Genomic DNA, 72,089 nt, shown 5'->3' with positions numbered 1-72,089 from the left:
TATTTTTATTTTTACAAGAAAGAAGCAAACCCCAAAGATTCATTTAGTCTCTGTGGTGCCATGGTTCTCGGAACAGAGATCCACGTGCATTCCCTCTGAGCCAACGCTTTCATTATATTGAAAAAAGTAAGATCGGCAGCACAACAGGTGAGACAACATAGGGGAGGGGAGGGGGCACAGAGGACGACGGTACCGTTTCGCACCTCTAGGGGTGCTTTCACGGGTCCACACTGAAACGTGAATAATGGCCTCTTAAATAGGGTATGTCAGAATTCACGTGTTACAATTTAAAAATCAATTTAAAAACATTTACAGAGTAATAACAAGTAGGACTGGTATGAAATTACAGTTTATCACAATGAAATTACTATCCATTAGTTCTCTATTATAATCAAGTCATTTTTAAGTGATTTTTCATGTTGCCACATAGACCATTGAACTTTATTCTCACTATATTTAAAAGAAGAAAAAAAAAATATTTTTTTTTCCCTTTCTTCTATAGAGTTTATGGCATTATTAACCCTCTGCGGGAATATATTAAATTATAGTGCCAGCTTTTCACATTAATTTTTTTGTATAGAATTCATGGCATTATTAACCCTCTGCAGGAATATATTGAATTTTAGTGCCAGCTTTTTACATTATTTTTTTCTATAGAATTTATGGCATTATTAACCCTCTGCGGGAATATATTGAATGTTAGTGCCAGCTTTTTTACATTAATTTTTTCTATAGAATTTATGGCATTATTAACCCTCTGCGGGAATATATTGAATTTTAGTGCCAGCTTTTTACATTAATTTTTTCTATAGAATTTATAGCATTATTAACCCTCTGCTGGAATATATTGAATGTTAGTGCCAGCTTTTTACATTAATTTTTTTTATAGAATTTATAGCATTATTAACCCTCTGCGGGAATATATTGAATTTTTGTGCCAGCTTTTTACATTATTTTTTTCTATAGAATTTATGGCATTATTAACCCTCTGCGGGAATATATTGAATGTTAGTGCCAGCTTGTTACATTAATTTAGTCACTTGTGGCAAATCATAAAAAAATGACCAGATCGTTTTTGTCTTTAAAACCAATTGGACCTAGGGCTTTTGTATCCATGATCTAACGCGCCTCTCTTCTAAGTAGATGTTTGTGTGTGTCGCCTCCTGCTGGAGAGGGGCTGATTTTTTCTATACCCGCAAACTGTAATAACCTCTGATTTCCATTGTGGACCTTCTGCATATGGGTGATAAGGCGCGCTGCGCTTATCCCTGAATCTATGGAATGAAGGTGTTCCCTAAATCTAGTGAAAAGCGGTCGAATGGTTTTTCATATATGAAAAACCCACATGGGCAGAATAATACATATACTACCCATTTAGTACGGCAAGTGATTAAATCTTTAATTGTATACCAACGTTCTCCAATTTTTAGAAGTTTTCCTGTAACGTGTTGGTTACAATATGCACAATTACCGCACCTATGATTCCCTGTTGTGGCCGCTTTTTCCAACCAGGTTTTTTCTGGAACAAATCTTCTTTTCACTAGCATGTCATCCAAATTTTTTTGCCCTTTTGTATGTAATTTGAGGTTTGTTTACTGCGATTTCTTGTAAATCTTTGTCACTTTCTATGACATGCCAGTGTCTATTAATAACCGATCTTATTATTTTGTCCATGGGCCCATATTTAAAATAAATCTATCTTTATTGTGTATTTTTTGTTTATTTTTATTCACTACCTGTTTTGGTGTATTTTTTGATCTTTCTAATGCTTTGGTTATTACACCCTGTGGGTATCCCCTCTCCAGCAATCTTTTATTCAGGCTACTGGCTTGTGTTAGGAAACCCTCTCTTCTACTGTTCAATCTTTTTATTCTCAGAAATTGAGAGTATGTCATTTTTTAATATTTTCTGGGTGTGCGCTTTCATATCTGAGCAGGGTATTAACCGCTGTGGGTTTTCTATGCATTTCTGTCTTTATAGTGTTCTCATGTATAGATATTTTAATGTCTAGAAATTCAAGAGAATTTCCTCCAAATACGTTAGTGAATAGCATGTTGTAATTATTCACTGAGTTTATGAAAGTGACAAACATGTCAAACGGAGCCTGTGAGCCGTCCCATATTATTAGGATGTCATCCACATACTTATAATAATATTTGATGTGACATAGAAAGATGTTGGTATTACTGTAAATTACTTCCTCCTCAAATCTAGCTAGAAACAAATTTGCTAGGGTGCATGCTATGGGGGTGCCCATGGCCACACCCCCATGTTGCAATAATTATGAATCTCCAAATTTAAACACGTTTTTTAATACCAACATCAATGTCTCACATACAAAACTTATAAACGGCGTGGATTCTCCCATTTTTTGCAAGAAAAAACGTACTGCCTCTACACTCAGATCTTGTGGAATCCGGGTGTAGAGGCTCTCAACATCAATTGAGACTAGATTGTAACTCGGTTTCCATTCGACCTCTCTCAATGCCCTCAGGCAATCTTCTGAATCTCGAATGTAGGACAGGATTTCTTTCAGGAGTGGGTTCAGTAACCAATGTAAGTAGCTAGAGAGTGGCTCTGTTACTGAACCCACCCCTGATACTATAGGTCGTCCCGGTGGATTTACCTGTGATTTGTGGATCTTCAGAGCAAAATACCAATGTGCTCTACTTGGGTAAGGTGGTAATAAACTCTCTGCTTTTTATTAGATATAGTCCCTATTGTGACTTGTTTATTAAGAAAGCTTTGCAGTTTTTCTTTTTTCTTAGTGATGGGATCTTCTTTTAATTTAGTATACTTTCCTGTCTGCCAATTGTTTTTGTGCCTGTTGTAAATAGTACTCTTTTGTTAACAGCAGTAAAGGTCCAGTCACACTAAGCAACTTACCAGCGATCCCAACAACGATAGGGATCGCTGGTAAGTTGCTAGGAGGTTGCTGGTGAGATGTCACACTTTGACGCTCCAGCGATCCCACCAGCAACCTGACCTGGCAGGGATCGCTGGAGCGTCGCTACACAAGTTGCTGGTGAGCTCTCCAGCAACCAGTGACCAGCCATACGTGCAGAGAGCAGGGAGCAGCGCACACTGAGCGCTGGCTCCCTGCTCTCCTAGTACAGCACACATCGGGTTAATTACCCGATGTGTGCTGCAGCTACATGTGCACAGAGCAGGGAGCAGCGCACAATGCTTAGCGCTGGCTCCCTGCTCTCCTGGCTGCAGCACACATCGGGTTAATTAACCCGATGTGTCCTGCAGCTACACGTGCACAGAGCAGGAGCCGGCACTGACAGTGAGAGCGGCGGAGGCTGGTATCAAAGGTAAATATCGGGCAACCAAGGACAGGGCTTCTTGGTTACCCGATGTTTACATTGGTTACCAGCCTCCGCAGAAGCCGGCTCCTGCTGCCTGCACATTTAGTTGTTGCTGTCTCGCTGTCACACACAGCGATCTGTGCTTCACAGCAGGACAGCAACAACTAAAAAATGGCCCAGGACATTCAGCAACAACCAACGACCTCACAGCAGGGGCCAGGTTGTTGCTGGATGTCACACTAAGCAACATCGCTAGCAACGTCACAAAAGTTGTTCGTTACCAGCGATGTTGCTAGCGATGTTGTTTAGTGTGACGGGGCCTTAAGAAAGCCATGGAACCCATAGGGTGTAGGGGCGACATGACAGCCCGGAGGGTAGGGAGTTGATGGGGTTAAACAGTGTTGGTTCGTTTAACAATGAGGAAAAGAAGGTGATTGGTTAGGGGGTGGAGTGTGGTGGAAGGAAAGGAGGGAGCTTTATGGTGTATATAGGAGGTGGGAGTCCATTACCTCCTCTTGCATTTCCTGGATGACAGCTTGGACGGGCTGGGGAACCTCCATCATGACATCCAGCATGATGGATCCGGACATCGCAGATCTGCAGCTTGGACGGGCTGGGGAACCTCCATCATGATGTCCTGAGGAATCCTTGGATCTGGTCAGCATGGCGGTGCAGGGCGCCCAGGTAGTGCAGTCCTACACCCAGGCTGCCTGGGTGTCTCCTCGGCACCTTCCCCTTCCCCCCCCCCTCTTTGCTGTAGTGCTGGCAGTTTCAGGACTCGCCGGGGTCTTTTGGGGAAGGTGGGGGTGAGGAGGACAACGTGAGAGCCCCCACTCCCGTGGGGACCCTCCGCAGCTGGGTGGGCAGCGGTAGCTTGCAGCGCCCGCTCTGGCTGTCGGGAGGAATCTCCTGCAGGGCCACGACGGCCGAAAAGGGGGCGTGTCCAGCCCGGGGGCCTACTTCCGGTGTGAGGCCTCAGGCTGGATTTTTTGAGCAATGCGGCCGCTCCCGGCAGGGAGCGCGCCCAGCGGCGGTGGATGGACAACACCCCCCCCTCCCTCCGCGGGGGGGCGGAGGACGGCTGCCTACAGGGTCACCTCACCTGTGTGGCTTGGATTATTGGGACCGGAGGACTGGGCGCAGAAGGCGGCGGCGAGGAGGAGACAGGAGGCGCCTGCAGGGTCACCTCACCTGTGTGGCTGGATTATCGGGACCGGAGGACTGGGCGCAGTAGGCGGCGGCGAGGAGGAGACAGGAGGCGCCTGCAGGGTCACCTCACCTGTGTGGCTGGATCATCGGGACCGGAGGACTGGGCGCAGCAGGTGGCGACGAGGAGGAGACAGGAGGCCTGCTGTCTATCCTGGAGCAGGCATTGGGACAAGGGTGCAGCTCTCATCAGTAGCGGCTTCCCCCAGGAGGGGAGCGCCCAGCATTGTGGAGGCGACAATCGGCCCAAACAGGGCATGTGGACACGGTGCTCCTGGCGTCAGGGGGCGAACCCGGCGGGCATTCGGTGCCTGCAGCTTGAGGGACTGTCCCGGGATCAGCGACGGACGACTGGCGAAAAGGACGGTGACGGCTGATCTGAGGGCGTCCTCTGGAGGCAGCCTGGCGCGGTAATCAATTTAAGTTTCAGACTTTTTGTAGTGGTGGGGGGACAGTCTCTGTAGTGGAGTAGTGTCTGGAGATATGGGTAGCAGCTGGGGGGGTTTGGAGCATGTGGTTAGTTCATAGGTCGGTTGGTTGTTCTGGAGGCCAGGGGCAGAGTTACGGACGGGGTGGTCTCATGGCAGCGGGGCCGTGAGGGTGCAGGTGGCGTCAGGTCCGGTGGTTACAGTTGCAGGTTGGGGATGGCGAGGTTCGGCGTTTACCGCAGTTTAGGTCTTGTGAGACTTGGTTAAGGGGGCTGATGATTGCGGCACATGTGATCGGGTGAGACTGCGCAGTTATTGAAGGTTTGCTGGGGTGTTTCATTATTAATCTTCTGATGCATGGTGGTTCTTATTGGATGAATTATGGTGGGTAAGGTAAAGGGGCGAGGGCTCCCGCGGTACGGTGTGTTCGAGGAGTTTTCAGGGGGTTTTTGTGAGTGATGTGTAGGTGCGGGGCCCCGGTATGGCGCGAGGGTTGCTGTGGATAAGTGAATAAAGGAGAGCTGAAATGTAGGAGAAGGTGAAGTGTTGGTTGCTGTAATGGGTTTGTAGGTTTGCAACCGCATCAATGGTAACATGGGGTTAATTTGTGGCTAGTCAGCATGTTATCCCATTGTGGAGGTTGGTGCTGGCAGGAATGTTGAGTCCAGCGTGACTGAATTGGTGTTAATGTAGGTGCTGGGCAGCTTTGGGCTGCTGTGGGTGAACTCGGTTAATCAGCAATGGTGGGCTGCGGACGGAATAATGGAGTTCTTCGGACAGCCGTGATTACGGGTGGGGACTATGCGAGTTATGGTTTGGACTAGAGGATTGGGTACTTGTGGTGCATAGAGTGTAAGTCAGATAGCTTAGGGCCATCTGGTATTATTGGGTGTTTTGCATGGGTGGACTCCTGGCATCTGTGGGCTGGTGGAGTCTATTTAATATTCATATACAATATAAAAAAAAAAAAAAAAAAAAGGAATGCTTGGCCCGGTGGTAGGTATGGGCATCTGGGTAAGGGTTTGCTTAGGGAGTCGTGGTGCTCCGGTCTCACGGCACGAAGGTATTTGGTTTGAAGGTGCAGTTGTGCGTTACGGGAAAATGGTGGTACGCCCCACGGTGGTCGGCTTTGAGCGGATACTATGGTGTGGCCAAGGTTTTAATTTATCTTGGGGTGTAATATGAGAGCTCAAAGGGGGTTGTGTGTCACAAGGTTTTCCTTGAGATCGAAAGGCCCGGACATGGTGTTTGGTAAATTTGTGTCTCCTGATGCCCATAGTTGCATATGGAGTCAATCGGGCCAGTGGTGTGGCTGCAATTTTCCGGTGGGCATTGTAGTACAGGGAGCTTGTCGTGGTCCAGTTTGCAGAGGCAAGCGGACTATGCATTATGGTTGGAGGTGTTATTGGGGACCTTGGGATCGAAGGTAATGCTTCAATATCTTCGACTCAGTAAGGGGTACAGGGCGATGGTTGCGGTTGTTTTGTTTTTTGAGGCCGTGTTAATTTTGGGGTGGAGCATGGTTCCGTTAGGCCGTGTGGGCCTCGTTGAAATTAAGTGGGCCTGATTTCGGATGAAGAAGTTCCATTAGTGTGGTAGTTGAGTATGTGGGAAGATTTTGGGATTTTCTGGGGAAGACAGCTCGAGCCTCTGTTGTTGTCAGAGGGTGTGATGGCGGAATAAATCGGTCAGGGGAGACCAGTAGTGATATTTGGCTCTGGGGAAGCTGCAAGGTCAGCTGTAGGGGAAATTTCAAAGCTATGGATTGCAGTCGTTTTAAAGCGGGGTTTCACTTTAGCGGTTTCCTGGGAGAACTAGGTTTGGGGTGTGAAGTGACCCAGTAGCATAAGCAGTGTGAGTGTCATCCTGTTGTTGTATCTCAACCCCAGTGGTGGTTTAATTCAGCTGGAGACAGGAGGAGGACTGACTGTACAGGGTGACTGTACAGTGGTTCTTTGGTCGGTACTGGGGAGGACGATGGTACAGTCGGTACTGCATTTAATTGGTTATAATAAGGCCAGCGGGGCATGGTGTGGATTCCGGTATAGTTTGGGAGCTTGTGGCATGGTGGGCCTGAGTGGCCGTCAGAGGGACCCGGTGGCTCCTGCCACCAAGGATCAGGGGAGTGTGGTGCAGTAAGGTGGACTGGGTACGCTGGATGGTGCATATATGGGATGCTCAGAGTTTAAGTGATAGATGGAAAGGTTTTAATGGTTGGTTTGGCTTGCAAGTTGGGGGAGCAAGTGTTGGGTGTGTGGGGGTCCAGGCCACGCAAGGTGTCACGTGGCCTGTTCTGTGGCGGGGGTAGGTCTGGTCCAGAGGCGGTTTAACGGATAATGTTATTTGATTGGAGAGTCACTTGTAGGATATAGTGGCTCCGGTTACAAGGATCTTGCAGGCATGGGTCCTGCAAGGTGGGGGGTATTGATCCGTAGGTGATTCATACCTCATCTCCGGCCCGGTGTGTGTTGCGGCCAGGGATCATGTTTTGGTGGTGGAAGGTGGTTTCTGGACCGGGCCTACCCAGGGTTACGTATTGTATTACGTACTGTATTATTATTATTATGGTATTACCTATTGTTAAATGTTGGGGACGCCCGTTGGACGGCGCCCCCTTGTGTTAGTGTGTAAACAATAGGCAATAAAGGGCTGCTGTGGCCATTTTTTACCAAGTCACAAGCAGTGTCCGTGTATTATTGATACCGGGTAAGGGTAATTGGGAATAATATAGGAATCAACGACCGGAAAATCCCTCCTGGAAATGTCAAGAAAGCCATGGAACCCATAGGGTGTAGGGGCGACATGACAGCCCGGAAGGTAGGGAGTTGATGGGGTTAAACAGTGTTGGTTCGTTTAACAATGAGGAAAAGAAGGTGATTGGTTAGGGGGTGGAGTGTGGTGGAAGGAAAGGAGGGAGCTTTATGGTGTATATAGGAGGTGGGAGTCCATTACCTCCTCTTGCATTTCCTGGATGACAGCTTCCCACCCACCCTCCCTTCTATTGTGTATTGTTATTATTGGTGTGTTTATATGCATGTATAGTTATTCAATTTTTAGAGCCATTACAACAAAAAAAAAAAATGAAACAAAAGAGATTTCTATGTAGATTGTGATGTATATTGTCATTTGGGATTCTTGTAAGTGGGTGAATAAGATGGGGGTAATGTGGGAATATATGTATATGATGTGTATGATGTATATGTGTATGGTCAGCATAAATAATGGGGATTATGTCCTTTGTCACAGCAGCGGGGGTAGGTCTGGTCCAGAGGAGCTCTAATTGTTACTGGTGTTTGGATGGAGAGCCACTGGGGAAGGTACAGTGGCTCCGGTTACTGGTGACCTGCAGGTACAAGGTTGTCTGCAGGGAGGAGGTATTGCTCCGTTGGTGATCAATGCCTTATGTATGGGTCAGGGTTGTTGCCAAGGATTATATATTAAGGAGTTGATGGTTGCCAGGGAGTCACAGGTGGCTATAGTGCCCCAGGTGATATTTAATTGAAAGTACGGGTGTTTTTGGTTTGGGTAAGGGTATTACTCCTTTGGTGACTTTTACCTCATTTAAATATGAGACCATTGTTATGGTCAGTGATCCATTTTGGTGAAATGGTAATCGCAGGAGGAGTCACTGGTTGGGGTCATGGTTCTGGATCCAAGTGCAGTGCAAGCACGTGGTTCTGCAAGGCATAGGGGTTTTGATCCGTAGGTGATTAATACCTCTTATCTCTGGGCTAGTTGCAGCCAGGGATGTTGTTGGATTAAAGTCGCTAACGGGCTTTAAGGTTTTTGAGGTCACAGTTACTGTTATGCACATGGGGGATTGATCCGTAGGTGATTGATGCCTCATATCTCTGGGCTGGAGGTTGCAGCCGGGGATAATATTGAGTTGGAGGTAAAGAGGAATGTAAGGTTTTGAGACACGGTTGATACTTGATGCTACTTGGGGGGGGTTTAATCCGTAGGTGATTAATGCCCCCATCTCTGGGTCGGTGTGTTGCGGCCAGGGATCGTGTTTCTGACGGTTGTGTGATTTGAAGGGTCACTTGTAGGATATAGTGGCTTTGGTTACAGGGATCTTGCAGGCATGGGGTCCTGCAAGGTTGGGGTATTGATCCGTAGGTGATTAATGCCTCGTATCTCTGGGTCGGTGTGTTGCGGCCAGGGATCTTGTTTTTCTGACGGTTTGTGTGATTGAAGAGTCACTTGCGGAATACAGTGGCTTTGGTTACAGGGATCTTGCAGGCATGGGGTCCTGCAAGGTTGGGGTATTGATCCGTAGGTGATTAATGCCTCGTATCTCTGGGTCGGTGTGTTGCGGCCAGGGATTGTGTTCTGGTGGTGGAGTATGGCTTCTGGACCGGACTTATGGCGGGGGTAGGTCTGGTCCAGAGGCGGTTTAACGGATAATGTTATTTGATTGGAGAGTCACTTGTAGGATATAGTGGCTCCGGTTACAAGGATCTTTCAGGCATGGGTCCTGCAAGGTGGGGGGTATTGATCCGTAGGTGATTCATACCTCATCTCCGGCCCGGTGTGGGTTGCGGCCAGGGATCATGTTTTGGTGGTGGAAGGTGGCTTCTGGACCGGGCCTACCCAGGGTTACGTATTGTATTACGTACTGTATTATTATTATTATTATGGTATTACCTATTGTTAAATGTTGGGGACGCCCGTTGGACGGCGCCCCCTTGTGTTAGTGTGTAAACAATAGGCAATAAAGGGCTGCTGTGGCCATTTTTTACCAAGTCGCAAGCAGTGTCCGTGTATTATTGATACCGGGTAAGGATAATTGGGAATAATATAGGAATCAACGACCGGAAAATCCCTCCTGGAAATGTCATGGCTCCCCCTTGTCAGCTCTGCGTATTACTACGTCTTTCCAGGATTCTAATGTTTTTATTGCTGATAGTTCTGCTTTTGTCAAGTTGGGAGGCATAGTGGGGTATTTTAGACACTCTATGTCTCGCAAGACCAGCTTCTGAAAAAGGTCCATGCAGTTGCCCCGGGGTTACTGGTGGGAAAAAAATCTGATTTTATTCCACCCTGAAACACAGGAATATGCGTATCAACAGGTGATTGCTCTGCAGTCTCTATGTCTTCTGTTAATCCCAGCAACAGCAGGGCATCTTCTCACACTTCATCAAAAGCTGATCCTTTGAAACTAAATCCTAGAGGTCCTATATTACAAGGTCTGTCCGCTATTGCTAGGTCTTTCTTTGGTGTTTTTTTGTCTGCAAAGAATTTTTTAGGTGAATTTTTCTACAGGGTTTATACAGATCTATTTGGAAATCCGTAAAGCTAACATTTTCTGGTATGCAAAAGTTAAGTCCCTTTTGTAATGCTGAAATCATATCTTTATTTAATGTTCGATTGGTCAAATTGTAGATTTTATTTGTTTCATCTTCTATTACTGTCTCCATGCCACTTGTTTCATTTTTCTGACTTCTGTAGTTTCTCTGTCTCCTTCCACCTCTGCGTGTGCGCTTCCCAAAGGGACCGCGCCCGATGGTCCCTGGTCATCATCTGCGCTGGATCTTTTTTTATGCAGTGGAGATTCATCTGTCCCGCTAGAATCTGATTCATTTGTCCAAGCGCCTCTTTTTGTTTTTCCAAACCTTTTGGGAAACTTTTTCCGAAAATTAGTTTTTCTGGTTGGTGATCCCATGGGGGTATCATATTATTTTCGTAGTTAAGTTTATCCCTGATGAATTTTTCTTTTTTTCTCTCCTTGATAACCGTTTGTATTGGAATATGTTTTTGTCTAAATTCTTGAGAAAAAATGTTCATTTTTCCTTTGAAAAGCGGGATTCCAGTTCAGCTCTCAATCTGACAAGTTCTTGTGTCACTATTGTATGTTCTTCTATATTTTTATCTAATACCACATTTATAAAACACATAGAACTCTCTTTTTGCACTTGTTCCCATTTTTCTTTGAATATTGGGTCATGCTGGTAAAAGGAGATGTTTTTCATTACCCTCAGGCCTCTAGGTACTCGATGTGAAGCTTTATAAGATGTAAGAGATTGTATTGTCCAAAAAAGAGTGATTTCCTTTTCTGCTAGTGTAGCGATTTTATATTCCAGTCCTTTGGTACTGATGACATCTGTGTCTTGTTTCGTGTTAAACTCTAAAAAAAAAGTGCTCGCCCCCTCTCTCCCCACTAATAGGCTTCACCTGTGCCTTCCTGGCTTTTTATGTTAGTCATTTCCATTATAATCACCGTGAAACAATGTGTAAAAAAGCTCAAAAATAGTCTATATGATGAGGTAAGCGTGCTTCTCAGAAGCAAAATGACATTCCAGATATAATTACAAATAGAAGGAAAAAATGTGGGCACTGCTTACCGTTTAATGGTGCTCACTGGCGGCGTTTTCTTGATCCAAGACGTCCTTGGTACAGAAGTCGCTTGGGCTAATATTATCCTGTAACAGGATTTTTCTGGGCCTACACCTGTAGAATCACGGCTAAGGAGAGACTAGAAGCCACCGTGGTGCTATTGCCAAGCAGAAGAAGTGTCCATCCAAAAAAGTGAGATCGGCAGCACTCTGCAGTGTGAGAAGTTTTAATGTTGCTTCATGCAAACAGGTGAGACAACATAGCGGAGGTGAGGGGAGGGGGCACAGAGGACGACGGTACCGTTTCGCACCTCTAGGGGTGCTTTCACGGGTCCACACTGAAACGTGAATAATGGCCTCATAAATAGGGTATTTCAGAATTCACGTGTTACAAATTAAAAATCAATTTAACTCCATAAAAGGAAGAGTGACCATCCTATTATTCGTGACTTTATCTCAGACACAGGTATTAAACCCCTAGATAATTACTCTTCAGATATCAACAAATCTCAAGATATGTGGTTCTTCTTCGAACAGCTGAAAAGTTTTATAGTGTCTATGGCTAGGAGGGTAGACATCCATAGGGCACTCACACCCTTTGAGGCCCTTTGCCTAGAGAAGGATCCTCCAGGTCATACCATTTCGACCTTGTATGACTTGTTTCTCAGATGCAGAGGTGCAAGGGACGGCTTGCCTGGGTACTTTGGGAAATGGGAGAGAGAGGGGGGGAGGTCATTCTCGGCTGAGGAGCGGACCAAAATTCTTCTCTTTATTGGTAAAACTTCGCTGAATGTGATATCACAGGAGAGGTGCTACAAGATCCTATCTAGGTGGTATAGGTGTCCTGTGAGTATCCATGCTGCCTTTCCATCAGCCTCTGATGTGTGCTGGAGATGCCAAAAGGAGAGGGGAACCCTCACTCATATCTGGTGGTCATGTCCCCCGGTGAGATCATTCTGGGAGAGCATTTTCCAGTTACTCAATAAACTTTCCTTGAGGCAGATCCGGCCCACAAAAGAGTTAGCTCTCCTGTCCCTCTGGAATGTTTCTGCTTCAGGGTTTAGGAAAGGTTTATTAAGACATTTTTTAACAGCTGCCAGAAACCTAATTCCAAGATATTGGAAGCAAACTAGAATCCCATCACGGGATGAATTCATAGCAGAGTGCAACGAGATCTTCAGGATGGAGACCTTGATAGGTCAGACACTCGGCAACAAGGACAAAGTTGATGCTACGTGGGCCCCGTGGATCATGTTCAGGGACTCACCGGATATGGGTCTATGGATTCACGGGGGGCAGGTATGTAGGTAATTTTCCATTCTCTTATTTCTGTACCTAGAAGGTTAGCCTTGAAAATGTGGTTTTGATGTAGGAGGGCGCGTCCACTCGGGTGGGAACTCTTTGTACCCTTCCCCTTTCATCTTACTTTCCCACGTTTCTGTTGTCTTTACTGTCTCTAAATTCTTCTTCCACCTCCTCTTCTTTATCTCTTTTTTTCAACTTGTTCTTCCTATTTCAAACACATACGAATTGTACTTGTTATTTTTGGTCGCCAGTGGCGCAGGTGTAGTCAAAGAACTGTTGTGTTTTTAGCAGCTATCTTGGATATATACCCTCTGCCTGCGCGCTGTGCAATTGTTTGATTATCTTCTTCTATTCTAATAAACTTTGATTTGAACAAAAATCAATTTAAAAACATTTACAGAGTAATAACAAGTAGGACTGGTATGAAATTACAGTTTATCACAATTAAATTACTAACCATTAGTTCTCTATTATAATCAAGTCATTTTTAAGGGATTTTTCATGTTGCCACATAGACCATTGAACTTTATTCTCACTATATTTGGGGAAAAAAAAAAGATTTTTTTTTCCCCTTTCTTCTATAGAGTTTATGGCATTATTAACCCTCTGCGGGAATATATTAAATTATAGTGCCAGCTTTTCACATTTATTTTTTTGTATAGAATTTATGGCATTATTAACCCTCTGCAGGAATATATTGAATTTTAGTGCCAGCTTTTCCCATTAATTTTTTCTATAGAATTTATAGCATTATTAACCCTCTGCTGGAATATATTGAATGTTAGTGCTAGCTTTTTACATTAATTTTTTCTATAGAATTTATAGCATTATTAACCCTCTGCTGGAATATATTGAATGTTAGTGCCAGCTTTTTACATTAATTTTTTCTATAGAATTTATGGCATTATTAACCCTCTGCGGGAATATATTAAATTATAGTGCCAGCTTTTCACAATTTTTTCTATAGAATTTATGGCATTATTAACCCTCTGCGGGAATATATTAAATTATAGTGCCAGCTTTTCACATTAATTTAGTCACTTGTGGCAAATCATAAAAAAATGACCAGATCGTTTTTGTCTTTAAAACCAATTGGACCTAGGGCTTTTGTATCCATGATCCAACGCGCCTCTCTTCTAAGTAGATGTTTGTGTGTGTCGCCTCCTGCTGGAGAGGGGCTGATTTTTTCTATACCCGCAAACTGTAATAACCTCTGATTTCCATTGTGGACCTCCTGCATATGGGTGATAAGGCGCGCTGCGCCTATCCCTGAATCTATGGAATGAAGGTGTTCCCTAAATCTAGTGAAAAGCGGTCGAATGGTTTTTCCTATATGAAAAAACCCACATGGGCAGAATAATACATATACTACCCATTTAGTACGGCAAGTGATTAAATCTTTAATTGCATACCAACGTTCTCCAATTTTTAGAACTTTTCCTGTAACGTGTTGGTTACAATATGCACAATTACCGCACCTATGATTCCCTGTGGGGGCCGCTTTTTCCAACCGGGTTTTTTCTGGAACAAATCTTCTTTTCATTAGCATGTCATCCAAATTTTTTTTTACCTCCTGTACGTAATTTGAGGTTTGATTTTTGCGATTTCTTGTAAATCTTTGTCACTTTCTATGACATGCCAGTGTCTATTAATAATCGATCTTATTATTTTGTCCATAGGCCCATATTTAAAATAAATCTTTTTTGTTTATTTTTATTCACTACCTGTTTTGGTGTATTTTTTGATCTTTCTAATGCTTTGGTTATTACACCCTGTGGGTATCCCCTCTCCAGCAATCTTTTATTCAGGCTACTGGCTTGTTTTAGGAAACTTACATTATATTGCCACCGCTGATACCCAAAGGTATTCAGTCAATGCCCCTAACCACAAAACATTTAGGGTTAGCGTCATGTCTCATTCTAAAATGGCGCGGAATTGTTTTCAGTTGGCATATGTCCTCTGATGTTTTTGCAGCTATTATATCGCGGACATGTTCTCGCACTCGAATTTTTCATTGACACGACATGAAACCAATATATATCCTTGGGCAGCTGCAGGTGGCATAATATATTACTTGGGTAGTATTGCACGTAATATGATGTTTAATTTCATATTCCTGTTGTCCATCAGAGGAGGAAAAACCTTTGTTCTATAAATGTTTTTACACGATATGCAATCTACAAATGGGAAACAACGATGTGGTGGACCTTGCGTATTAACCCCTTCACCCCCGGCCACTAAAACACCCTAATGATCGGGCCATTTTTTGCAATTCTGACCAGTGTCACTTTGACAGGTTATAACTCTGGAACGCTTCAACGGATCCCGGCGATTCTGAGATTGTTTTTTCGTGACATATTGTACTTCATGATAAAGGGAAATTTAGGCCGATATTTTTTGCGTTTATTTGTGAACATTTTGGAAATTTGGCGAAAATTTAGACAATTTTTCAATTTTTAAACTTTGAAATTTTATGCCTATAAATCTGTGAGATATGTCACACAAAATAGTTACTAAATAACATTTGCCACTTGTCTACGTTACATCAGCGCAATTTTCAAATCAAAATTTTTTTTCTTTAGGAAGTTAGAAGGGGTCAAAGTCCATCAGCTTTTTCTCATTTCTCCAACAGAATTTACAAAACCATTTTTTTAGGGACCATATCACATTTGAGGTGACTTTGAGAGGCCTAGGTGACAGAAAATACCCAAAAGTGACCCCATTGTAAAAACTGCACCCCTCACACTGCTCAAAACTACATCTATCAAGTTTATTAACCCTTTAGGTACTTCACAGGAACCAAAGCCATGTGGAAGGAAAAAATTAAAATTTTACTTTTTTACACAAAAATGTTACTTTAGCCATACAACTTTACATTTTCACAAGGGAGAAAAGAGAAAGTGCACCCTACAATTTATTGTGCATTTTCTCCTGAGTACACTGATACCCCATGTGTGGTAAAAATCAATTATTTGGGCGCACAGCAGAGCTTGAAAGGTAAGGAGCGCCATTCGAATTTTTGAGAACAAAATTAGCTGGACTCATTAATGGACGCCATGTCCAGTTTGGAGACCCCTTGAGGTGCCTAAACAATGGAGCTCCCCCACAAGTGACCCCATTTTGGAAACTAGACCCCTCATGGAATTTATCTAGATGTTTAGTGAGCACTTTGAACCCCTGGTGGCTTCACAAACGTTTATTATGTTGTGCCGTGAAAAAAAAAAAAATTACCACAAAATTGTTACTTCAACCAGGTAACTTTTTTTTCACAAGGGTTTCAGGAAAAAAACCCACCATAAAACGTATTGTGCAATTTGTCCTGAGTGCGCAGATATCTCATATATGGTGGAAATCAATTGTTTGGGCGCACAGCAGGGCTCAGAAGGCAAGGAGGGCCATTTGACTTTTCGAACGTAAAATTGTCTGGAATCGTTAGCGGATGCCATGTTGTGTTTGGAGACCCCCTGAGGTGCCTAAACAATGGAGCTCCCCCACAAGTGACCCCATTTTGGAAACTAGACCCCTCATGGAATTTATCTAGATGTTTAGTGAGCACTTTGAACCCCTGGTGGCTTCACAAACGTTTATTATGTTGTGCCGTGAAAAAAAAAAAAATTACCACAAAATTGTTACTTCAACCAGGTAACTTTTTTTTCACAAGGGTTTCAGGAAAAAAACCCACCATAAAACGTATTGTGCAATTTGTCCTGAGTGCGCAGATATCTCATATATGGTGGAAATCAATTGTTTGGGCGCACAGCAGGGCTCAGAAGGCAAGGAGGGCCATTTGACTTTTCGAACGTAAAATTGTCTGGAATCGTTAGCGGATGCCATGTTGTGTTTGGAGACCCCCTGAGGTGCCTAAACAATGGAGCACCCCCACAAGTGACCCCATTTTGGAAACTAGACCCCTCATGGAATTTATCTAGATGTTTAGTGAGCACTTTGAACCCCTGGGGGCTTTACAGAAGTTTATTACGTTGTGCCGTGAAAATTAAAAAAAAAAATTTTTACCACAAAATTGTTACTTCAACCAGGTAGCTTTTTTTTCACAAGGGTATCAGGAAAACAAACACCACAAAACGTATTGTGCTATTTGTCCTGAGTACGCCGATATCTCATATGTGGTGTAAATCAATTGTTTGGGCGCAGAAGGCAAGGAGGGCCATTTGACTTTTCAAACGCAAAATTGTCTGGAATCGCTAGCGGATGCCATGTTGCATTTGAAGAGCCCCTGCTGTGCCTAAACAGTGGAAAGCCCCCCACATGTGACCCAAATTTGGAAACTAGACCCCTCATGGAATCTATCTAGATGTTTAGTGAGCACCTTTATCCCCCAGGTGCTTCACATTAGATTTGAACATTGAGCCGAGAAAATAAAAAAATCATATTTTCTCCACAAAAATGTTCTTTGAGCTAAAAGTTTTTAATTTTCCCAAGTGTATCAGGAAAAATTGCCCCATAAAATGTGTTGTGCAATTTCTCCTGAGTACACAGATGCCCCATATGTGGTGGAAAACCACTGTTTAGACGCACGGCAGGGCTCAGACTGGAAGAAGTGACATTTTGGAGTGCAGATTTTGATGGACTGATCTGCGGGTGTAAAGTCGAATTTGGAGAGCCCCTGATGTGCCTAAACAGTGGAAACCCCCCACATGTGACCCCAATTTGGAAACTAGAACCCCCAAGGAACCTATGTAGATGTGTGCTGAGCACTTTGAACCCCCATGCCTCCCATATTGATCCAGAGGAAGGCAAAAACCCCATGTGGCAAAAACTCCACATTAGGGGAAAAATTCCTTCCTAACTCCTCATATGGCAATCAGACTAGTTCCCTGGATCAATGCCCCATCCCAAAATCAGTGTTGCGTCTTGAAGATGATAGTATGTGTTTTTGTTATGGGAGTGAACGTCAGGTTGGCATGTGATGGAGGTAATGTCAAGGTGGCATGGGAGTGCTTTTTTTTTAATTTTTTTTTGTTGGCTGTGTGTGTGTTATGTCAGTTGAGGGGAACAAGTCAGAATGGTATGTGTGAGTGCTGTTTTTTTGGGGTTTTTTTTGTGTATGTTGTGTGAGTTGTGGGGAGTATGTCAGGTTGGCATGTATGTGTGGTAGATTCTGAAACAGTCGGTGATGCAGAGTCCAGGTTTGTCGGGGCAGGTGTCGCATTGCCATGTTGTGTCCTTTCTAATCCCATTCCTGTGGCACACTCTACACTTTCTCTGTGTCCTACCTTTTCTGGCTGCTTGCTGGACCTTGCCTGGGAAATGTTGCCCTCTTACAAAACGAAAATCTTCAGTTCCAGAGTTACTGGGGGCAGCTCCCTCCTGATCTCCAAACATCAGGGCCTTGACCACTACACTGCACAGCCAGTTTCTTGTACCACACCTTAGCCTTTCGTGCTGCACTGTAGGGCTGGAGGACTTGATCAGAAAGATCAACTCTCCCCATGTACCGGTTGTACCCCAGGGCACAGTTAGGTTTCTGGACCTGTGAAAGAGAACCCCAAACTGTGGTGGTGGTGGTGCCAGGATCATGGATTGTGGTTAAGAAAAAGATGTCCCTCTTGTCTCTGAACTTGACCACAAGCATGTTGTCGCTACACTGGGCTCTGCTCTCGCCTTTTCGGAGCAGCTGCCAAGTTAGCGACGCAGAGAGACCCCTCTTTTTGTCTGCGCACAGTACCGCACGCTGCAGTAGCTCTGGCAGAGAGTGATCTGAATAGTGGGATGCTGGTATAAAAGTTATCAACATACACGTGATAACCCTTATCCAGCAGTGGGTGCACCAAATCCCACACTATATTCCCACTCACTCCCAGAGAAGGTGGGCATTCCGGGGGTTCGATCTGTGTGTCTTTTCCCTAATAAACTCTAAACCTGTGAGTGTACCCTGAGATACTCTCATAGAGTTTATAAAGTTTGATTCCATACTTAGCTCTCTTGTTGGGCAGGTACTGATGGAATCCCAGCCTTCCCTTGAAGTGGATGAGGGTTTTATCCACGCAGATTTCCCTTTCGGGAATGTACACTTCAGCAAACTTGTTGCTGAAGTGATCGATGACTGGACCAATTTTGAATAGTCTTTCAAAATTCGGGTCATCTCTCTTTCGGGTCCCTGAAATGAAGAAATTTATGGATTGACTCGAAACGGTGACGGGTCATTACCATGCGAAATACTGGAGTGTTATATAAAATATCTACACTCCAGTATTGGCGGATTTCAGGCTTCTTCACCAACCCCATATGAAGAACCAGACCCCAGAACTTCATCATTTCAACTGTGTCAATGGGAGACCAGTCAGAAAATGAGGAAGCAGCGTTTTGAGCCAAAAAACGTTCGGCGTACAAATTGGTTTGCACCACCATGAGACTTATGAACTGCTCGGTGAAAAAGACTTTGAAAACATCTAGTTCACTGAGGTTGGCAGTCTCAAACTGGATTCCTGATTGGGGGATGAAATCCGGAATCCGTGGTGCAAAGTTTGCAGGGGCCGGGGACCAGAGTGGATCACTAGTGCTAGGCTGGAGGGCACTAGTGCTGGGTTGGGGGGTAGAGCACTAGTGCTGGATTGAGGGGCAGTAGCACTAGTGCTGGATTGGGGGGCACTCACCCTTGGCTGATGTCCACTTCTTCTTCTGCGGCTTCTTCGTACTTCTTCACTGAAGGAGGAGGAAAAGGAGGAGGAGTGCGAGGAGTATAAGAATGTGGGGTCTTCTCCCTCACTCTCGGTTTCGGAGGCAACATGGGCATATGCCTCTTGGGCCGAAAAAAGTTGTGGTCAGGATGAGCGGCGCAAGTGGGACATTGTGTAGGGTGTGTGGGGCGTGAAAAAAAACAACAAATTAAACTTTATTAGTGTGTGTGTGTGTTTCTGTATTTTCTTTGAGTAGAAAAATTAAAAACCTAGAAAGAAAAAGAAAATGGAATCATAAAAATAGAAACATACTAAACAGGCGTCTGTAAAAGAAGAAAAAAAATCCTGCTCAAAACTGAGCTCAGACGCAGATCCATGATATGCATCATGGATCTGCGCTCGGTGGATGAGGTGCAAAAAGCAACCGCTGATACGAAAAAAAAACAAAAAAAAAGTCCTGCGCAAAACTGAGCTCGGACGCAGATCCGTGATATGCATCATGGATCTGCGCTCGGCGGCTGCAGGACGCATAGACAGATGAAGTACAAAAAAAGCAACAAGGGATAGGGAAAAAAAAAAATAAAAATTATACTCACAGGATCAGCAGGAATATCAGTCACCAGACTGCAGAAGGTATAGAAGGCAGCTAGGACCCAGGAAGGATGCAGATGAGTCTGGACGATGAAGATGTCAGACACGCAGGCAGGAGGACCCGGACAGCGGCGGCAGCAGGCAAGGGAACGTCAGGGGGGGGGGACAGGAGAAGCCGAGGGGGGGACAGGAGAAGCCGAGGGGGGGACAGGAGAAGCCGAGGGGGGGTGGCACAGAGCAATCAGAGGGGGGAGGGGGCAGATGGAGAGACCAAAGGGTGCAGATCAGGCAGCGGCGGCAGCAGGCAAAGGGACAACGGGGGGGGGGGCAGGAGAGGCCGAGGGTGGGACAGGAGAGGCTGAGGGGGGGACAGGAGAAGACGAGGGAGGGCGGCACAGAGCGATCAGAAGGGGGGAAGAGGCAGATTAGGCAGCGGCGGCTGCAAAGATCAGACAGCGGAAGGTGGCAACGGCAGCAAAGATCATGGGGGGGCAGCAGAGATCAGGGGTGGGGGCTGCAGAGATCAAGGGTGGGGGCATCAGAGATCAGGGGGGCAGCAGAGATCAGGTGGCGGCTGGGCTTAGGTCGTGCACCGGCAAAGGTGGCGACACAGAGATAGAGGGGTGGGCAGCAGAGATCGGAGGGGCAGCAGAGATTGGGAGGGGCAGCAGAGATCAGGTGGCGGCAACGGCAGCAGAGATCAAGCGGCGGCGGCAGCAGTGGTCGGGCAGAGATGCGGCAGGCAGCGTGGCACTACAACTCCCAGCGGATGCACAGCACAGAATGGCTGGGGGAGGGCTCTCCAGGCTAAAACAAGCCTTGGGAGAGCGGTCACCGCCAGGTCAGACAGCCCCCTTTGCACGCTGATTGGAGCGATTGCATGTCACAGCACGATCGCTCCAATCAGTGCTGCGGGGGGGGGGGGGGGTCACCGTGTCTGCAGGCTTCCAGCCCATCATCGGAGCTGCTGCAGCCCCTGTCCTAGCTGGAAATTACCAGATCACACTATCTTGGGCATTTTTTTTGCCGAAAACAGTGTGATCAATGTGATTGGCGGTTCCGATTTGAACTGCCATCACATCGATCGTCCATAGGTGGTGGCGATGCCACCCCCCCTGGGGTCAAGTAAAGGTCCCCTGCTGTAAGAAACAGCAGGGGATATCATTTGAAAGCCGTTGCTATGGGCCACGGCAATCAAATAAACTTTAGGCAGTAAAGTTACGTCCCTGGTCGTTAAGTCACGTTAAAATAGGACATAACTTTACTGCCCGCGGTCGTGAAGGGGTTAAATAAATTTCTTTTTAAGGGTTGGTAATGGCTACAAACCAATGTCTTTCAAATTCCTACTTTATCTTGATCTAATGAGAGGGCCGTCAGACAGAAAATTAGAGAGGGTAGGCTCTGTCTTCAGAATATTCCAATGATCATCTAAAATAGTTCTCATTGTTTCCCATTCTGAATTTTATATTGAAATAAACCTAATGGCTTCCCCTTATTCTTCCCCCTCTTTCCTGAAGTCTGTAAAATTTCTTCACATGGAGTGCTGCTGGCCCGGCTGTATCCCTTCCTTATACACTTGTTACTATATCCCCCCATCCTGAAATTGTTTTCTGAGATCGGTTGATTGAGTGATAAAGGTGTTCTCAGATGAGCAGATTCGCCTCATTCTGAGGAATTGCCGAACTGAGATAGCCTTAATTGTAGAACTTGGATGACCCGTCGTGGCATGCAATAATGTATTTGCAGAGGTGGGCTTGCCATACACATCCATCTGTAACATCAAATTGGCATCTACCTGGATTTTAATGTCCAAAAAATCAATTGATGTTGCATTGGATGATTATGTAAGTTTAATATTATAATTATTTATATTGAGGTGTACCATGAAATCATGCAGCTCTCCCTCCGTGCCCTGCCAAATGATGAACAGATCATCTATGTACCGCAGTGAGTACTGCGCCTGGTGTGTGCCCGTACGCCCCTGCCACTAAAAATCTCCCTTTCCCAAAAACCGAGAGAGATTGTCAAACAAAGGCAAACAGGCCACTCCCATCGCAGTACCGCACCTCTGCAAATAAAACAGGTCCTTAAAAATAACAAAATTATGGGTCAAAATAAATTCAAGTAGTTCCAAAACTAAACCACATAAATGGCTAACCCAGTTGCTAGTTTCCAGAAAAAGCAGACCGCGTTTAACCCATCGTGATGACGCATACAGGTATATAAGGATTCAACATCAGCCATAGCCAGCAGCATATCCTTTTTTAACACTATTCCATTGATCCTAGCCAGGACATCCGTTGAATTTCGGACATGTGAGGGGAGTGTCTCCACTATCAGTTTACGATAGTGGTCAAAAACTTACAAATGGGCTCGCTGAGCCCCTCAATGCCGAACACAAACGGATGCCCTTGTGGTTGTAAAGGATTCTTGTGGATTTTTGGGATGATATAAATAGTTGGCATCCTTAAAAATTTGTTTACAAGGCCCTCATAGATTTGTTTTGGGATAATACCATCCTCAAACGCCTTGTAAAGAATCGACTCCAGGTCAGAGGAGAAGGAAATCATTGGGCTACCTTCCAACTTTCGATATACATTTTTGTCCCTCAATTGTCTGTAAGCTTCACTCACATACATCTCTTTTGGCCAGACCACCACATTTCCCCCCTTATCTACTGGTTGGAAGACTACATCGGCCATAGTTTTCAATTCCGCCAAAGCTTTTTGTTGGGCCCTCGTAAGGTTATCCTGGGATCGTTTAGTGAAATTCTTTTTAAAATCCTGTATTACCAGCTTCAGGAAGATCTCAATTGCTGAACATATAGATAATGGGGGGAACCTGGTGGATCTGGGACAAATTGTGCATGAAACATTTTCCTCCATTCCGAGATTTTGTTCCCTGAGCAGGTCCTCCAGAACATCAAGGATTTCTTGTTCCTATATTTCTCTTATTTGATCATTTCCTTCTTTATGGTGTAATTTAAGAATTAGTTTTCACACAAATAGGTATAGGTCTTTTGTCGCCACAAACTCATTAAATTAATTTGTGGGTGCAAATGTAAGACCTCTGCTTAATACATCAATTTGTGTAGATGATAGAATATGTCTGGATAAATGAAATACCTCTGGTTAATTTGCTCTTTTTCTATCACCCTTTTCAAAGAAACTGGATTGCTACTTTTTACGTTTAATTTGTGATTTTGTTTCCTGTTGTGTGAGATTGTAATGGCTTGTTTTAGGTCTCACCACCGGACCTTCCTCCCTCGATGTCTGGGACGTTATTGACCCTGATCTAGATCGTGACATTGATCTGGGTTTACTTCTCATGGGGCAATTCCATTTATATATAAGATTGAGTTTCTTGTAGTTATCATCCCGTTGGAATTTTTTCATTTTATTTTCCAAGATGGATTTTTCCCACTTTAGGAACTCCTCTTCCAACTCTGCGTTGTTTACTCAACTCATTTTTAGACAGATCTTGCTTTAAGATTTTTTGTATCTCCTCAATCTTAACATTCAATACAATGATTGTTTCCAGGTTATGTTGTATTAGTAACTCCAAAATTCCCTGGAGCCTGTTAAAAAAAACCCACACAATTCATTATAATGTAATTAACATTAAGTCCAATTTTTTTTTTTTTTAAAAAAAAAAAACAAAACAAAAATAAAAGCAAAATGTTCTCTCTGTTGACCGCTGCAACGGTCACGGTGACGATTCTGGGAGGGGCTTGGAGGACCTCTAGCTGGAGCCCCAGAACCAGAAGTCTAAAATCAAATTAAAAAAAAAATGATGTGCTTTGATGTGATGGGTGTAGTGTGATATGTTTCTGCAGTACATGTGAATGAAGCCTACACTTGGCGCGCCCGCTCCGGGGCTTTCTCCACCCCGGCCGTCCTCTCCTGGAAGCTCCTTTACTGCTTCAGGTTTTTGGAACAAATTATTAATGTTTTTTAGGTTCACCTTTGCAAAACTGATATCCCCCCTCAAAAAAAAATATATACCTCATTTCGCTGAGAACATGAGGGAGGGCTCCCAGAAGAAAACATTTTATTACGTGAACGTAGGTCTGTAATATAAAAAATACACATTATTGTACCTGAAAACACCATTTAAAAGAAAATACCCTCCTTCCCACTTTAACACTTAACGACCGCGGGCAGTAATTTTACGTCCTATTGGTCATAATGTTACTGCCCGCGGTCTGCCGCCGGCAGCATGCCGCGATCGGCGCACATCTCAGTTGATTTTCACAGCTCAGATGTGTGCCTGGTAGGCACCAGCAGAATCGTTATCTGCTCGTGCCGTTTAATCCCTTAAATTGCGCTGTCAATATGTGACAGCGTCATTATAATCGCGATTGCGGTAAACATTTACGGAAGGTTTTGGAACAAATTTAACCCCATTACGACAGCCTTTACGGAGATAAATGGTGGCAGAATAAGGTATTTATCCCGTAATCCCTGCTTTTCTTGTGTAGCGCTGGTCACATGCGCAGAGTGTCTGTCAGCTCAGCTTCCTGTGTTCAGTCACAGTCAGACGCAGAGCTACAGCACGTACTCTGCTGCTGTGACCCGGGGAGGGTAGGTGCAGATTCTTTGCACCCACACTCCTCCTTTAGTGCCACATGAAAGTCACTAAAGGGTGCCAGCTTCGAATATGTAGAGGGTGGGACGTTATATATGTGTTTGACATCGGTCTGCCTGTCTATCCATCCATCCTGAGCATGCTCAGTTTAAAAAAAACATCCTCTTGCCCTCACTTTCAGATGAGGACAGGGTATACCTAAACAGTCCACTCACACTGGAAGAGTTGCATTTAGCGGTATCCTCCATGCCCAATAATAAGTCACTGTGTTCAGATGGGATCCCCACAGAGATTTACAAAAGGTTTCTAGACATCCTGCTCCCCCAGCTGTTGTCGACCTTCCAGCAAGGAGCCAAAAATGGCTCCTTGCCCCAATCGATGCGAGAAGCAGTGATAGTTGTCATACCTAAACCTGGCAAGGAACCCCTCATCCCTGACTCTTATAGACCTATCTCTCTGTTACCTACAGATATCAAAATAATAGCTAAAGTACTAGCTTCCAGACTTAATAAGGTTATACTTTCACTAATCCATTCGGACCAGTCGGGGTTCATGCCTTCCAGATCAACGGCAGTGAATATACGACGGCTACGCCTCAACCTACAATTGTCAGTTGATAACTCAGAGGATAGAGTAATTTGCTCCCTAGACGCTGCTAAGGCTTTCGACTCTATTGAGTGGGAGTTTCTCTGGGCAGTACTTGACAGATTTGGACTGGGGAGGGATTTTATTTCCTGGGTAAGACTTCTATATAATAACCCTACTGCTAGGATCAAAGTTAATGGATGCCTTACTTCTCCTTTCCACCTAGGTTGGGGCACCCGCCAGGGATGCCCGCTATCCCCCTTACTATTTGCTCTGGCCGTTGAGCCTATGGCGGCAATGGTTAGATCCAATCCAGACATAACAGGGTTCAGGAGGGCTGGTCAGGAGGAAAAAATAGCGTTGTACGCAGATGACACTTTACTTTTTCTGGCCAATGCAACATCATCACTGCCAAGGGCAATGGGGGTTATACAAGAATTTGGGAAGTACTCAGGTCTATTAATCAACTGGGAAAAGTCTGTATTACTTCCGGTGGATGGAACTACAAACTCACCTAACTACATACACTCGGGCCTACAGGTTGTTGCCCAGTTTAAATATTTGGAGATAATGGTTACCACTCGTGTTGATGATTTTGAGAGTCTCAACCTAACCCCTATTCTGTCGAAATTTAAGGATAAGAAGGAAGTCTGGTCTCGCCTGCCCTTCTCAGCAGTTGGCCGCACTAACCTGATCAAAATGATCTGGATGCCCCAACTACTATACAAGCTACACAACTCTCCACAATGGATACAACAAAGATTTTTCCATAAGGTAAACGCATCATTCCGGGAATTGATCTGGGGCGGACAGATGCCGCGCATTTGGCTCGAGACCCTGCAGAGGGATAAAAGTAGTAGAGGTCTGGCGGTACCCAATCCATGGGCTTACTATCTGACGACTCAGCTTCAGCACATTAGGGGATGGGAGGACCCTGGAGGGGGGCACAGTATATGATTCTACAACAATATTTTCACTCCACTAGTCTATACGAGGTTCTAGAGGCAGGAGGCTTCGGAGCTTCTGCTAATAGTTGCCCAACCCTACAACTAATCCAAAAACTTTGGGATAAACCTCAAAAACTACAAGACATTCAGGGAATTTCACAATACACCTCTATATGGAGAACGCCATGGTTACCTAACTTGCATTGTTTAGAGGGGTTTGGGAGCTGGGCTTTGAGAGGGATAAATAGATTCACACATATTGTGGAGGGGGGCCAACTCAGAGGCTTCCCTCAGTTGCAAGCGGAGTTTGGGATCCAAAATTCGGCGTTTTATAAGTACTTGTAACTGAGACATGTCTATCAGGCAGAAACCTCTATTACGGGCAGAGCATTGGAGCAGAACAAAGTCATGCAACGCATAGCAACCTCTAGAGGCTCAGCGGGAGTGATCTCTCGTTTATATTGGGATCTATTATATCGGGTGCACCGGAATTGTCCAGTAAACGCAAAAAAAATGGGAACGAGCTATGGAACCTATTGAGGAAAACCAATGGGTAGAAATTTTAGAAAGAATTCCTAGTCTATCATTGGGGGAGGCATACAGACAGTCACACCTGTACGTTATTCACCAAGTATATCGCACTCCTAGATTCCTGTTTGATATTGGAGTTAGAACTGACCCCCTCTGCCCGCAATGCAAAATATGTTCCGCAGATCTATTACATATGATGTGGTCGTGTCCTGATATTGAACATTACTGGAGAGAGGTGACAGAAATAAATCAATGGAGTATATATGATAGAGTCGAGCTTAACTCCCTTTGTATGTATTCTGGGATACGTGTTGGATTTACCTTTGGAGGAGGAGGGCAAAGTGGCCGTATCTAGACTATTATATATTGCCAGGAAACTAATCGCTCAACACTGGATCTCGGACCACAGTCCAACAATATCTGAATATGTCAAAAAAGTTAATTGGGTGATAAATGTGGAGAAAAGTATATACCCGAAAAGAAATGGCGTCATCAAATTTGAAAAAATATGGGCACGATGGATAGACGGGTCAGGGTTGGCTTCGAGGGAACTGATTAGGTTTAGATTGGGCTTACTCTAAATTGATAACCAAGGGAAAAGGGCGAGAAATTTCTGCAGAACTTATCTATAATGATGACGCAGGTTTGGGGAGAAGAGAGTAGTATGGGAACAGGTTAGATTCTTCATCAAAAATGACATCTAAATGTGTACAATGCCAAACAAAGCAAAAACTCAAAGAAAAACAAAAGTCCAATAAAATTAATTGATAAATGTAATAATGGTACTTTTTTTTTTTTTTTTTAAATCAGATACTTTTTTATTAAAACAGAATACATACAACAGTACAACAAATCGTCATCCAAATTAAGTTTATCATATCTATTACCCCTTTCCCTCCCGCCCCCTTCCCCGGCAGCAACCCTCCTCCCCAGTACTACATCCCATTTAGTACACACTTAGAATACCCTCCAACTGCAGTATAGCAACCATCCTGTTCACCCCGATGTGCAGGAGGAACTACTAGTAACACATAAAACAAAACACACACATCAGAGGTCTCTGACGGCTATCCCGATCCCAGACCAATTTACTGGTCCATCACTCGTCCTATTCACCCTGCAGCCAAGGAGACCATAGCTTCTCAAACATTTTAACATTCCCCCTTCTTTCATACACTCCCTGTTCCAGCTGAAGAATACATTTCACCCTTTTAATGTACTCTCCCCTGGTCGGGGGGTCTTTTTTTAATCCAGGACCTGGCAATTAGCTTTCTTGCCGCATACAGCAGCCTAACAATGGCAATTTTCATAGTATTTTCCACCCCAAGCTCCTCAACATATCACAATAGGCATATCAATGGTTCCCTGGGAAGGACACACCCATATGTTCTTCCTATCTTGTGGATACCCTTAGTCCAAAAGGAGACCAGTCTCGGACAAGACCACATCATATGAAAAATACCTGCGTCAGATCCCTGACACCTTGGACACTCCGAATTCCTTTTTAACCCCATTTTAAACATCAGTAAGGGAGACCTATATACCCGGTGAATCACGTATAGGTGAGATAGTCTGGCCGGTTCGCTCATAGAGAGTTTAGGTACATACTCCAGGATACTCTCCCACACCTCCTCCGTTATCGTCCCAACTTCCTCCTCCCATTTAGATTTAGTTTTATGAGGGTAGTCTAAAAGAAAGGTATGTAGTATATCTTTATATGTGCCAGAAATGATCCCTTTAGTGCTTCCTCCACCCTTACACACATACTCCAGTACCAGGTCAGTCTGCATGGCCACACTTTGTTTAGCCGCTTGGGCTGCAATCGCATGTTTTAATTGACTGTAGTGAAGCCAGCCGGACGCCGGTAACTGAAACTCACTCTGTAACTGCGGGAACGATTTCACAATTCCTGCGTCCAATATCTGATGCATGTATATTACACCCTTGCGTCTCCACTCCTCAATATTCCCCATTTTCTGAATCTCCGGGAGATTACTGTTATCCCAGATAGGTGTAAACTTAGTTAACCGGGTCACCCCTCTCACCCTTTTCAGCCTATCCCAGGTCTTGTTTATAAGTGCCATTGTAGGAGACGTTCCACCCAAGAGCCCCACCGCACCATCCTCTAGTCCCATTACCAATGGACTTCTACCCACTATGTATTCCAGCACTTCTTTAATGCCCCCATCTTTCTCTCGATCAGACCACCCCCTGAGATGTTGACATTTCGCCGCTATATAATACAATTCCGGATTTGGGATTGCTAGACCCCCCTCATCTTTCGGCCTCTGTAAAGTCTCTAATCGCACCCTGGGCTGCTTTTTACCCCACACCAGGTCCATAAACAGCGAGTTTATTTCTTTAAATCTTTTCTTTGAAATACAAACAGGGGCATTGTGCAGTATGTATTGGAGTTTAGGCATTACTACCATCTTTAGTAAATTAACCCTTCCAACAACTGACAAATGTAGCTTGTTCCAGGCATCCACTTTGTCTCTCAATTTTTTAGGAAGCAGCCATAAGTTCACCTGTATGTATTTTTCTACTGGCAGAGATATCTGGGTACCTAGATATTTAAATTCGTCCACACTCTTCAATTTGTTAGCCCCAGTATCACCATTTGTCCAGGTTACTTCCCCATCCACTTTTAAAGAGGCTCTATTTAGACCAATTAATGGTCAGACCCAAAGCTTCTCCAAATTTCTCTATTATCTGCATGCCATGATCCAATGAGGCTGACGGATCCCCCAAGAAAAGTAATAAGTCGTCAGCATAAAGAGCTATTTTCTCCTCTAAATGCCCATATCTAAATCCATGGATCTCCTTAGATTTCCTAATGGCCACAGCCAGAGGCTCTATTGCAATAGCAAATAGGAGCGGTGATAGGGGCCGGCCCTGTCTCGTTCCCCGGTGCAACTCAAACGCTGAGGAGGTCATACCGTTAACTCTAACTTTAGCAGTAGGCCTATTATACAACAGCTGCACCCACTTTACAAACCGTGGGCTAAAACCCATATGCTGCAACACTTTCCACAGATACCCCCACTCAACACTATCAAACGCTTTCTGGGCATCTAGCGAAGCGATCACCCTCCGGCCAGGGTTGTCATGCGGCAACTGTAGCCAGAAGCTTCACGTCCGCTGTTAATAACGAGATTGGTGTATATGAGTCTGGAAGCCTCAGATTTTTATCCTCCTTAGGAATTACTACTATTATTGCTTCTCTCATAGATCCAGGCAATACACCTTCCCCCTCCGCCACCTCAAAGACTTTCAATAGTTTGGGTAATAGGATTTCTTCTAACTGTTTATAAATTTCAACCGGTAGCCCGTCTGCTCCCGGTGCCTTGTCATTGCTCATGCCATGCAGAGCGTCCTCCAGTTCATCAATATTAATAGGTGACTCCAATTTATCTCTATCCACCACAGACAACACAGGAAGCTCAGCTTGCTCAATAAATGAGTCCACCTCTTCCGCCCTCACCTCTCCGCTGGAAGAATATAGCGTGCGATAGAAATCTTTAAAGACCCCAAGGATCTCCTCAACCTCAGTGACCTGTGTCCCCTCCACCGTGTCCATACCATGCACAAATGAGCTACTCCTTTGAGCTGCAGCTATGACCAATAATAGATGACCAACTTTTTCTCCCTCTTCATAAAAATGCAGTTTTTGGAATGCCTGCTTCCTTACCGCCTTCTCCAAAAGCATCTTATTAACTTGTTCATGCGCCTGCCTAATATTTTGCTTCGCGTCCGCAGTATTACTCCCAATTGCTTCCAGATCCGCCTTATCTAAGGCCTCCAGGCTATCTTTCTCATCCTGCCTCGTCTGTGTTTTACGTTTACAGATATCCCTGAACAGGAGCCCCCTGAGGTATGCCTTCATCGCATCCCATACCACCAGGGGACCAGTGCTACCCTCGTTGTGGATAAAGAAATCCCCGAGATCCCGTTGTATAGTACCCATATTAATATGACGGATCCATGCTGGATGAAGCTTCCACTCTCCCCTCCTTCCCCCTTTCAGGGTCCCCTGTCGCATGGACACTAGAATCGGGCTATGATCTGAAATCACTCTTGTCAAATATTGCACTTCGCCTATCATTGCGTCCATCAGATCACTACCTAGAGCCATGTCAATGCGGGACAGAGTGTTATGCGAAGCTAAATAACAAGAGAAGCAGGATACCCTCCCATTCCTCACTCGCCAGGCATCCACCTTTCCAAGTTCCCCAATAAAAGTGCCAAACGAAGTCATACAACTTTCCTGAATACCTGGAGGTCTACTACTCCTATCCCAGTACAGGTCTTTCACATTATTGAAGTCCCCCACCAGTAAAAAAGGGATTACTCCCCCCTTCTCAGAGAACTCCCTTATCTCCCTTAGTTTGGTGCACATATATGGAGGTGGTATATATATTGCAGCTATACACATGAGTCTGCCAAATATTTTACACTTGACGGCCACACACTGTCCCTCTTTATCCACATACACTTCTATCTCTTCATATTGTACAGAGTTATGAATCAGCAGTGATACACCCCTTGCATAGTTGGAAAAGGTGGAATGATAGGCCTTCTGCACCCATCTCGTATTTAAAACATGTGGTTTTTTTTGTTAGATGCGTTTCTAGTAGTCATATTACTGACGGATTCTGGTCTTGAACATATTTAATTATTGCCGCTCTCCTAGACCTATCTGATAGCCCTCTAATATTCCAACTCAACACCTTAATTCTATCCCCCATTATCCCACCCAGTAAAACCATCAAACCTTGTAGTACCTCCCCATGCTGCCTTTACCCGACCCCTTTCCCCCCTCCCCCCCTGCTCCCCTCCCCTCCTACTCCCCACCACTTCCTATTTTTGAGTACTCCCGTGAAGTTTCGGGTTTTCCAAACCTGGTCCATAATCCTTACTAAATTCCTCCCCACCTCCCTCGCCTTCCCCTCTTAGACACATTTTGAAACTCGTCCCTTTTCCAACAGTTCTCCACTCCCACCCTGTCTATGTATAATCATATTCCACTCAACTAATATAACAGTAAAATGGCGAACAGTAATTAAACTGGAATCTCAAATTGTAAATACCACCGCCACGCCTAATTAGGCAGTCCCCATGTCCTGCGAAACTCACATCAAACCCTTCGTATTCCCCCTGCATACTACCTCAATCCCAAAGGAAGGAGGAGATAAAAATAAAATAAAAAAAAAAGGGGGGGGGGAAAGAAAAAACAAGAAGGGTCCCCTGTAAGCTCCTAAGGATGTTGTAGAGCCTCAGCCGGCCTTCTCCAATACATTGCAGATTCAGACACTCAGCTCATTCCTTCATACGGATCCGCTTTTCATTTGCATTTAACCACACTGCATGGCTTCCTCCGGAGTTGTAAAAAAGTGCACCGACTCCAACGCCGTCACTCTTAGCTTTGCCGGGAACATCATTGATTATTGCACCCCAATCTCTCGCAGGTGCCTCTTTACTCCAGTAAAAGTCATACGTAGATTTTGAACAGAAATGGAGTAGTCCGGGTATATGGAAATTCTCTGGCCGTCAATCATAATGTCTCCATGTCTCTTGCCTTTCGTAGTATAGTGTCCCTGTCCCTGTAGTTAAGGAGCTTGTCTGGCATAGTGCGAGGGCCCCTGCCCGCTGGCTGTGGCTGCATTGGGACTCTGTGTGCACGTTCCACGGCATAGAGCTTGTATAAGGCATCAGCACCAATTTTCCCCCTGAGCCAGCCTTCTACATATTCAGTGGGGTTTCTTCCTTCCGCTTTCTCAGGGATGCCAACAATCCTGATGTTATTCCTTCTACAGCGATTCTCTAAGTCATCGTTTTTTGCCATGATTTCAGCTATCTGCTGTGCAAATGTTTTTTCAGACTTTTGTAGTTTTGTGATATGATCCTCTGTTATCCCAACTCTTTCCTCCACAGTTCCTGTTCTCAGGTCAGCTTTTTTGAGGTCTTTCTTAATGCCAATCACCTCTGCCTGTATTCCTGTAACTTGTTTTGTCAGGGTAGTCAGAGCTTGTTTACAAAAGGACACCATTGCAAAAACGTCCTATAGAGTGGGGTTTTCTGTAGCCTCTTCTGCACTATGTGCTTTCTCCACCTCCAGTGTATTATCTTGCTTCTCTCCACCATCCCCCATCTCATCAGAACTGGCAGCGTCTATCCACTTATCTTCCTCACCTCCATTATCTGTATGCAGCAGGGATCTCTCTGAATTCCAGGAAAATTTCTCCAGCCTTGCAGCGACCTGCATCCTCTGCTGACAGGCTTCATTAGCTTTCTCAGCTTCCTTCCTTATCATGGCACCATCTTGAGAGCTGGGGACTTTCCCACCTCCAGTATCTTTCTGCCTGCGACGGACCATGGCACCTCTCCGGATCCACCAGACGCACCCCAGACAAGTCCCCACCACCTTATCTTCCAGACAGCGGGCTGAGGCAGAGATAACAGCTGTGTTCAGGTATTTATTGTGGGTGTTTGCAGGAGAAGTCCAGAGACACATCTCCTCACATTGCCGTCCAGGCCACGCCCCCGTAATAATGGTACTTAAAAACTTTTGTCTAGGAATGTGTGGAGCTGCAGATTTGACATTATCTCTCCTTTCTACAAGACTGTTTAATGTTTGTTGGGGAGGGGAGGGTTTTAAGGTGGGTAGAGGCTGGATAGCCTCCAATGTTTATTTAGTTGTAACTTGTAAAACTTTAATAAAAACAGTTAATTAAAAAAAAATATATTGTTAACCACATCAAGGCCCTCCATATATCGACGAAGAAGATCTTCATGTTGCAGTGCTGCAGCCCTCAGCCTCCTCGACGATGCCCATACATCACGAAATCTTGGGTATCCTGTAGATGTAATGTGTTATTGTAACCATTTTAACCATACAAAGTAGAACAACACACAATTATCCCTTTTAGGTCACACTTACGAATGTGTAGACCAACATGATCATCATCTGAGGCAGAACTCAGCTCCTATCCAGCAGCAGCAGCCCCAAAGGCTAGTTGAACAGAAAACAGCCATATTTGAACACTAGTAAACAAACATAGCCGAACCAAGTTGCAAGGTTGTTTGCCAGTGGCAATGTAATATGCTGTGCTCTCACCTCGAGGAGAGCCAACACCAATCTCCTGGATTGAGGCAGGTGATGTTCTTGGTTTTGGTGATGAATGGGGTGACAAGAATGCAGGTGGTAGGTTGCCAGATGATGAGCTTGCTACAGATGGTGATGGCATTAAGGACACAGGAGGGGTTGCAGCAGGGGGTGGTGTTGCTGTTAAGGAAGGGCTCTGGGAATAACTAGTTGTTTGTGTTGGTGATGGTGAGGCAGGAGGTGACGGGGTCACATCAGGCATTTGTCTATGGGGTTCATTTTGTCCTATTGTATAAAGGCAAAAAACATCAGCTAAGAAGAATCCATCTTGTTTTTATAATTTTTAATATTTTTTTAAATTACTTATGCCTACCTAAAAAATGTAATATTCACGCACACAATGTAGACATTTTTGTTAAATAAAGATACAGGTATATCAAATCACAAAATTAATTGTTTAAAAAAACCTATATATTTGTTATACAGTACAACCCTATAGGCATGTTAGAACTAAATTTCCTTGCTGCGTTCAGTGTTAATGTAATGGCTATTGATTTTGCAGTATGCGTCACTTTTTTTACGCATGAACGTTACATCGCATGTGCGTCATGTAGAAGCCCCACCAACAGACATTGTTTACACAATTGAGTTTGTGAATGTGTCATGACACAGCGACGTCTGAATTCATATACACAAGACGCAAAAAACCAAAGTGAAAAATTGTATAAAAAAATACCCTGACTATAAAGTAATAAATTGCAAGTGCTTAATAACAGGGTACTTAGTATATACATTTTTGCAAAAAGGTAAAAAGCTGTCCCACCTCGTCACGGTGTACCCGTCTGGGACGGTCCCTAACCAACTAAAGTTAAAAACATTATACATACCTGACTTGTGTCTATCAAAACTCCAATGTGAATGGTAGCAAGTGGTCAGCCGGGTCCCAGATTAATTACACAGCAAAGTGGGAAGCAAATTGATTGCCCAGTCTCGGTATAAGGAGGGCTGCGCCCCCATCTTGCACTAAAGCAAGAACACAGACGAAAAACACCAAAAGAAACTGAGCTGTAACAATTGTTCAGTAAACGTGCAACATTACAAGCATGTGAAAGACGCATTAGTAGACTGACATGTAAACAATATAAACCTCACCATGCTTCGTGTTTAAAGATGTGCGGATACTTTCAATCCTTCTTGCAGATCTATACAGAAGGTCCGCCCACTTCTTTCTGACCTGCCTTGTAGTGCGTACTACTCCATAGTGCCTGGCTAGGCCTCGGCGGATTTTTCGCAGTACTGATCTTTTGTGGGCCATGGGACGTTCTTTAGCATTATGGCTTGCATAATCCAACATGTCCATTTATCTAACTAGGTAGGTCACTTCTCCATCACCTCAGACAGTGGCTCGCTTGCGGGCTGCCATCTTGAATATTGTTTTCTCTCATACAACTCTGTACTGTAGAGTGACCAAGCAGAACCAGGAAGTGGCGTCATGACGTCACTGTCTAATGCCATCCAGTAAGCATAACACAGTACATTATTTGCGCATCTGCGACTTCGTTGTGTGTGTTTGTGGGGGGTGTTCTTTTTTTTAATTAAAACATAGTGACAAATAAATTATGTAAAAAGAGAAAAGGATGTCCAGCTCTTCAGGCAAAGAAATCACGTCTTTATTTCATCATGCAGACACAGAGAATGACATGACCAGCACTAGCACTACGCATTTCAGGTGAAACACTCACCCTTAATCATGATGCTGGGGATACGGCGCTACAGAGTTTATATGCAAATGCTAATTAGTGGAACAGATGTTCAAACCACTTAAGCACCTTACATACTTAAAAATAAGGTTACCATGAAAAATGTTACATAATAAGATAAAATACAATACAATACAATATAAGTTTTCAAAGCTTTCTGGACTGGTTTAGGAATATGTGTGACTTCTGGCACACCAATTATGGTGCGCTAATAGACATGTGCAGGTATAACATTTACAAGTGAATGCACATAAAATATGTGCAAATACATAACTCTGCATAAATAGATAAATCTGCACATACATAAAAATGCACATAACATTTTTTTTCTTTATCTTATATGTGCATACATTTCCCTTCTTTATTTATGCTCAATTGTGATACAATATGCATATTTTCAAACTTGAACATGTGAGTTTTTTGGTATATTTTTTTCTCCTCACCATGTGCAATTGGGAAATCATGCTGCCTTTGAATACAATTTTGGAATAACCAAAGTTACCTAAAAAACCCATATTTTGTGCAAATACTATACTCCAATAAATTTATATTTTACATTTTAAATAGGGAGACCAATTCTCAATTTTTATACAAATAATTTTCTATTTTTTGTTTTTTGATTTATTAGTTAGGCTGTACTGATAGGGTGAAAATATATATTATGTGTTATATTGAGCAGAAGCTACTAAAGCCATATTATAAATTATGACTATTTGTGCTCAATTATGAATGATATATTTATTTTTTATTGTTTATTGTTAATAAGCTCAATATACAGGAAAGCCGACCCTATGCTGTTATTTTAATGGTGGACTAATAAAATACCACTGACAAAGTGGCTGAGCTCTATGAAAGCACACCCTGCGGCTGACATGCATTCCAACCAATATGAGAGAATCCATGCACTGCGATCAGAGCAAGAGAAAACGCACTATGACTAAAAAAGCATGGCGCACAGACAATACAAAAGCCGCAAGTAATATAAACTAGAGTAATAGGTTACATATTTGGGGGTATGTTATTATATTGCAAGTAGATGATTGTCAATGGATAATTTCGGACCCGATGCAAATGCATTGGTTCAGTATTTATAATATTCATAATTAATGAATCTACAATTAACAATAGATTTGTGAAGTGCAAGATTTTTTCACCACGATATAGCACCAAAACAAACCTTCATTGTTTGCTAATTAGTAAAAAATCATGAGGTCTCTGCGGAGATTCAAACCATGGGGGAAAGTAGTTCCCAGTTGGAACATCCACCAGGCCTCTCTTTTATGCAAGAATTTTTCCATGTCACCCCCTCTATGCGACCTGTGCATTTTCTCTATGCCATAAACCCGTAAAGTGTCAATTGTGCCCTGATGTTTATTAATAAAATGTTTTGATAACTGAGAGGTGCCTCTAGAAGTTTTTTTGTGTTATATCATATAGATGTTCTTTTATGCGTATATGAAGTTCCCGTTTTGTGCTTCCAATATATTTTAATTTGCAGGTTATACATTCTGCCAAGTAAACTATATATGTGCTTCTGCAGTTAATGAAAGTTTTTATTGCATAACTGCTGCTAGCATTGCTATTATCAAAGGATGTAGTTTTTTTAGGGGTCAGTGGGCATAGTTTACACTGTTTTCTTGCACATTGATAAAAACAAGAAAACAAGAAAGTTGTGTCTGTTTTTAATATATTTAGATTGCGGAAATTTTTTTTTCGTATGTCCGCAAACTGATTGCTATATTGTAATGCTAAAGTAATGGCTGAATTGGCAATCGATTGATTTTTAGACAAAGTCTGGGTGGCAGTTTTTGTTGAGTTATTTTTTGATTTTACAATTTTTTGTGCTCTACTGAGCATCCAGTTTTTATAACCTCTTTTTTTAAGTCTTAGGTTGATAGTATTTACTTCAGTTTGTAGAGTTGTTTGGGAGTTACAATTTCTATATGCACGTTGTGTTTCCCCTACTGGAATGGCCTTAATGGCATGTAAAGGATGATGACTTGCCGCATGCAAGATCGTATTTCCTGATACTTTTTTCCTGTGGGTACATGTTTCAATTTGCCCAGTGTTTAAACCCGTCATTCGCAAATCCAGGAAATCTACAGTGCTTTGTTGAAAATCCACCTTAAATTTTAGGTTGAAAGGATTATTATTTATGTAAGTAGTGAGGTCCGATACGAGAGATCCACCGCCTGCCCACACCAGGAGGACGTCATCGATGAATCTCCCGTACCAGACCACACACTCCACAAATGGATTATCATCACTATAGATATATCTCTTCCCACCAACTCATAACCAGATTTGCGACTGACGGGGAATATTTGGCGCCCATAGACACTCCAGTTCTCTGAATGAAAAATTGGGAATCAAACAAAAAATAATTGTTTGCCATAAGAAATCTAATGGCTCCTAATATGAAAGAAATTTTTTCATTATCAAAATTTGAATATTTTGTTAAATGATGTTAAACTGCCATTATCGCTACTTGCTGAGGTATTGAAGTGTAAAGGGAGATGACATCTGCTGTTATCCAGCTATAAGCATTTTGCCACTCGATTTTATTAATTTCATTTAAAACGCTGATGGTGTCTCTAAGGTATCCTGGGACACGACGGGCCAGAGGCTGCAGCACAGAGTCAATCCATTGCCCCAGCCTCTCGCCCGCCGAGCCAATGCTCGACACTATGGGCCGCATAGGGGGTGGACTTTCCCCATTATGCGTTTTAGGTAGCCCATAGAGAATGGGTATTCTGGGAATGTTAATTTTAAGACGCTCAGCATGCTTTTTATCATAGCAATTGAGGGAGGCCCCCTCATCAATTAATTTATGATTTTTTTTGTTAATGATAGTGGTGGGATCGGTGGTGACAGGGACATAAGTGTTAGTATCTGATAGTAAAAGACGCATCCAGTCGATGTAATCAACTTTATCCATTATGACCACCGATCCCCCTTTGTCGGATTTTTTGATTATGATGTTAGAATTTTTTTCTAATTGACAGAGTGCCTCCCTCTGTTGGACATTCAAATTGCTAAGGCTATTATTTTTACTAGAATCATATAGCAGTCTCAGGTCCCTCTCCATATTTTTTTGGAAGTCTATTATGGCTTCACATCTTTCATCTAATGGATAAAAATCCGGATTGGGAATACGAGCTGCAATATCTCTGCTGATGAGAGGCTCTAATTTATATTGGTTACCCAGTTCTTCCAATGTTAATAATGCAAGTTTTTCTCTAAATTCAAAATTTGCATACACATTTTCATGCTCAACTCTATTAAGGTTTAATTGCGCCCCATCACCCTCAAAAAGTGTTTTTTCACTACAACATTACGAACAAATTTGTTAATGTCACATAGTGTACCAAACAAATCAAAATTGTTAGTTGGTGCAAAATTTAAACCTAGGGCAAGAAGTGCTTTTTGTGTTTCCGATATATTATATGAGGACAAATTGATAACATCAAAATTCACATTAGAGTCTAAGTCCTTTTGGGACGCAGGGTATAACCTTTTGGATTTGTGCTTCCTACCTCCTCTTCTTCATTTCTTTTGGAATTTTTCTGTTTTTTGTAGTAGTTTTTTGATGGTTGAAATGTTGATTCAGCAGATGATTCATCTGTAGTGTATCCCATAGAAGTATCCAGATCAGAGGAGCCAAATGAGACTTTAGATTTCATTCTGGGAGTCTTTAATATGGAGCTCGGGCTTTTCCATCTGTTGGTGTTTTCCCATCTACCCCATTCGTACACTTGGTTAGATGAGTAGTCGTGTAAGTCCCTGTTTAACTTGCGTTTTTTCATATCCATGATGCTAGATTCGATTTTATCGACCGATGCTTGTATGCGATTGTTTCCAAATAATCTTTTCAGAAGTGATAGTTTTCAACGTGGATTTTGCTTCATCCAGATTTGTCTGGGTTTCCTTGAGTGTAATTTCCTCATGTTCAATGATTAGGCCCATAAGTTTCAAGGAGCACGAGGATAACGTGTCATTCCATTTAGAGACAAAGTTCTCAGAGTAAATGGTATTGGGAATTTTTTTCAGGCGTAAGCCCCTTGGAATGATTGATTTTTCCATATAATTTTTTAAGGTGGTTACATTCCACCAGATTCTGTTCTCTTTCTCTGCTAATTTTTGCAGTGTTTTAACAGATTCATCACTTGTTGAAAAAATAGCAGGTGCATTCATATCTGTGGCCCCAAATAGAGGCTTTGCTTTGTTTAAGCATTGACTACAGCTATTCATGTTGTTAATCGGGTAAGCACAAAGGGTTAAGTCCAGAAAACCAACTCGTTGTCTGCTAATTTAATGTGGAGAGCAGGAGCACGGGAGTCCCGATAAGCAGTAATAAATATCCAATTGTGTGCATCAGCTCACCGTGTGAAAGCTCAATCCCGATTTCGTCCTGGAGCACGGACAGGCACTGCCACAGCCCGGTACAACGTAAAAAGAGAAAAGGATGTCCAGCTCTTCAGGCAAAGAAATCACGTCTTTATTTCATCATGCAGACACAGAAAATGACATGACCAGCACTATGCGTTTCAGGTGAAAACACTCAATCATGATGCTGGGGATACGGCGCTACAGAGTTTATATGCAAATGCTAATTAGTGGAACAGATGTTCAAACCACTTAAGCACCTTACATACTTAAAAATAAGGTTACCATGAAAAATGTTACATAATAAGATAAAATACAATACAATACAATATAAGTTTTCAAAGCTTTCTGGACTGGTTTAGGAATATGTGTGACTTCTGGCACAACAATTATGGTGCGCTAATAGACATGTGCAGGTATAACATTTACAAGTGAATGCACATAAAATATGTGCAAATACATAACTCTGCATAGATAGATAAATCTGCACATATATAAAAATGAACATAAAAATTTTTTTCTTTATTTTATATGTGCATACATTTCCCTTCTTTATTTATGCTCAATTGCGATACAATATGCAGATTTTCAAACTTGAACATGTGAGTTATTTGGTATATTTTTTTCTCCTCACCATGTGCAATTGGGAAATCATGCTGCCTTTGAATACAATTTTGGAATAACCAAAGTTACCTAAAAAACCCATATTTTGTGCAAATACTATACTCCAATAAATGTATATTTTACATTTTAAATAGAGAGACCAATTCTCAATTTTTATACAAATAATTTTCTATTTTTTGTTTTTTTGATTTATTAGGCTGTACTGATAGGGTGAAAATATATATTATGTGTTATATTGAGCAGAAGCTACTAAAGCCATATTAAAAATGTCTGGCAAAAAATCCACTTTGCAGTGTGTGTCTCTGTGATTTGCTGACAGCCTGGCCCGCCCCACTGTACGCACGGTTAGAGAAAAAAAAAATGGCGATTGGCATTCTTTCAGCACTCAGCAGCAGCACTGATCTAAACCCCGTCGCCCCCGCACACTATACGCTGAATTTTGATAATAGCCTTATTCACAGTGACTCTCACTATTACAGTGAAAAGCAAGCTATAAACTAGAGAGGCTTATTGTTGATTGAACCGTTCTCGAACGTAACTCGAACTACCGAACTTTTACCAAATCGTTCGCGTTCGTCGAACGACTCGCACACCCCCCAAAATCACTCGAACATGAACTTGGCAAACCTCGAACCTTGAACATCGCTCATCTCTAATCGGGACACAGCTGCTGAGTATTGCAAATCAGTCAGGGACCGTCCAGTGGCCAGGTGCCGCAGTGTCACACCCAACTGCTCTTGAAGAGGAACGGCTGCATGCATTACAGTATCAGTCCTCATGATGTATGGTGCACATGGTCGAGTATGAAGTCTCGGACATCTGTAAAAAATTCCTGAAGTCCTGAGGATTTCTTTCTTGAAGGTCACGGACAAGCCTCATGTGTGTTATATCTGGCCGTCTCAGAAGCCACTCACAGGACCACATACGCCTTTGTCGTTGATTACGACGGCCTTGGTTTTGCTCTTCCTCCTTTTCCAACAAGGACGCTGTCATAATCAAACCAACAGAAAGAACACCTTGTTCAGCACTTGAAAGCATGCTGACCCTGCAATAGAAAACATACATATCAGAGGCGTTGCACTGACATATTTTAATCTGTGTTTACATTTTTTTTGTTTTCTAAGTTTAAAAAAAAAAAAAGTAAAACCATTCTTAAAATATAAATGCTCACAGGTGTATAACCATGTTAACAAGGCAAGATATAGCTCAGTGTTCATAAACTCAGGAAGTATGCTCAAAAATATGTCAAAATAAACATTATATGACAAATGAAAACCTACCCAAAAGATGTAATCAACCAGGATAAACGATAGTATCCGGGAGTGAAATATCACAAGTGTCACCATAGAGCTCTGTACAGAAACGCACACAGGACCGCGGGCAGCCACAAAGGACGACAATGAAACTTTGTGCCCGCCTTTTAAACTATACCTGACAAATCAGAACGCAGTTGTGACCACCAATCACAGCAGTGGAGGCGTGAAGATTTGTTTGTAACGACACGCCCGTGTTGCTGATGACGGATGCACAAACGACGTTGTTGGTCGTTGGCAGGGTGTCAAACGTAGCAGTATGTCTGTTGCGTTCAAAACGACGAACAAGATTTTGAAAATAAACGACGTGTCAATGATCAACGATTTTCGCTATATTTGCGATCGTTCAGAGTCGCTCGTAGGTGTCACACGCAACAACGTCGCTAACGATTACGGAAGTGCGTCACGGAAACTGTGACCCCGACGACATATCGCCAGATAAATCGTAGCGTGTAACGGGGCCTTTAGTTGTCAAACAAGATCGCTCATTTTCATGGGGAAACTTTCCCCATGAAACTCACATTTACATATAAAAATCCAGGATAATAAATGTTTATAGTGAAAAGTAGTTTAATAAGAGAAAAACAACAAACACAAGAAACAATAAACAATATATACAAACGCAAGAGAAGCGTGAAGTGTCCTTGGTGCTCCCATCATGGATCTTGTTGAGTGACATTCCCAGCATGTGTCAAGTATTCTGGGATATCAAACACTGATATGTTGGGTGGTAAATCTACCCAAGGGGGGTTAAATTCCAGACGCCGTGCATGGAGGGGTAATTGGGGTCGTAGACTGAAGGGGTTTTGGAAAGGAACATTAGAATAAGGTGTGAGGTGAGGATTAGAGTAAGATGTGATGGGAGGATTAAAATATGATGGAGATGGATATTTATATAGGGGAAATGATTTGAAGTTGGGATAAAGTACGAGCGGGTGTGTACTGTGAGGGGCAACCACATTAGAAGGAACGTATTTTGAATGGGATGCAGGAAGATGCCACAGGATTGTCGGAAAACAGGACGCAGGGTCTGGAGCTGAGGAGGAGGCTTGAGCCGCAGATTCCTGTCCTGGTCTGTTGGGTTCTGTGTTTGGAAGAGGATGAGATTTATAATCTGAAGACCTGTAGGGATGTCCATGGATAATGAAGGGGGCCAGATCATGTGGGTAGGTGTCCTGTCCGCTGACCGCCGTATTCTGGATCATCATGGCCTCCGGAGGAATCTGACTCACATCCACTGTCCAGAAGTTCCCTTTGGCCTGAGGATTGTGCGGATCCTTCAGTACCTGAAATAAAGATGAAATAAATTTAGATAATGATTGAAATAACATTTGATTTAGGAAATATAAAGACTCTACTGTATGTGGTCATAGAGAAGAAATGATGTGACACTTATGTGGGAAGAGTGGCTATATGGGACATGTGGAGGGCGGCTCCAGGGCCGGTATATAGATAGTCATGAAGAAGAACATTCAATAGGTTTCCACTTCTTGTACTATGAGATCAGACTTGTATTATCTCCACATACAATGTAATCAATGTCTTTATCCAGGTCTGTACCTTGTATTAGATGAAAGCTTTGATCGGGAAATCAGTGGATAATGGTGGAAATTTGGGGAACGATCATCTCCAAGGTAGAAAAGTCTGGGAGATTTGATTAGTTTATTGGTGTCGTGTGGAGGGGGGGGGCATTTATCAACTATATTGTGAAGGGGATAAAGATTTTGAGAAACTATAAAGCAAAGTGAAACCTCCTAAAATAATGTAAAATTCTAAAGAAAATAAAACAATTAAAATTAAGCAAATCAGATTTATGATATTAAAAAATTGTTGTGAAGTTCTATATGTTTCGTGAGATGGAGAAAGGTCCAACCTCATTAGAGGAGAAATCCAGCGCTGTGTGTGACGAGGTTTATTAGGAGAACCTGGAATCTGTTATTGGAATTATGGGGAATTTACTTTCTGTATCAGAGATGAAAAGTGTCCAGAAAATGATCCGGTGTAAGAGACAATTGTAAAATGTAGCAATTTTATCAGGACTTGTATTAGAGACCGGTTATTATTCAGTCTCAGAACAGGACGGATCCTCACAAATATAACTTACTCCGTGACCCATATACAGGCATTTGTTCTATGTCCTCCATTTCTACTGTCTTATAATATGACCAGTGATGGATCTAGACACACGAACAATGGTCCACGGCAAACAGAATGGTGTTTAACAAGGACAAATGCAAAGTCCTTCATCTCGGTAAAACAAATGTAAAAAGCATCTATAGTATGGGAGGAATAGAACTAGGTGATAGCACCGGGGAAAAGGACTGGGGTATAATAGTAGATCCCAGATTCAACATGCGCCAACAATGCAGAGGTGCAGCTAAAAAGACCAACAAAATTCTGGGATGTATCAAGATAAGCATTGAATGTAGATGAAGAGAGGAGATTATTGCCCTATACTCTGCCCTGGTCAGACCCCGCCTGGAATACTGTGTACAGTTCTGGGCCCCCAATTTAAGAAAGACATCGATATATTGGAGCAAGTCCAGAGAAGAGCAACCAAGATGGTAGAAAGTCTATAAACCATGTCATAAGAAAAACCGCTAAAAGAACTATGAATGTTTAGTTTGCAAAAGAGAAGGCTGAGAGGAGACTTAATAGCGGTCTACAAATATTTGAAAGGAAGTCACAGTGCAGAGGGAACCACCCTATTCTCATTAGCACAAGGAATTACAAGAAGCAATGGGATGAAACTAAAAGGAATGAGATTCATATTAGACATTAGGAAAATCTTTCTGACAGTGAGGGCAGTCAGAGTACAACAGGCTACCACAGGAGGTAGTAAGGGCAGTCAAAGAGTGGAACAGGCTACGGGAGGCAGTGAGCTCTCCATCAATAGAAATCTTCAAGTGGAAAATGGATAAACATATAGCTATGATGATTTAAAGAAAGCCTGCACTCGCAGGGAGTTGTACCCGATGGCCCTTGAGATTCTTTCCAATCATTCTATGAATAGTAACCATTCGGGTTCGAATTATTCATAATGAATCCTAAAGTTCTATTACAGTATTCATCACAAATAACAAACCTAATGCAAGTCAACAGGGAACCGAGCATTTTTTTGGGAAATGTTCACGAATAATCCGAACCCGAATAGTTACTATTCACTCATCACTAAAAATGCTGCATCTTACACTATTGAAGAAATCTCCTCTTATGTATGAAAAAGTATCAATATCCAATAGAAGAGAATTGCCCCAGAAAATTCCAGCCTCGAGTCCTCACCTTTCTGAAGCAGGCGTTGGAGGACAGGTTGTGCCTGATGGAGTCTTTCCAGCCTTTATATTCTCCATTGAATAAGGGGAACAATTCACCTATCTTTTCCAAAATCTAAAAGGAAAAAAAAACACAAAACATTCAGTTCTCCCAAACTTATTAACAGTGATCCGCTTTATCCTAAATTGTGAATTCTTCTTTCCTATAAAGTATTTATTAGAAACTAACTAAGTCTATTCCCACCAACCTTCCTCCTTTATATCATCGCTCTCTTACCTCCGACAGCTTCAGCCTCTTGTCTGGGGCGCTCTGTATCACCAGCGCAATCATGGCCAGGTAGGAATATGGAGGTTTGGGGTATCGCTGGTAATTCTTCATTTTCTCATTTTTCTGCTGTCCACTGTCCTTCTCTATTGGAGCTCCATCACTGTTGGAGTCCAGATCCAGTATCTGGTCAATGCTGAAGGTTTCCCACGGTTGGAGATTGGAGTTCATGTCTTCACAGATTCCAGTATTAGATGTGATGTGACTCTGGGTCAGTGAAGGAGCCTTGAAAAGAGCCGATCACCGCACCTCCGGCTTTCTTATGTTAATACCCCCAGCACAAGATGGAGGCCATTACTGGTAACAATTCAACTGCTATAGAAAGACCCTGATCCATAAACGGAATAACAGTGAGAATATGCAAAGCCTCACTCCTTGGCTTTGATCCATCGTTTATATATCTTTTGTCATGTATGTAGTGAGTGTGCACAGTGCGGCCCTTTGTGTGTATTCATCATCAGCCGCATAGGTAATGCTGAGGCCGAGAAGGAAACACACAGCCCATAGGGGCAACAGATTGTGCTCTGGACTGAAGAGCTTACATTTTGTGAGTTACATATATAAATGGTCACTTTTACACCCAAATTACCAATCATTTCTGTTACATATATATTTTAACAAATAATCCAGTAAAATCTTATTTTCCACATTTATAATTCTGGCTTTTTCCACTCCATCCCATTATTTCATGTATTGGATGAGGATATATTTAGATTTGTTTTACACTTGTTCCTTTATTTCATTTCTCATTATCGTCTGAATTTTCCTCCTTCCATCTACATTATTATTCAGGGGCATTAGATTGTTAGTGGTGACCACAGAGAGCAGTGTGGACACCGGCTTTCTATGTCTGGCATCCAGAGGCAAACAGAGGTGTAGTATTAAAACATTTTATTCAAAGATTTCATATTAAACGCTTCTTTTCCTTATTTCTTACGTTCCTTTTCACACATCAGTAGACGTCTGTATTATCTTCCCCCTTCCTCATTTTTATGCTGTGGGGGAATCTCCTCATTGACCGTGTGATGATTACACTGAACCCTACAGAGGATTATTTTCTATGGCAAATATCAGGGGGAGAATGTTCCTAAAGACTGAACCCCTCTAAGGAAGTGTGAATTTATGAGAAGCATTTATTGTTTGTCTTCTGGACACCACATTTCCAAGAACATTTTTGGATGTTTTTTTGTCCCTAGAATAAGTTGATAAATTTCATGGCTTCTCTCCTCCATTCTTTTTATATGACTTTTACTATTTAATCGTCATGATGATGTTTTCCAAGTGTATAAGTAAAGGAGATTACAGCCGGCTGGTGATTATTGTCATTCAGAATGTCAAACGTTGATCAATATTATTGTCTTCACCACTGAGAAGTCCTCCATACACATAAGACAAAGGTGGGCTGCCAAATGATCATTCCTCAGTTGTTTGATCCATTGATACTGTAGAAATTGGCCATTTTGGCCTCATTTTATTCCAAATCACCAAAATCAGGAATCCTGAGGGACCCTAAAGACGATGCTTTGGCCGATCTCTCAGAGACAGCCATGTCAGCTGTCTCTCCCATACACCGGAGCGGTCACTCAGCCGAGCACTCCTGTCTGCTCTTTGAGAAAGTCACCAACAGACAGCTCTGCCAGAGACTTCTTTCTAGAAGATCATAGGACACGACCATCCAAAATTAGACATGTGCGGCATCTCAGCAACAATCAGCAGCCGGAGCTCTCATACACACAGTGTAGGTGGCAGCTGTCAGCGTCAGGACTTCCACCGGCACTGGTCCAAGAGTCTCCGAAAATGATGTGAGGAGGCAGTTTAAGTCACTTAACATTGGTAAAGCTGCAGGGCCAGATGGACTCAGTCCACGTGTCCTTAAAGTGTGTGCAGACCAACTGTGGGTACCAGTGTTATGGAAAACTTCCTGTCTGGTTCTGGTACCCAAGACTACTTCTCCTGCAACTATAAATGACTATCGTCCTGTAGCCTTAACATCTCATGCTATGAAGGCCTTGGAAAGATTAGTGCTTGCTCACTTGAGTCCGAGGGTGAAGGCTTTTATTGATCCCCTACAGTTTGCTTACTGGCATAGATTGGGGGTGGACGATGCGATTCTCTCTCTGTTACATACTGTACATTGATTTTTGGAGAATGACGGAACCATTGTGCGGGCGATGTTCTTCGATTTCTCTAGTGCATTTAACACCCTGCAGCCACTTTTACTACACAAAAAGATGACTGATATGAAGGTGGAGCAGGGGTTGAGAAATTGGATAACTGACTACCTATCAGATCGGCCACAGTTTGTACAGATGGGAGCAGTTGTGTCTAGCAGATTATTGAGCAGTGTAGGTGCCCCTCAGGGAACGGTGCTAGATCCCTTCCTATTCACACTGTATACATCAGACTTTCAGTATAAATCTGATTTTTTGTCACCTTCAAAATTTCTCGGATGACTCTGTGGTTGTTGGATGTATTAGGGGGGACCATGGGGATGAGGAATATAGAAGGGTGGTGTCGAATTTTGTGGATTGGTGCCATGGTAACTATCTACAACTAAATTTTAAGAAAACTAAGGAGTTGGTGGCCAACTATAGCAGGAGAAAGATGGAATGTTTACCGATCACTATTGCTGATCAGGAGGTAGAGCAGGTGGAGAGTTACAAATATTTGGGGGTCCACCTGGATAGCAAACTGGACTGGAGAGGCCACTCAGAGATGGTCTACAAGAAGTGGATGAGCAGATTGTATTTCCTAAGGAAACTGAGGTCTTTTAATGTGTGCAGCAAAATGTTAGAAATGTTCTACCAGTCTGTAGTGGCAAGTGCCATCTTTTTTGCACTCATATGCTGGGGTAGTAGTGTGCGGGTCTCTGATGCTGGGGTAGTAGTGTGAGGATCTCTGATGCTGGGGTAGTAGTGTGTGGGTCTCTGATGCTAATAAGCTGAATAAGCTTATCAAGAAGGCAAGCTCCGCTGTTGGCTGCAATCTTGACTCTTTTGAGGAGGTAGTGGAGAGAAGAACTGAAAAAGTGTATGGCGATTATGAATAATAATGCACATCCATTATATGAGCTATTCATAAGACAGAAGAGCCCCTTCAGTAACTGGCTAATCCTTCTGAGGTGTAAGAAGGAAAAATATAGGAAATCATTTGTGCCAACTTCTATAGGAATGTACAACAATAACAGTGTAAAATCATCAAGGTGAATGTCTACATTATTTTTTCTACTTTCAGTTCACCCGCTGTGTATGTCCTAATCTAATGTATAATGTTCTTCTGTCAACTCTACTGTCTCGTCAATTATGTAATTCATGTTATGATTTAAGCTGTGCTACCATAATTTCCCAAGGAATCAATAAAGTGTATCGTATGGTAATGAATATAGGGGGCTTTATAGTCACTGAGATATGTTGGAAAGTGGATTATTCCCTCCTTCTCCAATATTTACAAGAACAAACGTCATATTCCAATTCTTATAATAATGTACAATTCAGCAGTAACAGATGGACTCGAGTAGAGTTCTATATAAAATCATTTTCAGGTCTTCACTCCTGATATGATCACAGATAAATGTGCTCTTTTGTGGCTGTGATTGGGAACCTTTGCTTGATACAATTAATTGTTTTTTTTTAAAAAAAAAAAACATTGGGGGAAAAGTAGGGCCTTGAATGATAATGTCTCTGGAGCTTCACCTTAATGTCTATTTTGTCCAATTCTTTACAACTATGAAGAATTGAAATGTATTTCACAATAGTAACAATAAAGCTGTGATTATTTTCTGGTCGGCTCCGCTCGGTCTCGCTCAGGTTCTTTATTTACATCAGTTACAATGTGAATGACCCGAATATCCCCCATCAAGACCCCCTGGTCCCTCTGATTTCTCTCAGCAGGAGGCTCCATATTCCTGCTCCCTCCGCATAGAATAGAAGACTTGTTGTTATGTAACCCCTTCCCCACCCGATGCTTCTGCTCCCGAGGAACAGAATATTTACATAGCATTACATAGTGCAGGAATCAGTCACCAGTGATGTCTCCATCTTCCTATAAATCCCCCAAATTGTAAACTACAGATGACTTTTTGTCTTGTATTTTATATCACATTCATCTAATATCTGATCTGTAAGATTTTTCCTCGTAGATTATTATTTCTCTTTTCCTCCTGAAATCTTCCTGGACATTAATCGCATTTTTGTAAGTTTCTTGCTCTTCCAAAGTTGAGTTTTTCCTGTGCTTCGTCCTAAGTTGTGGTCGGCTGTCAGTAATGTTGGGTGTGATCTCGGATAATTTACTTTTTCATTCCTTCCCATCGTGTGGATTGGTGATCACTTGTAATAATCAGATTAAAATTAAGAAACCCCCAGAGCCGAGGAGCCGGAATCTGTAGAAATCACCAACTCCAGTTTATAATAAATATATATTATGTTTTTGGAAATTAATAAATGACAGAAGGAATTTAGAACATTGTAGAAAGCCTGATGTTACTATTAAACCACAGTAAATTTATTATCAATTATTGGTCATTTCTGAAGGAATCGGAGTCTGGAAATCTAGAGGTGAATCGGGGCCTCGGCTCAACGACTCCACAGCTCTGCTTTTAGGTTCAGTCACATAGAGCCGGATGATGAGGATCATCTATGGTGTCACGTTGGACGCTGTACGGTCAGAAGACCCTTCTTCAGTGAGAAAAGACAAAATAATGCATTCTCTGAAAATCAGCTCCGGAATGACGGAGTCACCAGCGCAGAACTTCCCTCGATCACCGGAGGCGCGGACGTAATGAGAAAGTTACAAGATTTCCGGGAACCGATAGAAATAGGCGCAGGATCCAACTGTCAGAAACATTTACCACCAATCTCAGAAAATGGCCGCACAAACTGCATTTTATTTTCATGAACTTCTAAAGAAAAAATGTAAACAACTCACAAAAAATATAAAACTTTAATATTCCTGTAACAGTACTGTCCTGGAAAATCATGAAAGTACATAACCAATGCAGTAAAAAAATTACAAAGGCTAAAATCTTTTATATTGATTTTTTTGTTTATTTTTGCTTTTTCCTTTCAGATTTCATTTCTATAGACATAGTAATATAGGGGTTTATTTTTGCATTTTTCAATATTTTTTTATTTATGTTTTAATAATTACCGGCAGGTGCACGTTCCCACAGTGGCTGACTATGCCATTCACAAATATGGCTATTAGTACATAAGCCTTGTACAGACATATTTGTTCCTTTGGTTATTTTTTTTATCAATTGTAATGTTCCTATCCCAAAAACAACTGACTTTACATACTAGGGAAAATAGGATTCAAATACTATAGATATTTTTGCCTTACGATATTCTCTTCATTGCAATAGTGAACGTTTTCATCTCGTTCTGAATCTATCAGAACTCTTTCAGAGTTAGGGTCAAATTCTGGATCATTGATTCCATTTACATCCACAGAAGAAGTTTGGCTGATTTCAGAAGAGCCATCCATTTCTCTGCAAGTGTAATCAGACGGTTTGGGGTTTTTTTTTTGCATTGGTGTTGAAAATCCCAAGGGATAAAAATGATCCAGTTGTATTGCTGTGTTATCAAACACGTAATGTGGATCAGGAAACTGACACCCTGCGTCCATCGTAACAATCTTGTGTTAGATGATGCGTCCTGTCCCACGATGTGGAACCGTACATGGTTATTTATGGATAGTTGTATTAGTCCCATGATGTGGAACTGTACATGGTAATTTATGGATAGTTGTATTAGTACCATGATGTGGAACCGTACATGGTAATTTATGGATAGTTGTATTAGTCCTATGATGTGGAAATGTACATGGTAATTTATGGATAGTTGTATTAGTCCTACGATGTGGAACCGTACATGGTTATTTATGGATAGTTGTATTAGTCCTATGATGTGGAAATGTACATGGTAATTTATGGATAGTTGTATTAGTCCTACGATGTGGAACCGTACATGGTTATTTATGGATAGTTGTATTAGTCCCATGATGTGGAACCTTACATGGTAATTTATGGATAGTTGTATTGGTCTCAAGATGTTGAACCGTACATGGTAATTTTTGGATAGTTGTATTGGTCTCACAATGTTGAACCGTACATGGTAATGTACATGTAGTCGTGGAAGCATTCCTTTGCAGGACACTATTGCCTTCTCTTACTGTTATTCGCTTGACCAATAGAAAGTTAGTTGGCAATTTTCTTACCATCTTTCTTTTACGTTCCATATTTTGGTCCATCAGCTGGGAGGAGGTAGAAGGAGTTCCATCACTTTTCTTGCTTTTGTTCCCAGTAAAATAGTTGTGTTCTTAACACAATTCTTGGCACTTTGATTTGTAAAAATAGTGGGGACTGCAGAATCCCTCAGATACTTTTTTTTTATCTCAGATGCAAATGACGCACCCCAGGGCTCTGGGGTACTCAGTTCCGGGCTGTATATTACTGGGAAAGTTCACTGGGTGGCCATTGACCCTCAGGAGTCGCTTAATAGTGGTTTTGTACAAGAAAAGAATAAAAATAAAGTTTTTTGTGACGCCACTTGCGGTATGCAGCTATATAGGGAAAGCCGCAGCTGCACAGTCTGTCACTGCTGGGGCTGGTGGTATTGGGCAGCTGGGATGTTATGGCTCTCCGCAAGTAGAGCTGAGCCCAAGAGGAAAATGATGGTGGTTGTAGTAAATCGATGTAGAGGTGTAGGAAGAATTCAGACAACACAGGGGCTGCGGTTTAACTTGTGTTTTACTCACTGGTTTGGAGTTGCTGCTACCCGGTTTGTGCTGATCTTTACCAATCCTGTATTTCCTTTGTACCAGTGCCGGTGTAGTGACCTGGTGAGCTTTACTTCCATGCACCCTGTAGTAGTTGGTAGGTCCCAGTGGCTTGGAGCGTTTTTGGGCTCCCCCTCCTGTTGTCTCTGTCCTGGCCCATACGGCAGGCAGCTTGAACCTCTCTTGGGTCGGACTTCTGTCCCCGTTCCCAGGTTCCCTCTCTGCTGCTGTGCCCCGGACACTAACGTCGGTAAGGTCCTTGATGGTCCCCTCACCGGGCAGATTGTTATCAGGTGAGTCTGAAGCATCTTCCTGAACTAGGGCTCTGCACCCCGTTAGTGCTCGGTCCAGTGAGCACGTCAGCTTCTGACTGACTGTCTTTTCACTAACTAATTCTCTCGCTGACAAGATGTCTGTCATCCGTTCACTTCACTGACTAGCCCCTCCTCCTCCCAGGTTTCTGACTAGTGGATTGGATGCGTCCCAGGAAATAGGTGACCACCCATCAGGTTCATCTCTAGCATGTCACCCAGTCTGGGGAAAAGAGCAGGGATTTGTGTGTGTTGTGGTGTTTACCAGCACTGGCCTTCCAAGAATCCAGGGTTAGATGTAGTACCTTGTGGCACCTGACACTCAGGGGCGCCACACAAATATGTAACAATCCTCCTCAGTGTCTTGATCACATTCTGAATTGGTCGTGCTTTTTACCTGCCAGGATTCTTTCAGAAAGTGTCAGTGTTGGGAATCTGGCCTGTCTGCTGAAGCCACAGTCTGATTCTATCCATAGAGAGAGGAAACACAGGCATTATTATTCCTTCAGAAAAAGTCTTCTTCTTGGAATGACTTCCACAATTCTTAACAATGCAGCCAGGCATAGCTGTAAAAAGCAAAAACCAGGATATGCAAAGACCTCACGGATGCACGAAGCATTGCAAATAAACATCTGTCACCAGCATCATCAGATTTTATGTATCCCTCATGTACAGAGCGCTGATCTTATAGTACTCAGATATACATAGAGGAAGAAGCAGGTCCACAGCAGCACAGAGGATGTCAGGAGAGAAGGACGCAGATATTATAGAAGGTAACAGATACACAGAGGAATGAGCAGGTCCACAGCAGCACAGAGGATGTCAGGAGAGGACGCAGCTCTCATAGGAGGACACAGAGGAAGGAGCAAATTCACAGCAGCACAGAGGATGCCATGAGAGAAGGACGCTGATCTTATAGTAGGACACAGAGATACACAGAAGAAAGGAGCAGGTCCACAGCAGCACAGAGGATGTCAGGAGAAAAGGACGCTTATCTCATAGGAGGTAACAGACATACACAGAGGAAGGAGCAGAGTCCACAGCAGCACAGAGGATGTCAGGAGAGAAGGACGCTGATCTTATAGGAGGACACAGAGATACACAGAGCAAGGAGCAGGTCCACAGCAGCACAGAGGATGTCAGGAGAGGACGCTGATCTCATTGGAGGTAACAGAGATACACAGAGGAAGGAAGAAATTCACAGCAGCACAGAGGATGTCAGGAGAGAAGGACGCTTATCTCATAGGAAATAACAGAGATACACAGAGGAAGGTGCAGAGTCTACAGCAGCACAGATGATGTCAGGAGAGAAGGACGCAGATCTTATAGAGGACACAAGAAGGCGCAGGTCCACAGCAGCACAGAGGATGTCAGGAGAAAAGGACGCTGATCTTATAGGTGACAGAGATACACAGATGAAGGAGCAAGTTCAAAGCAGCACAGAGGATGTCAGGAGAGAGGGACACTTATCTCATAGGAGGTAACAGACATACACAGAGGAAGGTGCAGAATCCACAGCAGCACAGAGGATGTCAGGAGAGGACGACGCAGATCTTTTAGGAGGACACAGAGATACACAGATGAAGGATCAGATCCACACCAGCACAGAGGATGTCAGGAGCAGGGGCGGATTAAGGGTAACCAGGGCCCCGGGCTGTTCAGGACCTGAGGGCCCCCCCATCCCTGCACAGGTCATGTGATGGGTCAATCATCTTACACCTGAAACAGATAATTTCTGAAAAATAGTTACCGAAACTATAACCTAAAACACATCCACTGATCTAATACATATTCCCTTCAGTTTAAAAACACCACTAAGTCAGAGTATTATAGTACTGAACAGTCCAACTTTAATGTGTAAACAAGACTATTGCCCCCAAAAAAATAATAAAAAAACTGTGCAAGAACTTCCTGTGTGAACATAGTTTAACAAATAAATAATCAAAATATTCCGTATAATGCCGCTATAATAAATTCATACAGGTAAAAAAAAAAAAAAGAACCCTCAGAGATTCAAATAAAAAGGATAGTGACAGATTTCTAACATAAAATATACATTTTTTATTGATTTTTAACATTAAAAATATCATGTACAGGATAAATATAAAACATAAATGCTGGACTGGATCAATTTCCCAAATGTTAGCCGCGGATTATCAGGTTTTATAAAGTGCCTAGTGCAGTGACCATATTCTAGTCGTAAAAAGCTGTATCTAGCCTAGATATTTATATCAGTAAAGGTGAACCCCAGACTTAAAAAATGCCAAAAAGGTATAAAAAAAATCCAAATGGTATGAATCATTATCGGAGCACTATACCTTAAGATGGTCACAGATCCTGTATACCGCTGAACCCTGACGCGCATTTCAAGCGATGTTTTCCTCAGGAGGTTCTTTTTGGGGGTTTTTTTTTACCTGTATAGTTTAACAAATACTGAAGTAAAATACTCAAATTCTCAGCGTGTGCACGAGGCCTTACATATACTGAGGTAAAAACTCACCAATATTGAAAATGTGCACGAGGCCTTACATATACTGAGGTACAAACTCACTAATACTGAACATGTGAATGAGGCCTTACAAATACGGAGGTAAAAAACCTCACCAATACTGAACGTGTACACAAGGCCTTACAGATACTGAGGTAAAAACTCACTAATACTAAACGTGTGCACGAGATCTTACACATACGGAGGTAAAAACTCACCAATACTGAACATGTGCACGAGGCCTTACAGATACTGAGGTAAAAACTCACCAATACTGACCATGTGCACGAGGCCTTAAACATACTGAGGTAAAAACTCACCAATACTGACCATGTGCACGAGGCCTTACACATACTGAGGTAAAAACTCACCAATACTGAACGTGTGCACGAGATCTTACACATACTGAGGTAAAAACTCACCAATACTGAACATGTGCACGAGGCCTTACATATACTGAGGTAAAAACTCACCAATACTGACCATGTGCACGAGGCCTTACACATACTGAGGTAAAAACTCACCAATACTGACCATGTGCACGAGACCTTACACATACTGAGGTAAAAACTCACCATGGTAGCATAAAGCCCACATTCAAGCTCATTCACAACAATGAATAAATACACATGACTACAGAATAAATTGGCAAATGGCCGTGTTGTCTCTTCAAATAAATAAATATACCAAAATACCAAGAATTACTCCAAAAAATCCAAATATACATAACATACCAAAAATCCACCCAATAAGAATTGGGTGATTTTTTTCCCAACCAGCCTGAGAATCAAAGATGAGCAGGCCCCCCAAAACAACACAGCCACCGCTCAATTGCATTCTGGATTCCCACATTATAAATATCTAAACCAACATCCGACAAATGTATCCCATCACTCCTATACAAACCTTGAATATAACCCTCTAAATCTATGTGTCTATAGGAAAAACCACCCATTTGCTGGAAACACCTGCTCATTGAGCGATTAACCCTTTTCCGAATTTTCTCCATAAAAACTAACTTTTTACTGCTCCAAATAAGTCGAGGAACAATTTCTGAAAAAAATCAACGAAGAAGCTGGAAAAATTGACTGTATTAGAGAAAAATCCCTCTTCAATTGACCCAACAATTCTAACGTTTTAATCCTACCCAGATCATTTCCCCCTATGTGAAAAACCAATAAATCCGGATTCGGATAACGACCTATGAATTTTTTCACACTAGAAACCAAACTTTCAATTCTTAAACCTCTAATACCGAACCAAAAAACATTCACAGAGTCCAGATTAAAGGAAAGATTCTCAGAATAGTTTCTACTTGAAGCTCTCATCTGGGCCCACTGGATGAATGAATGCCCGAACAGCCAGATGACTAAAGGGCCTAGGATAATTGAAGAAAAAATACATGCATTACAATAGGTTAGGACGTATATACAATCTGTACCTATTGGAAGTCCACCTTCCAATGCTGCGAATCTTTTTTACCCCCAACCCCGCACCCGCAGCCTCAGTTGCAGCCCCAATTCTAAAAGAATGAGACGAATAAGCCTTACCATCCAATTCAAGCCTCAACAAACATTTCTTTAAGACTGCAGAGAACTGGAACCGAGAAACTGACGAACCATCTTTGTGTAAAAATAAAACCCCTGAAATGTCCGGGCGAATGGAAATCCAATCAGATAAATTTTTGACTGGACAAACAGAACAACCCGGTATAGCTTTCAACTTTAAAGTCACACCTTTCCCGAGTTGATCTGTTTTTGATTTTTTAATAAAAATAAAAACAACCGATCGTTTTATGACTATATCCTCCCGTAATAAACCAGATGTGCTATTTTTACTACTAGAAACCACTTCACCCACTCTTAAAGCTGCAAAAAAGGAAACAACAAAAATAGCCCTAAACAAGATAAGCTCAAAACGATCAAAACATACATCAGAAAGAATATCCCATAATCTCCTTAATAACTCAAAAGAAATCGGCCGTCTCTTATCCGGCGCAAACGACAGCTTCCTCAAACCCTTTAAACACTGACCCACTGCAAAATTTTTTAACAAAGATTCCCTTCCATTCAACTTCAAAAAGAAAGAAACACCCGATAACAATTTATGAATAGCAGCATAGCCAAACCCATCCGCAACATAAGTATTAATAAAAAACAAAATTGGCTGCACCTTGCCAGAAAAAATCTCAAAACCATTGACACCACAAAATTGGACCCACTTCAACCACGCAGCAGAATAAGATTTCCAAGTAGATTCTGCTACAGAATTTCTGATATAAAATGGAATTAACTCCAAATTGCCCCCCATAACTGGGACGGGCAAAGTGTTGCCTGCAAATCTGCCCCTGGTAGGCATACCCGAAATTCCTCCAATCTCTGAAACGAGAGATGATCAACCGCACGGTTAGAATCAGACAAAGCAAAAGACGCCTTAAGAAAAATGTTATATTTAAGACAAAAGAAAACCAATTTCCTTAAAAGACTACACAATATTGGACACTTTGAAGAAAAACAATTTACCGTAAAAACCAAACCCTGACTATCAGAAAGCAACAAAATACGCCTATTGGCCAGCAATTCACCCCATAAAAAGACCGCTACAAGAACCAAAAATAGGTCAAGCACCACCTTCCTACCTAATATCCCTTTTTCCCTCCATTCCACAGGCCATCTCCCATAACACCAGTGAGAACGAAAAACAATACCATAACCAAAACCGCTCGCTACACTAAAGAACAAATTTACATCCCCAGATGAAACAAACTCACTCTGAACACAACAAAACCCATTAAAAGAATCCAAAAATTCAAACCAAACGCACAAGTCTGCCTTCACTTCTTTAGAAACTCTGATATGTGCATTTGCCGACGTCACCCCTTTTGTAGCATCATAAAGCCTCCTAGAAAAAACCCTACCCATTGGCATGATCTTCAAGGCGAAATTCAGACTACCTAACAGAGATTGAAACTCTCGTAAAGTAGCCTTTTCCCTACCCAACAAACCCAAAATCAAACCCTTTAATTTGACAATTTTCTCCTGGGGAAGACTCAACTCCATTTTTTCCGAATCAATGACAATGCCCAAAAACTCTAACCTAGTACAAGCAAAAACTGTTTTATCTTCCGCCAACGGCACCCCAAAAAATTCCATAATTCGAATAAAATTAAACAACAATTTTTCACAACTCCCCGACAGCCGATCCCCAACAAACAAAAAATCGTCCAGGTAGTGCAAAATCCCACCCTCTCCAACTGAATCCTGAACTACCCAATGTAAAAAAGTGGAAAAAGATTCAAAATAAAAACAAGAAAGAGAAAATCCCATGGGCAAGCATTTGTCAAAATAATAACCAAAATCAAAATAAAAACCCAAAGAATTAAAACCTGAAGGACAAATCGGCAGTAACCTGAAGGCAGATTTTATATCAGCCTTAGCCAGTAATGCACCCCTACCAGACCTCCTTAACAAATCCACAGCTAAATCAAAGGATGCATAACTGACTGAGGCTGCACTAGAATCAATTTCATCATTTAACGAACCACCCTTGGGATAGGATAAATGATGAATTACCCTGAATGAATTCGGTTCCTTTTTTGGGACAATCCCCAATGGTGAAATTCTAAAATTAACAAAAGGGGGAGACTGAAAAGGGCCTGCTACCCTACCCAACCCTTTTTCTTTATCAATGTGCAACCTAACAGCATCCAGTTGCACATTGATAGATTTGAGATTTCTAGTGACAGTACAACCTACACCTGAAAAAGAAGGAACATAAAAACCTTCCTTAAAACCATTACAAATGATTTCCGCTTTCTGACGGTCTGGGAAGCGTCCTAACCATGGAAGCATTCTTTCCAGGCTCACCGGCGTCGGGGCCCTTGAAAAAATGTTCCCTGCCTCCAGACGCCGATACACCGGGCTGACCATGCTTCCTGAAGCACTTAAACAAGGGGTGCACCCCGGCACAGAATGAACATTCGTGCCGAAAACGGCAATTATTCTGCCATTTGCACGAAGATTCATTGAAAGCAAAGCGCACCCCACGTTTAACTGTTTGACTTGCTGGCTGTCTAGAAAAAGTGCTCCTCTGTGGCAGCATTAAATTCAGCCAAAGGCCTACATCTTTAATACCCCACTTTAACGAGGAATGCACAGACAGCTTTTGTCTAAAAGATTCATCGTAATTAAGCCAGGCGAGCCCACCAAAATTACGATATGCTTCCAATATACTATCCTGGTGTTGAAATAACCCACTACACATATGAGGAAATTTTTCCCCAAGGACCGCAGCATAAATACCAAAGGCTTGAAGCCAGGAATGAAAGGATCTAAAAATTTTTTTCCTCTCACTCTCTGCTTCCTGTTTAGCATCAGCCTTCTCGAGTTTATGCTGCGGCTCTCTAGCAACAGGAAGAAGGGAAAACACATCCACAAATTCTAACTTCCATATTTTCTCCTTAACGGACGCACTGAGGTGAAATCCCAAAGGGGAGACCTCACACACACCAGTGCCTCCTTTAAGTGCGGCTCAGCCACCCCAGGGATCCCATCCCGAGACAACCCAGGCATAGGACCCCCAGGTAGCCGTCCACTATGCGTAAAAAACTCAGACATTGTCTGCAAGACAACATCTTTCACCACATCCCTATCACAAAGAAATGAGTTACAGTTCTCACCAACACGATCAGTCCGTCTTCCCACGATATCTTCTCCAGACGACCGTCCAGCAGGTTCTCTTCCATCTTCGGATCCCTCCGAAGCGCTCCAGGCCAGCAGCTCCACCGCATCCCCCGATAGGCTCTTTTGCAAGGGGAGCGGTAAAGCACACTGACCCGGCGCCGGCTCCGCCGCCATTGCAGAGGAGATCGCCGCTGCCGATCACGCTGACACAGCGCCGCCTGATGACACCGGCGGCCGAGGATGCTGGGAGTCGCGAGCTGATTCGCCGGCTTGATCACGCCGGCCCCGTCTCGGCTCTCGCGATGCTGCCGACCGACCGCCCACCGCTACTCCGCCCTCTCGCGATACTTCAGCCGGCTGTTTACTCCGGCCTCGGCTTCCGCGCGATGATGACTCCTTCCTTGCTCTTCCATCCGACCTCCTGGACACCGCCGGCGGTAAGTCAGCTTCATCCCTTCTCTTCTTCCTCAGGATCAGCCGATTCTCGCCGACGCCCTCCACCTGGAAGACTTCATCAGCCGCCGCTGGCTCCGCTGCCGACATCTCCGCTGGAACCGATTCAGGCGCCGACACCCCGGACTTCAGGCAAGACCGCAGCCACTCTTCTCCGCCTTCTTCGCCGGCTCTCCGGAGCAGCTGTTGAAGCAGGGAGTCCATCTGATTCTTCTTGCTTCACAGATGATTCTGACACAGCTGACCAAATCAGCTGTTATTTATACAAAAATTACTCCCGCTCAAAACCATCACTACCCAATCAGAATTTACAAATTTGGGCGCGCAACAGGCTGAACAAAACCAGTTCCAGCCTGTCCGCGTTACCAGCTGTAAAGCCAACGTTAACCCTTTAGGGTCAAACAAAATTAACCACCAAAACACCTACTACGATTCTAACAGAACTGAGCAACCTAAAGCATTAAAAAATACCCTAAGAGGGGGGGGGGGGGGGCTCATGCTACCATGTAATCTCCAGGTTTATATACCCTGTCGATTTTCCAATACTGAACATGTGCACGAGGCCTTACACATACTGAGGTAAAAACTCACCAATACTGAACATGTGCACGAGGCCTTACACATACAGGAGGTAAAAACTCACCAATACTGAACGTGTGCACGAGGCCTTACACATACTGGAGGTAAAAACTCACCAATACTGAACATGTGCACGAGGCCTTACACATACTGAGGTAAAAACTCACCAATACTGAACGTGTGCACGAGGCCTTACACATACTGAGGTAAAAACTCACCAATACTGAACATGTGCACGAGGCCTTACATATACTGAGGTAAAAACTCACCAATACTGACCATGTGCACGAGGCCTTACACATACTGAGGTAAAAACTCACCAATACTGAACGTGTGCACGAGGCCTTACACATACTGGAGGTAAAAACTCACCAATACTGACCATGTGCACGAGACCTTACACATACTGAGGTAAAAACTCACCAATACTGAATATGTGCACGAGGCCTTACAGACACGGAGGTAAAAACGCACTAATATTGAACATGTGCATGAGGCCTTACACATACTGAGGTAAAAAAAATCCCCAATACTGAATGTGTGCCCGAGGCCTTACACATGCTGAGGTAAAAACTCCCCAATACTGAACAGGTGCACGAGGCCTTTGGCCTGAAACACACTTCCGTAAAAAAAACACGTGCGTGTCCTGCATTTCTTTTTTCGGAAAAGGAGGAACGACAAGCTTTTAAAGTGCAAAAAATGTGACAGGTTTTTATTATTATGGCAGGTGACAATTCATTGCAAAGTTAAAAACACTTAAGAACAGAGACCTAAAAATGACAGTATCCTGTTTCCCCCCACATCCCAACACACATGTATATATCTGTAAACATAGACATGGGAAAAATGATGGCTGATTCACGGCACAATAACCCAAATTAACACATATGCTTTTCAGTGTTAAAGCTGATTACGCTGGTAGCTGTCATTTTTAGGTCTCTGTTCTTAAGTGTTTTTAACTTTGCAATGAATTGTCACCTGCCATAATAATAAAAACCTGTCACATTTTTTGCACTTTAAAAGCTTGTCGTTCCTCCTTTTCCTATTATGCATATAAGCTTGTGCAGCAGGTGGACCATTAATTCTAATTGGATCCCCTGCATTATTAGTCTGGTTTTGTGGAGTCTTTCTCTAATTTCTTTTTTCGGGTCCGTTTTCTGCTTTTGATGTCTATTTCGCCGGTACGTGTGACATTTGTGTTATGGCGTATGCTCGCCGTGTGTGCGTGTTCAATGTCCATGTATGCGTGAGGTACGTACGTGTCAACTCCGTGTTCAGTCTGTTTGTGTCCATACGTTTCTGATGGAAATTGACGTTGAAAATGTCTAATCATGAGATTCTGTTGTGTCCAATTGGACTATCAGCTGCCATAATCACTACTAATTGGTAACCTTTGTTTAAATTCATTTTCAAGGCTGAAATGAGCTCAATAGACAGACACAAAGATGTCTCTTTCAAATGAGTGTACAATGACTCTTGTCTGGTTGATTTCAAGGAGATTTGGTTTACGGCGCCATATGCTAGATTTTAAACCAAAAAGTGAGAAAAGGATGTGAATCCACCTCCTAGTCATGCTACGTAATACACATGGCCATTTTTATACATTATATGGTGAAATTAGAAAATATCGTTTGAAGTTCAACGCCTACTGCCGATTAATCATAACGAGCTTTGATTACATCCTGGAGCTTTTGCGTGACCATCTCCAACATCAGGACACCTGTATGCGTCTCAGCATCTCCCCAGAGGAATGCTTATTGCTGACTTTACGGTATGTGTACTAATTATCAAATGTGCAAATTAAACCAGTTAAATAATGCTTTTGCTTCTTAGGCCCTGTGCGCACTTGCCGTTTTGTTGCCGCGGATTTCCTGCGGTTTTGCTGCATGTTTCGCTGCAGAAAATGTTCATAACATCTCTGCAGTGAATCACCAGCAAAACCTATGGAAAAAAAAATGCTGTGCGCACTATGCGGAATTTGACAGCTGCATGTTTTGCTGTGGTATTCCCGCAGCAGAAAAAATTGCATGTCACTTCTTTTCCGCACGTCGCTGTGGGATTTCACTCCATTGACTGCAATGTAATTGTGAAATCCCGCAGGGAATAACTCAGGCAGCAAATTCTGTGCGGTTCATTGCGTTTTCCTGCATTAATCCCTCCGGTATTTCGCGGTTTACCTGCGGTAATGTACATCGCTGCCTGCGGTTTGCAGGGAAGTGATGTCATTATGAGAGGAAGAGGAAGCGGAGCAGAGAGGTAAACACACACATCAGACATAGAATACACACAGATCGCACTCACACACACAGACACAGACATATAGAATACACACACATCACACACAGACATATAGAATGCACATAGAAATCAAACGGAAATATATTAAAAAAAAAACACGTGGGCTCCGCCGTATTTTTACCGTCCAGCCGAGGTAAGCACACAGCGGCGGCCCGGTATTCTCACGCTGGGGAGGGCGAGGGACAGCGTTAATGTTCCCCTCCTCCCGCAGTCGAGAATATCAGCCTGCAACTGCCCCGAAACTGTCGCATCCATTATGCAACAGTACTGTAGTGTCCCTGGTTCTTCCTGCTGCCGTGATGCAGTGGCAGTCAGGGTAATAAGGAGTTAATGGCGGCGGATCGCTGCCACTAAGTCCAGGCTTGATCATGGCAGCGTCTATGTGACAGCTGACACAATCAACCCGTAAGTAAAGTGAAAAAACACATACACCGAAAAATCCTTTATTTTAAATAAAAGACAAAAAAGCCTCCTCGTTCACCCTTTTATTAAGCCCTCCAAAAACACACAGCTCTGGCGTAATCCACGTCCTGCGATGCTTGCATCCAGCCGCGACTGACACTGACACAGCGCTGAATGCAGCCTCGCAGCGAGACAGCAGAGGTAACCACAGGGCATTTCCCACGGCCGGTAATGTGAACTCACTACTGCTCGGGAGAATTGCAGCAATCTGTCCCCTATCTATCTATCTCCCTCTGTTTATCCCTCTATCTATTCTTCTATCTGTCTATTTATCTATCTATTTTTGAAAAAAAAAAAAAATAATAATTTCCTTCTATGTGCTTTATTGCATTGAATGCAATAAAACACATGTACCAACCCGCACGCGGCAATACCGCGGTAAAACTGCAGCAAACCGCATGCGGTTTTTGGGTGCGGTTTGTCACGGGTTTTTACCGCGGGTGTGGTAATCTGTCAGTGCCTGTGGAATTTTCTTGAGAAAATTCCATTTTCCAGTGCGCACAGGGCCTAAAAGTTTGAACTGTGTGACCAAACTGACATGAATGATTGGATAACTTAGCCAGCGCCAATGAAATATCATTCTGTATGTTTCTTGACATGTCTACGGTTTTTGACCTTGTAGAGATGTATGATAAACACAAGAGACATTTAAATCTTATTGAAAACATTTATTTTACTGCTAAATACCTCATTTTCCAATATGAAAAACAAATAATGCAATATATATGTTTGTTTTTTGTAAACACATAAAAGTAAAATAATGTATTAATGCATACATAGCTATTGACTTACAACCAAGACATTTGGACTTGAACATTTAACTTATATACTCTTATCATTCTTTATTTCTACTGTAGATTCCTTGCAACAGGACATTCCTTCAGCAGCCTACATTTTGGATTCCTTTTGGGGAGATCTACAATTGGCATCATAATACTCCATACATGCAGTGTGATATGGGAAACCCTAAAGAACCATGTCATGCAGCAGCCTAAATCACAAGATTGGATTCTCATTTTTGATGATTTTTTTGTTAAAACAAGATTTTCAAATTGTGTGGGGGCATTAGATGGCAAACATAAAACAAAAGTAAAGATAAGAACATTAATGGACTTCATGATGAACATGATTTTAACAAGAAAAAACAAAAAGCCAGCACTAAAGGGGGCTTTACACGCTACGATATCGTTAATGTTTGGTCGCCGGGGTCAAGTTGTTAGTGACGCACATCCGGCGTCATTAACGATATCGCAGCATGTAATACTTACCAGCGACCTTAGGCGACCTCAAAAATGGTGAAAATCGTTCACCATGGAGAGGTTGTCCCAAAGTCAAAAATCGGTAAGGGTTGTTTAGCGTTGTGGTTCATCGCTCATGCGGCAGCACACATCGCTATGTGTGACACCGCATGAGCGAGGAACGTCTCCTTACCTGCCGCCGGCCCCAATGAGGAAGGAAGGAGGTGGGCGGGATGTTACGTCCTGCTCATCTCCGCCCATCTGCTTTGATTGGCCGGCCGCTTAGTGACGTTGCGGTGACGTCGCTGTGATGCCGAACGTCCCTCCCCCTTGAAAGAGGGATTGTTCGGCAGTCACAGCGACGACGACGACCAGGTAAGTATGTGTGACGCTGCGTAGCGATAATGTTCGCTACGGCAGTGATCACAAACAATCGCATGCGCGACGGGGGCGGGTACTTACACGGTCGCTATCACTAGAAATTGCTAGCGATATCGCTACCGTGTAAAGCCCCCTTAAATGTGCACTTCAGCACTAAAAATTCCAGACTGTACTTATAAAAATTTGAGATTTTTGGCAAAAAATTGCAATTTCTTGAGCTCCCCCGCCACGTCACAGCAAATCTCTTTGGGACAGTCCTAACACTAAAATATTTTTAGAAAATGTGCCATACGGCCTCACATATGAAATAGTAGAACTGCTCTTAGCAGCACTCACCTGATCTATTTCAATCCCGTACCCATGACTGAGTCATTGCTATGGGCGGGACAAGCCCAAGCAAATGCTGCATGAAGTAAATAGCCTGTGGACAAGGCCTGATGACTTAATGTGAACAGTCACCAACCGCCAAAATCTAGACAGGTGGAATACGGACAATTGCGGACAACACAGCAGACTGCGCCTCATCACTGTCCTCAAGGTTATCTTCAGTGCTGTTTATAAAAAGTGATATGGTTATTTTTTTTTATTCTTTTTAATAAAAAATTATGCATACAACAAAAAACTTACTTAGGAACCTCTATATTTGGCCTTAGAAAATCCAGCCTATCATAGTGTATGTATTTGGTTTTTTTTGGAGGCAGCAGCAGATGTGGGACAGGATTATATTCATGGCAATATTGATCTCTAGCTGACCGCCAGCGCCGTTTGACGAAAAATAAAGATAACATTAATAAACTTCATGATGAACATTATTTTAACAAGATTTAATTTAAAAAGGAAAAAGAAAAATTATGCTGGCCGTGGTGTCTGTTTTAGGCTTAAGGGGCACTTTGCCCACTACGACATCGCAAGCCGATAGTAGCGATGCCGAGCGCGATAGTCCCTGCCTCAGTCGCAGCTGCGATATCTTGTAATTGCTACTGTAGCTTCACACGCACTTACCTGCCCTGCGACGTCGCTCTGGCCGGCAAACCGCCTCCTTTCTAAGGGGGCGTGTTGTGTGGCGTCACAGCGACGACACACGGCAGGCGGGCAATAGAAGCAGAGGGGCGGAGATGAGTGGGACGTAAACATCCCGCCCACCTGCGTCCTTCCGCATAGCTGGCGTGAGCCGCGGGACGCAGGTAAGGAGATGTTCCGTTCTCCTGCGGCTTCTCACACAGCGATGTGTGCTGCCGCAGGAACAAGGAACAACATCGTACCTGTCGCTGCCGTGACATTATGGAAATGACCGTCACTACACCGATGATACGATTTCGACGCTTTTGCGCTCGTTAATCGTATCAAAAATGATTTACACACTCCGATGTCGACAGCGACGCAAGATGTGCGTCACTTTCGATATGACTCCACCGACATCGCAGCTGCGATGTCGTAGTGTGCAAAGTACCCCTAACATGTAAATATACACATATGTACTTAGTATAACTAATACATTGAGGCATAGAGATCAAACACAGCAGACACATGTATCCATAAATAGGATGAACTATTTAAAAACGTAATGGCAATTCAGACAAGATTATGATAAGATGAAGACATGTTGCAATTATCATGTCCACCACTACATGCGATATAATGTTTGTAAAGTCAAACAAAAAATTAAAGTTTAAACATTCCCTATATAAATACTTGTAGAATAAACAAAGATAACAGACAATGCCATTGCTGTGTGGATGTGGGTTTTGACATCCCAAGTATGAATTAGATGTATACAGAGATGTGTCCATCCTGACAATAAGGTAATGCAAATGATAATTCTGTGTAAAGTGCATATGGAGCATAACATGCCATATTTCTAAGAGTCACAAACATTTAAGAATCTTACTGTCATGTGTTGTTCAAAATGAGTCAGCAACAGTAAGATATGTGTGAGATACGCACAAATGAGCAAAACTTCACCAATATCATGCAAGACATTTCTGGATTTATTGAAGCCACAATAATGGCTGGACTTACCATATTTTGCTCTATTTCCCGGGGTGCATTGAGACCATCCATTCCTGGGGTAGACTTGTTCAGCCACAGACATCCAGGCTCTCTCCACCACCAACCTGTCGTGGTATCCATCTACACCGGTGTCCCATAGCTCTGGATGCCTCTCTACTTCCCTAATCAGCCTCTCTGTGTCTACCCTTGGAGCCATTTTCAGAAATGTGGGGTACAGAGAGCTCACTTTGTGAGCAGAGAGGAAAGCTGCAGTCCTGAGAGCAAGTGAGGCAGGATATGAGGATTTGGCGCCAGACATAATGACCTTAATTGACCTGTAGGATTGGAAACAAGTGGAGGTGATGTTTGGATTAAAAACGCACACGGATGGTACAGATAGCACACGTGCAGGCACTGACCCATTGACTTTAGGGGGTCCATGTCTGCGTGATGCCGGAGAAACGCACACACGTACAATCCACACGGACACACGTTCCGTGTGGCTTTACGTGTGTGTGCCTGTTACCATAGGGTAACATTGGTGCACGTGTGCTCGTGCCGCCGGTACGTGTAAAAACGTCCCAAACACATACCGGCGGCACGGAAGTGTGTTGGAGGCCTTAGGAGGATTTCTGTTTGTGCAGGTAACTGTTACTGTGCAGAATTATTAGGCAACTTAATAAAAACCAAATATACCAATATAACTGCACAAAATATAAAAATAAACAAAACCCAAAACACTAGTGACCAGTATCGCCCCCTTTCTTTATGAGGACACTCAGCAGCCGACCATCCATAGATTCTGTTAAACAACATAGAGAGACCGCACTGGATCTCATAGTGTGATCAGAAGGCAAAAACTTCAAATAGCATGAATAAACCAAAGGACAGAAGACGTTTTTCATTTTGCCAAGTACCCATTACCACGTCACAGATGGAATATAACACAAAATGTATATAAAATCACATTTTATTGGTATAAAGATTTTCTTTAAAAAGGTAAAGAGGATTCAAATATTACAAATAGTATGTACAAATCCAAGTACAGAAGACATAGGAGGGTGAATAACCCCCCCCCATGAGTCCACACTTAAAGAGTTAAAGACAGTCATTTGGACTCTCTGGACACCAGTAAAATAGGAAATTCTGTGCATTCCCAGACACTGATAAATATGTTAGAGGCTGCTGCACTGAACAAGACTGGCAGCAAAACACTATTTAATCAAACCAACACGAGAGTCAGATATGGGAGAAGCACATGGTGACAGATAGATACGAAAGACAAATGTCATATTCAGAATGCTTACCATGCACAGTACAATAATATGCGTAGACCAGTAGGGGGACAAGTCCCAACATGTGTTTCGCGTCAATTATTGACAGCGCCATTTAACGGGTTAAACAGCACGGGCGGTTAACGATTCCACTCGTGTCTGGCAGGCACACATCTCAGCTTTATAAATCAGCTGAGATGTGCGATGATTTCCCGCTGCTGCCGGCGGTAGCAGCCGAAGATTAACCCTATCATCACTAGGGCATAATTTTACGGCCCGCGATCGTGAAGGGGTTAATGTGACACTGGCCGGAGAACTTTACTGGAATCAACTAAATTTTCCGCTAATATTTTCTTGACTCCAGATTGCAAAAATGTTCTCATTCGCCAACTCCAGCGATGTCCTATCCCGGCTGTCCCATTCACACAAAAAAGCATGGGAACTTTGCTCCTTCACCACGTATTGACCATCCTTGATCCTTGGAGTTAAGGTTTTTGAGAATAAAGTCTAACTTGTCATAGATTTCCCTCAAGTGCACAGAATGCCCTACAGGCACTGAAGCAACTGGCTGCCATTCTGAGGTAGCAGCTTTCAGGCGTTTTTTAGGATGAATCAATAAAGAGTCTCCACTCGCTCACATTGTCCAATGTTACAGCTTACCATCAGCCCAGGAACATCACTGCAATACGATAGATCACCGTCTTAAGAAAAGTAGAAACCAAATGTATTTTTCTTTGCTTTTGTTGCATGTAAAGAAAAGAGGGGAAAGGAGCGCTCCTGTGTGTAAGCCGTTTATCTCTAATTTCAGATGCGATTGCATTGAAATGCACTCACCTATTGAAGTTGTGCATCCCCACACAACCACTGTAGCAAACGTGTGTGTAAAACGTATTCTGCAGGTAGTCTTCATCAGGTCTGCAACAGCTGCTGTAGTTATGGTAAAGCCCCACTGGTGTGGCTGTATCCATTGATGGTGTCTCATGGACTGATGACGTCGGTGGTGGCCGGTGGAGCTGGGGTGAGATCCCTGTTGGCGGCGGCTGCTGGAGCTGTGGTGATATCTCTGTTGTCGGCCGCTGAAGCTGTGGTGAGATCCCTGTTGGTGGTGGCCGCTGTAGCTGTGGTGAGATCCCTGTTGGCGCATGCTGTTATCACGATGGCATCCGCAGGTTTTGAAAAGGAGCTGGAACATTCCATCTGTCTGACCCTGTATACAGATCCTATTACCCTGAGATGTGGACACAACGTCTGATGGGTCTGTATTGATCAGATGCTGAATACACACGACAAGTCTGGAGTTTACTCCTGTCCTGAATGTAGAGAAGAGTTTCAGGAGCGACCGACAAAGAAGAGGAACATCACTTTGTGTGTAACATAGTGGAGAATTTCCGGTCTAATCATGGGGATGATGCCTCAATCCTCTGCACTTACTGCATTTGGAGCACCCCACGGGGCCTGGGGGAAATACTCGTCACTGGCCCAGTGAAGGGTCAGGGGATGTTACGGGTGACCTGCCCGGTTTCGTGACCCCGAGGTGTCCACAAAAAGGGATGAGGAAGGAAGATGGAAATGGTGATGGGGGTGATAATGAGGATGATTGTCTCGTGATGCCACCTGCAGTATGCAGCCATGTGATTAGCTACCGCTGCTGTCGCTGTCCTCCGGGGCGGATGGTTGTAGCTGCAAGGATGGTTTTGCTCCCCACAGGTGGAGCGGGCGCCGGGGAGGATGATGAGGGGAGTAGTAGATAGTTGACTCCGAAGTGCGGGACGACTGCTCCGGCAATAAAAAGTATGAGTCAACTGCTGCGGTTCCAGGTCTGTTCACTCACAGTTTTTAGATTGCCAGGGAGATACCGGACACCGTCGTGATGGGCCCCAGTCGATCACGGATCTGTTGGAGGTCAGAACCGGTACAGTGGACAGTGGGCCCTTCCTTCTTGCGGCTTTAAAGATGGATCCCCGTGGCCTAAAGCTGCTTGGGGACCCTGCTTCTTGAAGTGTTAGCTCCCGTCCCATATGCAGGTGCCGCGAGTCCACGGTGGGGCCTGACTTCTAGCACGACTCCGGACCCTATATGGCATTGTGCTCCGGGAACTGTGGTGGCCAGAGTGACATACAATCCCCCTGTCCTTCAGAGTCTGGTGATACAACGTGAAGTCTGTTCCACCCTAGGATTTTGCACCCTGAAATGCGCCGGTCCCGAGAAACCAATTAAGCTCTCCCCTCGGCGACCATATTGACTACTGCGTCCCACCAGTGCTACCAGTAAATCCGTCCGCTCCTTCCCCTGCTGGAGAACTCCTTAACTTTTGTGTTGGCTCCTAACTCCCCTGGTGGCTGCTCCTCCCCCGGTTCTCTGTCATTAGTGGGTGGCGGCCCCCATGTTTAGTGACTGTCTTAAGACCCGACCCTAGCCAGGTCCCCAATGGCAAAGGCAACCTGGTTGTGTGTATGGTTTGTGTGTAGTGGAACCAGTACTGACCTCCTCTGGATCCAGTATAACATCTTAAGTGAGGTGCAGTACCCTGTGGCGACTGAAGCCTCAGGGGCACCACACATTCACTTTCCTGTATCTTCTGTTAAGTCCTGTCTGATGTGTGAGGCTTTCTGTGTGATTATCACCTCAGAGTTCACAACAAAGAACCATAACATGTCCTAACTGATCCCAGCACGACTCTGGAGAACAGGAAATGTTCTGTCCATAAAGATCTGATGCATTACTGCACTGAGGACGCTGCTTGTATCTGTGTGTCCTGCCGTCTAATTGGAGAACACCAGGGACATAAATTGGAGTTTCTAGATGAGGGCTTAAAGAAAAGGAAGCAGGTAATGAGAAATGTTCTGCAGAAACTGATCACAAACAGAAAAAAACTGAGCAAACAGTCTGATGTCTGGAGAAGCACAGGAGAGATGCTCAAGAAAAATCATCTGAAGAAGCTGAGAAAGCCATTGTCCTTTTTATAGACAACAGGTGATGGGTGAACGACCTGGAGAAGAGAATTCTGAGTGATATCTTCAAGCGAGAAGAGCAGATGTCACGGTCACTGTCTGACGTGATCCAGAAACTGGAAATAAAGAAGGACAAGTTGTCCAGAAAGATGAGGCACATTGAGGAGCTGTGTAACATGACTAGGGTATTGTAAAGTGTCCCCACGCACAAATAACGACACCAACGCTGAGTGACGATAGAAATATACGGCCACAGCAGCTTTAATTAATAACATACTCAAACTGTTAAACCATCATAACTGTAACTTTTTCCTTGAGGAGATCCTGGATGGCCTAAACCACTGACAAACAGCACCAGAAAAAACATCTCCAGTCGCACCATACCGACTCGGGGCTGGCCATTGTCACAGTGCTGTCCCTTCCAAATTTTAACCTGTTCCCCGGGAACCGTCCCGGCCGGAACTTAACCATAACCAAGTATGAAGAGTCAGCATACCTCCATTGTGAGCCCTTACTCCATTAACCTAAGGCCATCCCTGACCTCCTCACCTCCGCAGCGATCGGACGCGAAACCTTGCGCCCGAGAGTCCCGCTACACCTTTATCGCTTTTTGCACACCTTCCTTCAGGTCCAAGTTCCACAAATCCATGCCCATATCATTTAGGTGGACCCCATCCTCTCGTAGGAAATCCGAATCAGGAACCTCCAAATCTCTTATGTCGTACGACCACTCCCCTTTGTCTGCTCACAAATCGTGAGACCGCTCTATTGACTTTCCCCCTGGCCCTGTTGATCTTATCCACCGCGCGAGCATACCGCCAATTAAGTTGCGCCACCATTTCTGACCAGACCATAACAACCTTAGGGCATAGCTCCCGAATCCTCAATAAATCCAACTTGATATCCCTCACCAAGTCCCTCGATGAACGGACACCTAGATCATTGCCCCCCGCATGCAAT

At 43.3% G+C, this 72,089-nt stretch overlaps 1 protein-coding gene across 1 annotated transcript; it reads right to left on the bottom strand.

Moving 5' to 3' along the window:
* Positions 1–42,308: 42,308 nt before the first annotated feature.
* LOC142243790 (forkhead activin signal transducer 3-like) lies at positions 42,309–50,871 on the bottom strand. Its single transcript, XM_075315990.1, has 4 exons — positions 50,587–50,871; positions 45,202–45,474; positions 44,935–45,039; positions 42,309–42,938 (listed from the first exon to the last, which is right to left on the bottom strand). Exons 1-4 carry the CDS (start codon positions 50,869–50,871, stop codon positions 42,309–42,311), a joined length of 1,293 nt encoding a protein of 430 aa, XP_075172105.1.
* Between the last annotated feature and the right edge of the window lie 21,218 nt (positions 50,872–72,089).

Source organism: Anomaloglossus baeobatrachus, chromosome 6, assembly GCF_048569485.1.
Source record: "Anomaloglossus baeobatrachus isolate aAnoBae1 chromosome 6, aAnoBae1.hap1, whole genome shotgun sequence".
Lineage (NCBI taxonomy): Eukaryota > Metazoa > Chordata > Amphibia > Anura > Aromobatidae > Anomaloglossus > Anomaloglossus baeobatrachus.
This window is presented reverse-complemented; position numbering and strand designations above follow the sequence as displayed.

Excerpts from the sequence above, each read along its gene's own strand:
- LOC142243790 (XM_075315990.1), bottom strand. The coding sequence starts at position 50,871 with ATGGACGCAGGGTGTCAGTTTCCTGATCCACATTACGTGTTTGATAAC. Across the intron at positions 45,475-50,586 it reads ATTGCAATGAAGAGAATATC|GCTCCTTCACTGACCCAGAG; the intron begins GTAAGGCAAAAA and ends GCTCTTTTCAAG. Across the intron at positions 42,939-44,934 it reads CCAACGCCTGCTTCAGAAAG|GTACTGAAGGATCCGCACAA; the intron begins GTGAGGACTCGA and ends TCTTTATTTCAG.